Below are 72,089 nucleotides of genomic sequence, written 5' to 3' on the forward strand. Positions count from 1 at the left end.
ACATCTTCTTCAATCTCTCTTTCCTTATGTAGAATTGAACCAAGATATCGAAATATATCCCTCTTAAGTACCTCCTATCCACTCATATTTACTACGTCCTCATCCCGCCTCCTTACATCACTAAAGTTGCATTCCATATATTCTGTCTTAGTCATACCCAGTCTAAAACCTTTAGATTCCAAAGTAGTTCTCCATAACTCTAATTTAGCATTTACTCCTGCTTTTGTTTCGTCGATTAATACTATATCATCTGCAAATAACATACACCACGGCACCTCATCTTGGATACCCTCTGTAGGCTCATCCATAACTAGTGTAAAAAGATAAGGGCTTAGAGCTGATCCTTGGTGCAGTCTTATTGTAATTGGAAACTCACTAGACGTGCCATCCGTGGTTCTAATACTAGTTGTTGCTGCATCGTACATATCCTTAATCACATCAACATATTTAGTAGGCACTTTTTCCTTTCATTGACCCACCACATAACACTCCTGTGTACCCTATCATACGTTTTCTCCAAATCAATGAAAACCATATGAAGGTCCTTTTTATTTTCTCTAAATCTGTCCATTAACTGCCTAATCAAGAAGATACCTTCCATAGTCGATCGTCCTGGCATGAAACCAAATTGATTCTCTGACACCTTAGTCACTTTTCTTAGTTTATGCTCAATTACCCTCTCTCAAAGCTTCATGGTGTGACTCATTAGCTTAATTCCCCGGTAATTGGTGCAACTTTGAATATCTCCTTTATTCTTATAAATAGGTACTAATGCACTCTTCCTCCACTCATCCGGCATCTACTTAGTCTTCAAAATATTTTTAAATAATCTAGGTAACCAAACTAAACCCACATCACCCAAGCATCTCCAAGTCTCAATAGGAATATCGTCAGGTCCCCTAGCCTTACCTAATTTCATATTTTTCATAGCTACTCTTACCTCTGATGTTCGGATTCTACGAACAAACCTCAGATTTGTATCATCAAAAGCGTTATCAAGTTCTCCCAAATTTGCTACAGGTTCTCCATTAAACAACATATCAAAGTAACTTCTCCACATCTCTTTAACCTCGTTTTCTTTTACTAACAATCTTTTATTCTCATCTTTGATGCATTTTACATGATTCAAGTCTCTGCTCTCCTTTCTCTCATCTTAGCAAGCTTGTAGACACTTTTTTTCACCCTCTTTCGTACCTAACCCGTGGTACAAATCCTCATATGCCTTGCCTCTAGCTTCCCTTATTGTGGACCCCGATCCCGAGGACGGTGACGAAGGATACGAGATCCTCGTCAATCCTCTAAGATCTCCACAATGTGAATGAGAGCTCTACCAAGGAACTCTCGAAATAGTGCCACTCACAGCATGAGTAGCGATATAAATGAGATACTTCTTGATTCAGGGACTAGTCCGAAACCAAGATGTACCTATAACAAAGAAGAGTCGACATCCAAGGAAGTCGGCCCTAGACCCCATGAAATACTCTGTCGGAACGGATAACTAGAGATGCAAAAGTCCGTGCCTGGTGACGACTGAGGAAGATCCGAAGAGCACCCCCAATTCGCCCAAGTGCAAGCACCTAGTCTCTTATGCCATTTTAAATTAATTTTGAAGAGTTTTGGGCTAAAATCATGTGAAATGAGAACGAGTATCCCCGAGAAAATGTCTATCTAAGCATGTATGACCCGGGGATGGGCAAAAGAAATAAACATCCAAATCCTAACTCACCGCATCTAATCCTAACTCATCACATCTAGGAAAGCAGTAACATCCGCATGCATAGCTACAGCTAAGCAGATAATGACAGATAAGATGAGATAATCAGGAAAAACAGTAAAGAGCTACGTCTAAGCAGATAATCAAGATAAGATGAATGAATAAATGCTACAACTAAGCATGTGAGAGAAAAGATAAGCACAACATTAAACTGCCAAAGCAATAGAATTATCACACTAGCAAGCGAGCCTATACAAGAGATAATGCTAAAAAAATAGTAATCAATCGCATGCTAGAAAAGCAAGCAATCTAAAAGTAATACATAAGAAAGCAAAGACAAACACACAACGAGTTAAAAGAAGCAAGGAAAGAAAGGAATCGGAAAATCAACGGTATGTGAAGACCAAAAATACCAGGGAAAAGAAAAGGGGATATACGATAGGCTCAGTGGGCGATTCTAAAGGAATCAAGCCCAGTGATCCTGTTCCGCTGAAGATCGGACAAGTCTCGCGATCATCATAGTCTATCGTTGGGCTCAGCGATGACAATCCTTGTGAAGGGGCCACGCTACGTCGTCACCCGTCCCAAAACTCGATAAAACGTTGGAAAACCGATGAAACCCGAAAAACCACGATCAAAATCGAAAATAGAATGCAAAGAGGGCTCTGAGTGACCTGGCAATCACCATCCTTGCCCATTTTTTGTTTTTGTTTCGAAAGTTTTAAAAGGGTTTGAAAATATTTATTGAAAAGGTTTGACTGAACTTGGGTGGGCCCAAGCTGCCTACGTACCATGTGGAAAGGGATCAAGCCAACGTAGTTCGAATCCTCTTTTCGAAATACGCTTTGAGTGTTTTTTTACGTTTTTTTTGTTTTTTATCCCTTTTGATTGAAAGGGGGTTTTAGCTCAGGAGATTTCCGTCCGTCGTCGCCTAAAACCCGACAAAGATGTGTTCCCATAATCAATGGAATCTCGAAAAATCGATGAGGATCCCGAGGAATGCGAGAAGAATAATCCCGAAAGATGATAAGAAAGAAAACCCTAAACCCTACAAGGAGTGATAATACGCTTTGAGTGTTTTTTTATGTTTTTTTTTTTTTTATCCCTTTTGATTGAAAGGGGGTTTTAGCTCAGGAGATTTCCGTCCGTCGTCGCCTAAAACCCGACAAAGATGTGTTCCCATAATCAATGGAATCTCGAAAAATCGATGAGGATCCCGAGGAATGCGAGAAGAATAATCCCGAAAGATGATAAGAAAGAAAACCCTAAACCCTACAAGGAGTGATAATCCTGAGAAAGGGGGTACCCCTAAACCCTGTAAGAAGTCCCAGGATGAGGAAAGAGACGAGAAGGGTAAAAGGGTTGGCTCAAGAAACGTTCCGTCATCACCCAAACCCGTCAGAGATTTCCAAAATACTGAAAAAGATATCGAACATTGTATCAAAACCGAAGTTCAATGAAGTTCCTTAATACAGGAGGAAGCTCTAGAAATCGGAAATGAACACCGAACATTGCCACAAAATCACTACAACCCTGCTTTTACCATGGAAAAAAAAAAAACTCACTTTACACCTTTCTCATTTTTTTTTTCTTTTTACTTCTTATGAAATGATCTCATATTCAAACTACTCACGCAAACTCATCACAAACAGAGTAGGGTCAGACCAAGCTTGTATGAACATCTAAACATGATGGTATTAACATTGACCAATTGGGTTGCTAGTGTAGTTAATATCTCCTTTGACATTTACACCAAATCCATTGTAATGCATGGTACTAACACCTACAGAAGTCAACTTTATTTCCAAGACCCTAAGAAAATCATCAGCTAATTGATCTTAACAAATTTCATGCGACAAGCGAATCATGTTAAAATGGGTCTAGGTACTGTATGAACAGGCAGATCATGTTATTCTTATTTAAGTATAGATCTAAATGTATTTCACATGAAAACAGAGTCATAGTAATTCTCTTTGTCATGGTGCAAATTGGGTAGTGCTTGTATCCAATGAATAAAACTTTTATTAACGAGCATGAAAGATCAATCGAAGCAAAAGAAAGGGAAAATTCCAAACTCAAAGTGATAGTCGTACACTAAGAAGCGACAACAAACAGGGAGCTTCAGAGGCAATACAATTAATTAAAGAGATGTAGGTACCTCTTCAATATAAGTAATCCCTGAGTATTGTGAATCCAAAACCTTCAAGATATGTATTAATTGCACGTGAAGAAACTGTAATCAGGTGAATTGATGGTTTAAATGGACTTTAATAGAAAGTGAGACTTGACAACCAAATGCTGGTTAATTTGTGAGGACTCAGAACCTTTAAAAGAGTGGCCTAGATAATAGGACATGAAATGAGTTTCTCTGAGATTAACTCACATTACAAAGAGGGTATCCCACAGCCACAAATGTTAAGAATTCTCAAGAATACAGATCCCAAATATACTTCACAGGCATTTTGTCAAATATGAACATGCAAAGATTATAAGCTTCTGAATTCTTAGATCAAGTAAAAGACAATCCAATGAAAATAAAAACTAGTTGAATACCTGTCAGAAATTGTTGCAGACATTGTTGACAGAAACGCTCGCTGAAGATGACCGTTGGGACCCGTAACGGCTGAAGGTAAAATGATCGGAGCTATGGGAGATCGTCGGAATCGACAATGGTTCTCGGATTTGGCGGTGTCTGATTAGATTGCTTAGAAATTGGAAGGGGATACGATCAATAGAAGAAGAAATCATATAGTAGTTAAGGTTTAATGGGGATCTATGATTAAACAGGGTTCGGATTCAATGGGGTTTTTGGAGGATGTGACCGGAGCAATGGTGATGGGGGTTTGATGGTGGCCATGAGGAGATGGAGATCGGGGTATGAGATGCTAGCTGATGGTAGTAGATGTGGGTTTTGAGTTAAGAAAATGGTGGAAATGAAAGTGAAAAGGATGAGAGAAATGGAAGGGATGTGGCTGTTGTTGGTGCTGGTTGGATCTCCGGCGGAACGGCCGGAGAAGAAGACCGAAGATGGATGGTGGAATAAATGGTGGAGATGAGATGACGATGGGGAAAAGGGGTTAGATGCAGGTGGGACTGAGATAGATAGGGTGATGAGGATACTGGTGAGGGAGTGGCCGAGAAATGAGGTGGCTACCGGCCGGTGGCAATAGGTTTGGGTTTAGGAAAACGAAGGGGTAATGGCTGATGGTAGAGTGGAAAAGAAGGTGCAAATGGCCGAAGAAGGTGGTGACTGGAATCGGGTAGCGTTGGTTTGGTCGGATTCCGGCAAGCTTGCCGGAATCAATGGAGATGGTGGTGGTGTTGGCTAATGAGAGATAAGATCGAGATGGAGGATAGGTAGAGAAGATGGTCGGTTGAAAGTGGAGGATGATGGCAAGGGGGAGAAAATTGGCCGGCGAAAATGGTGGCCGATGGAGCTCAACCCCCTTCTCTGCTGCTCCCTCTCTTTGTCTCCTTATCACTTCTTTCTTGCTCCTCAAGAAAAAAAACCCCTCTCTCTAACCCTAGCTGATGCTTTCTTTATAAAGGGAAATGCCATATTCGGCCCCCCTATGCTTCGCAGGACAGCCCACTTGGTAGTATATTATGACTACTCTTTTTCTTACAAAGGGGTGGCTCGAGTAGAAATTGATGGCAAGGAAATGCCATATGTGACCTCTTTTCTCTTGGACAACCCATTCATTTTCTAATTCAACCCCCCTCATGTAAAGGGAAATGATAAACTTGCACCCCTTATCCTTGCCCTGGACAGCCCCTACTAGTATATCACTCACTCTCTTTGGCAAAAGGGGTGGGCTATCCCAGGTTATAAAAGGGACAAATATATCATTTTCCTTATAGGGCATTGATATCAGCACACCTCCCTGGTGTTTGGATTCACCCCCTTATCCCATTTATCTTAAGAAATGATATTAGCACAACCTCATTTTAATACCTTTACAAACCATCTTGTCTTCTAGCGTTTAAATGGTTGTCAACAGATTATTGCATTTCATAAACAAACTTTGACGAGCCGATTAAAAGGCAAATGATAATTGAGTTTGTGCAAATATCAAAATATGGTGTGCAGGTAATCATTAGGACTCAGGAGACTCAGATAAAGTGTCGGTACCAAAACTCAGGGGTATTTTGTAACTTTTCAAATCTTTGTAAAAATGAAAGAAAGGATTAGGGCAATTGATCAGAGGATATCACTGAGGTTCAGGTATCACTCGGGCTCCACAAACGCTTCAACAATGGTCTGCAAATGGGCACTTTCGGGTTCTTTTGCATTTTAAGGCTCGATTCTTCGGGAATTTTTGGGATTTGGTTTTGGGACTCTTATTCGATTTTGTGGAAAAGGGTCCGGTCAAAATGGGGTGTCTACACTTACTGCCTTCTTAGCTTCTTTTCTAGTCAATCTATACTTCTCCATGTTCCCCTCATTTTTACACTTATGCAAGCATTTATAATACTCTCTTTTAGACCTAATCACCTTTTGGACCTCCTCATTCCACCACCATGTGTCTTTAGACGGCGGCTTACTTTTTCTAGATTCTCCAAGTACCTCCCTAGCCATTGTCCTAATATAACTAGACATCCCATTCCACATAATATTAGTCTCCTCGTCAAGACTCCATGGTCCTTATTTAAACAGTCTATCATTAAACATCTTTAGTTTTTCCCCTTTGAGATCCCACCACCTAGTCCTCGGATGTCTAACATCTCTATCTTTTCTCTTCCAACGTTTGATGCATATATCCAACACCACTAGCCTATGTTGTGTGACTAAACACTCCCCGGGTATGACTTTACAATCTTTACCCGCAACTTTATCCTCTCTCCCAGTGAGGATAAAATCTATCTGGCTACAGTTGTTTCCACTGCTAAAGGTTATCAAGTGTGAATCTCTTTTCTTAAAAAAAGTATTTGTTAACATCAAATCATATGCTACTGCAAACCTTAAAATATCTTCTCCTGCCTCATTCCTATTACCAAAACCCAATTCTCCATGAACCCTCTCAAAACCTCCACTAGTTCTTCCCACATGACCATTTAAATCTCCTCCTATAAATAACTTCTCTCCATGTGATATTCCTTGGACTACTTCATCCATATCGTCCCAAAATTGCCTCTTGACAGAATCATTTAATCCTATTTGAGGGGCATACACACTAATAACGTTAATCGTCTCTTCACCTAATACTAATTTAATTAGAATAATTCTATCACCCTTCCTTTTAACATCTACAACCTCATCTCTTAGGCTCTTATCTATTATGATCCCTACGCCATTTCGATTAAAACATCCATAAAAATAAAAGTAAACACAAACACAGTCAAAATATTGCATATCGCTCCATTTCTGAATCCATAAGAATTCAAATCAACTGATTCACATTGGTGCGACTTATATGGTCGATATGCATCATTGACATGATTTATGCCTAACATTTCAACCTTCTCGATATTGATATTTTGAACTATAATTGGGAGTGCCAGGATTCTTAAGCCACGCGCTCTTATGGGAGTAGGGACATATATGCTCCACAAGTTGTTAGAATATGTGAGATCTCATTAGTGGATTATGTGGAGATCTCACGTTGGATCATCTTATTATACTAGGCAAGTTGGCTAGTAGAGGTAACCTAGATAGACTAAGAAACTAGATTTGATTAGTAATTACATTAGAATATTCTACACATATCTCCTTCCATAGTTATCTTAATTTATCTCTATGTTTTTCATGTAAGTGCTCTTTATAAGCACTATCAATTCTCTTTGTAATTTATCCAAGAAACTCAAGAATAATAGAAATTCTCTAAAATTCTTCATGGTATCACCGATCCAGCCCTGATTACAATTCCATCAATTCCATTTTCCGGCGGACGGTCGATCTAGCCGTCCGCCGGGCATTTCAAAATTGGCCTAAATATGACTTGCTCATTCAGGCTTGAGTCAAATCCAGTTTATTGAAGCTCTTCGTGGCTCATCTTTCATGCGCCACATTTTTCAACAACATGAGACAATCATCTTCAGCAATTTCGGACATCAATCGTGGCAGACATCATTCGTAGCAGTGTGCATCAAAATTTACAAATTTTTATATTTCTTTTTGGGGATATCTATTGTAATCAAACGTATATCGATTTTTAATCCATATACGTTTGGGGGGGCATATTAGAGAATGAAGTCAAATCAAGATCAAATATTCTAAGATTAGAAGATTTGATTTTACTAGGCTATATTGGTTGGTTGGGTTAGATTAGGCAAGTGAATTAGATTATGATAATGTCTTTCCATAATTGTCTTATTCTCTTGCTATGTTTATCATTTGAGTGTTCTATAAAAACACTCCTTGTACTTGATGTAAAGCATCCAAGTTTAGTGAAATCTCCTAATTTTATCATGGATAAAGTTGGATGCAAGCATGCAAAAAGTTACTTTAGTTCACATAGAGGTGCCCATACCTCATGTGTGATGGAACCTATGATGATCCCAATGCTGTTTAGGATTTGATCCAATGGCTAGGAGATGTCTTAGCCAAATTACTCACTTTACCCTTCCATACTTAATGTCCCCTTGCCCTTTCTTATTTTATCCCCAAAAATCCCTTCGTCCTCTATTTAAAGCCAAGATTTTACAGACCTCCTCTCTCTCTCTCACCCAACCCTACCCTAGCTAACTCTCCCTCCACCTCTTTAGCCTGTGGTACCCTCTCCACTAATCTGCCTTCTGCCAAACTAGTCTCTTCTCCTCTCAAGGAAGGGGAGGGGCTCGTGTATATAAAAAGTACTAAATTAGGAAGATAAAGACAAGAAGAAGATGATCAAGATTAAGCTCCAACAAGGAGAATCTCATCGTCCGCCTCGAAGCATTAAGCACAATAGCTGGAGTAAGGCTAAGGTTAGGAGGTACACTGTTGTGTTTTCTTGTGATTTTGCATTGTTAGTAAAAAAATTCAACCCATTAGGAATCATCCTCGTTTCCTCTTTCCCTCTTTCTAAGCACCAAGGGACCACAAAGGTGATCAGGGTACAACCTATTCTCCTTGCGATCGTATTCAGGACGGACCCTTCATCTATTTATCAAAGAAAAATCTATAACCAAAATAGACAATGTCACAGTCAAGGTGGGTCTCATGCGTCTTTGTGGTTCACTTTGCAACAAAAGGCACAAATGATAATTCTACAAAAATCTGTTTGAAGAAGAAAGCCTAGAGGCTCAATCCCTCAACAAAGATCTTATTTTTTCAATAGTGTCCATCACCTCACAAGGAAAACAGTATAGGGAGACAATTGTTTTAGGATTGCGTCAAACATCCACCCCTTTGACCCATTTATGATTTGGAACCTCGGATCGTGTGGAACTTTTGAATGACGTGCATTAAAATGAGATGGGAGACTGGTGACCACCAATCCAGGTTTGCTCCATTGCAAAATAGTAAAGTGAAGTCAAGCTGAGTCGAAGGAGGGGTATGACTCGCTCGAGTCTGGCTTTATGAACGAGTCAAATTAGCGTCTTTTTTTTTAATAATTAATTTCAACACGGTAAAAGCAGAGGAAACGACATATAAATATAGAGGGAAAAGGCCCAAAAAAAGAAAAAAGAGAGGATAAAGTTGTTCCCGTGGGATAGAGCCATAGAGGAGGAATCAGGTACATTTTCCTCTCACCCCGTCTCGTCTCGCATCCGATTCGATGAGACAGAGCTTTCATCGATCTCTCCTCCACGATCATCGCCGCTCGCGATGAAGCCTCGCTAGGGCTAGGGCAAAGAAAAGCGAGGGGCAGGAAAAAGGGATCCACTTTCTAGGGTTTCATAGCCGTCCTTCCCTCGTTTTCTTCGTCAAAAAAGGTTTTTGAGGGGGGTGAGATTAGTCAGGTGTATTTCTTTTTTTTTCTTCTTCTTATTCTGTAACAATAATGTTGAAAAACGGTGCTCCGTCTCGAGCCGTGCCCACGCGATCTAACCCTAACCCTAATGTTGCCGATTCAAACCCCAAACCTTTGAAAGCTTCGTCTACCATCACCGTTACTAAAAAGCGGTCGGAGAGTGCTTCGACTTCAGCGCCCAAGAGTAAGGAGACTAAGCTCACCGCCCAATCTCCTCCAGGTACTTTAATCTATGCCACTCTCCCCTTCCTTTTCCTTTTTTTTTCGTTTTTCTTTTTCCTCTGCTGCTGTAGGCTTTAATCCAACTATTCTTGGAATTATATTTTCTTTTCTCAGCAATAAAATGTAGAATAGTATGGTCGTGGATATGGTGGAAAGATAGTCGCGTTATATGCCCTTTTACTTTGGAATTTTGTCTACTTGTTTCGACCTCTGACGGGTTTCCTTTTTTATACTGACGAAGAGAAACAAAGAATGAAGGAGTCGTGCATTGTTGTTTTTTGGGACATTTCACATGCCTTGAAGTTGAACTAGTTATGCATCTGTTTGCCATTGTCAATCCATCGGTGGTAGGAACTTGCAAGAATAACAAAAGTTTCAGTGTTGATTTGTCCCACAAAGGGAAGGGATCATCCTACTGTTAAATTTTCCCTTTAATAGTGGCAAATCTAATGGGCAGATTGTGAAAACTCATGATGTCAAAAGCCAAGGTGTGATCCCCCTTTTATAATTTCGGTTCATTCTAAATCTCTCCCATTAGAGATGTTGAATGAAGATAAGATCAAAATCCCTCAATCTGTGGTTTGTTTTTAATCAAGTTATGAGTCATAGCCAATGAGGAGAATAAGAGTTTGTAAAGATAAGATTAAATTACATTAACAAGGAAGAAGAGGTTTTAAAGGACACGTAACTAACAATCTCCCACTTGGCCTTTGAAATCTTTCTAAATCAAATTTCCCTCATACGTAATACAGACAGGTAGACCCAATAATTTAGTCGCTTGTGCCCCGTATCAAAGTACTTATGACATAAGATTTTCTGACAAACACAATTATCAGGGATTACTATCATTATCAACTTATTCTGTGAACTCCTGCCACAGATGCTGTGAACTCCTGCCACAGTACATTTTGTGAACTCTTGCCACCAGCATTGTGAACTCCTGTCACAGTTTGTGGACTCTTGCCGCTTAAGATGAACTCCTGTCACCTATCTTATGAGCGCTCTTATCATATTCTGGTGAACTCTTGCCACCCCATTTGATGTGAACCCTTGTCACATGTTACATGAACTCTTGCCATGTTTAGGTGAACTCTTGTCACACTATTTAGTCAAAACACATATGAACTCTTACCATATATAAAAAACCTTAAGCATAAAATTTATTTGATAGAATCAATAAAATCAGAGCATCTTACTCATATGGTGAAGACCCATGTTTGATTCATGCTTTTCGAAGCTTTTCACAGATAAAGCTTTAGTGAGAGGATTTGCCAGCTGATCATTGGAAGCTATCTTTGACACAATGATTTCCTTTGCATTCACTTCTTATCGAACTTAATGGTGCTGAACCCGGATGTGTTTGGTTCGAGGATGGTTTCTTGAATCTTGGTCAGAGAAATTGCAGCAGAAATTGCAGCAGAATTGTCACAAAAGATGGTCAAGGGATAATTGATGGAATCAACAACACGAAGTTCTTTGAGGAGTTGTTTCAACCATATTGCATGCCTAGCGGCTTCGCTACATGCAACATATTCAGCTTCCGTGGAAGATAAGGAGACCAAGTCTTGCTTCTGAATTTTCCAGGAAATAGCTGCACCTCCCAATGTGAAGACATATCCAGTGGTTGACATGAGGGTATCTCCACATCCTCTATTATCAGAATCAGCATAACCAGTGAGAATGAGCGGATCAGATCCACCATAAACAAGCCCAAAATCTTTTTTCCCCTTCAAATATTTGAAGACTTTCTTTATAGCTACCCAATGTGGCATACCGGGGACTTGCTGAAATCTTCCAAGAACACTGCTCGATAGGGTTTGTTGGACATATCTGATCTCTCTAATTCATTCTTGGGACACTGACTTTTGTTAAATTTGTCTCCTTTGACCATGGTTGCATTTCCTAGTTTGCATTATTTCATTCCAAACTTCTGGAGAATTTTGTCAATATAGGATTCTTGAGACAGGGAAAGTAACCTTCTTTCTCTATCACGGTTGATCTTTATTCCGAGGACATAAGAAGTTTCACCCAAGTCTTTCATTTCAAAAGATTTAGAAAGAAAAGATTTTGTATGGAATAGAAGAGCCTTGTCATCGCTTGCTAGAAGGATATCATTGACATATAGCACCGGAAAAACTACATGTCTCCCACTGAACTTGGCATACAAACAATGTTCAACAGGATTTTGAGAGAAACCAAACTGGGTGCAAACATTGTGGAATTTTAAATACCACTGTCTTGAAGCTTGTTTTAAGCCATATATGCTCTTTTTAAGTTTGCAGACTAGATGCTCCTTTCCAATTTCTGCAAATCCTTCTGGTTGTTGCATACAAATCTCTTCTTCCAAATCTCCATTTAAGAACGTTGCCTTGACATCCATTTGATGGAGTTCATAGTCAAAGTGCACAACAATAGCCAAAATGGTTGGAGCAAAAGTTTCATCAAAGTCAATTCCTTTTTGAGTGAAACCTTTGGCTACAGTCTGGCTTTAAACTTATCGATCTTCCCCTCCGCGTTTCTCTTGGTTTTATAAATCCATTTACAGGAAATAGGTTTGTGGTTTTCTGGTAAATCAACAAGTTCACACACTTCATTTTTCTTAATGGAATCTATTTCTTCTTTCATTGCCTCGATCCAAAGGTTGCAATGAGAATCATGAATAACAGCTGAAAAATTTATAGGCTTATTTTCATTGACGTCAGGTTCCATGAAAAATGTTTCCTCCAAATAAACAAGGTAGTCACCGCTAATAGCCGATTTCTTGTTTCTATGAGGTCTATTAGAATTAAGAGATGGTTGAGCAACGAAAGCGGATTGAATAACGAAAGATGGATAAAATTCAGGTAATTCAACTCTGCGTTTCTTTCGAACCTCATTAAAGAAGGAATTCTCAAGGAATTTCACGTTTCTGCTTTCAAAGATCACATGAGAGAGAGTCAAACAATCGATAGCCTTTGTATTTTAATGGATATCCAATGAAATATCAGTCGATTGTTTTACTGTCAAGTTTGTTTTTGCTAGGGCCAGTTTTGAGAGCTTGAGCAGCACAACCCCAAATCTTCACATGTTAGAGACTAGGTTTCTTTCCGGTCCAAAGTTAAAAAGGTGTATGAGGAACATATTTGGAAGGATGCGATTTAGAATGTAAATAGCGGTTTTAAGCGCCTCTCCCCATAGAAAAGTAGGAAGATTAGCACGCTCCATCATGCATCGGACCATGTCCATAAGTATCCTGTTCCTTCTTTCTGCCACCCTATTTTGCTGCGGAGAATGGGGCATAGACATCTGATGAATAATTCCATTTTCCGAGCAAAATGAATCAAAATCCTTAGAGAAATATTCTCCTCCTCTGTCAGATCTAATGATTTTAATCTTCTTATCTAGTTGATTTTCAACTTCACTTTTGAAGATTTTAAAAGTTTGAAAAGCATCGAATTTCTTCTGAAGTAGGAAAATGTACCCATAGCGTGTATGATCATCAATAAATGTAATGAAGAAGTTAAAAACCATCATTGGTAGTAAGGGGTAAAGGACCACATACATCAGTATGGATGAGCTTGAGAGGTTCATTTGTTCGAGAAGCTTTGTGAGGAAAATGTGTCCTAGAGAGCTTTCCTTTGATGCAGTCAACACATTCTCCCAACAAATCAAGATCAAGGTTGTTTAGAATTCCATTTCTTTCAAGATGTGACATTCTATCCTTTCCAATATGACATAATCTATGGTGCCTCAACAAAGTATGATTTGACATATCAATAGGTCGTTTGAATATGTTACTCAAACTAGGATTTTCAACATTCAGGGATTCATCAAAACACAAGTAATTCCATTCCACGTTTTATTACTACTTTTCCATGTTCAAAGAGAAAGGAATAACCAAGAAAATCTAAAGCAGAAATAGAAATCAAGTTTCTCCAAATACTTGGAGCAAATAAAGTTCCATCTGAAATTAAAGTTTTTCCATCACCAAATTCTCAATTCAACTCAACTCAACAAAGCCTTTGTCCCAAGCTAGTTGGGGACAAAGGCTTTGACTTTGGCCTATGCCTTCGACTTTGGCCTTTTCATCATTCCCCATGTAGATGTACCAAGGTTGCCAAGGCGGGAATCGAAAGCGGGATTCGATTCGGGATTCGAAAGCGGGAATCGAAGGCTCCTGGGATGGTTGGAAGCGAGAATTGTGGGTTTGCCAGAGAGTCGACGGAGATTCGTCGGGGAATCGCCGGAGATTCGCCGGGGAACCGCTAGGAGTCGCTGGGGAGTTGGGATTCGCTGGGAATCGCCTGGGAATCGGGGTTCCTATAAAGTGAGAATTGGGGTTTTCATAAATTGGGAATCGGGGTTCCCAAAATTGGGAATCGGGATTCCCCAGAATCGGGGAATCGAATTGAATCACGATTCCGATTCGCGATTCGGGGAATCGCGAATCCCCACCCTCAGGTACGAATCCTGCTTCCCTGAGATGTACACCTCAGTCCCGTTAGTCCTTTTTAACGTTCTGAATCCCTGTACGTAATTACTAATATGAGCTGTACATCCACTATCAATCCACCATGAGTTTGAATGTTCGTTCATAAAATTTGCCTCAGTGCAAGTAAAGGTTTTAACCTTGCCTTTGTTGGATGGTGTAGTAGGCTTCTTCGGCTTGCGACAGTTTTTCATGACATGTCCAACAATTCCACAATTGAAGCACACTTTATCACTGACAATTCTTTTGTTAGGAAAATTTGTATTTTTCTGATGTTGAGGTTCGAAGTTGGCTTGATGAGGTTTAAAATTAGGTTGGGACTTAGAATACTTCTTTTTCTTATAGTCATTCCCAGCATTCATCGTCTTGTTTTCACTGAGGCTTGCAGTTGTAGTTTCAACGTTCGCCTTTTTCCGATCATCCTCAAGTATGCATTGATTCAACAGTTCGTCGAAATTCCAGGTTTTGTCACTAGTGTTGTAATTGACCATGAAAGTATCAAAGGAAGGAGTAAAACTACTCAGAATAACATATGTGACGAATTCTTGTTGGAACGTGCATTCAATGGAAGCTAAGTCATTTATGGAACCTCCCATCTTCAAGATGTGCTCTCTGACATCATCTCCTTCAGCCATCTTAGTGTTGATTAAGTTCTTGATTAGAGAGTGCATCTTAGCTTTTGATGACCCTGCAAATTTGGCCTCCAAACTGGTCATCAACTCCTTAACAGATTTGCACCCGCTAAGAGTTTTGCCTATCTCCTCAGTCACAGTTCTATTGATCAAAAGGCTACATAGTTTGTCAGCCGTTCTCCAAGTCTCAAATTTCTCTCTATTAGTTGCAGGTGGACAAGGACAATCTAATGCTATGTCAAGTTCCTGAAAGGATATCAATGATTTGATCTGCGTTTTCCATTTTTGAAAATTGGATCCGACCAAGGTTTCTACCTTAAAAATTTAATTCATGAATGCGGTTTTCAAGTCCATGGTGTGAATCTGAAAAACAAGGAAATCATTTCAAGGTCAAACTTGTGTTGATCTACAAACTCCTGTTGCAGAAAAAAAAAAGAAATGTCTACCTTTGGGTATGACATTCCTTAATAAATCAACAAAAAAAAAAAAAATCCAACTTTTATCTTGTGACTTCAAAATTTTTTCTTCTAGCTAACCACTTTGGTGGAATCAACTAACTAAGGGCCTGTTTGGATGCCGAGAAGATTTTGATTTGGAATTCTAACATTTGCAGCCCTTTTTGCGTTGAAATTTGGATCACGATCAATCCTTGAATTTCCAATTTAGCGACCAACAGTGTGAAAAAAATCAGATTTCGAAATATGCTGTGGAAATAAGAAATTGGAAATCCTCAGATGTGGCAGTTTCCTTCACCCTCTTGGCTCCTCAACCTCTCCCCTGCAACAGGAATTACCCCCTTCCCTCTCTGTCTCCCTCAACATGAGCTGGCAGATCTATTCATTTTGTACTGAAAACTCAATTCCAAATCCAAATACAAAATCTGAGGTATCCAAACGGGCCCTAAATTCATTCTTGATTGACCCACTTTGGTGGTATCAATTCTTGATTGACCCACTTGGAAGAAGAGATTTCAAAGGACACGTAACTAACACCTACTTCCTGTTAAATGAAGAAAATATTTATGGAAGAAGCCTTCTATTATTTTGATAACTACTTAAATACAGTCTGCAACAACAGATAATTCAAGAGTACAAAAACAGTTACAAAACTAGAACACAACTATTCAAGCAGTTATTTTGGAGGAAATGGTTATAATGCAATAACCTACTTTGCACTTGCCAATCATGTGCAATGTCAATGATAGCATCCTCAACATTCCACCCCCAATAAAAGTTTCGTTGTCCTTTAGGCTGCAAATTAGGAAACTGATTCTGGAACCTATCAAACCGTTCCCAAGAAGCATCCTCAACCGGCAGACCAGCCCAATGAACTAATATTTCAGTGAATGCTTTGTTGTTCTTTTTAACCATTCGATGATCTATGATTGCTTGAGGTACTCGTTGCAATTGACCTTAGCCAGAAACTGGTGATAAGTTGTACTGTACAACTCTCTTTTCATAGATTTTCTTTTCCTAGCAGGAAACATGAATACTGGGTGGATCTTCGAATCCGAAGGCAGCAGTAATTTGTAGGCTGCACATCCATTTCGCCGTGTGACCAAGAAAGGTCCATAATAGCGCAGAGAAAGCTTGAAGTTAATTCTGTTGGCCGCTATCGTCTTGCTAAATATGGCTGAAATTTTAAGTAAACGCAGTCCCCCACTTGAAATTACCTTTCACTACGATGTTTGTGTGCTTGCATCTTCATTTGACCTTAGGCTGCATTCAAATTTCCCTTCAAGAGGCGTAGTATCTGATCATGGCTCCTAAGATCCTTATCAGCCATGGCCACCTTTGATGTGCTAGGTTCATATGGTATAACTGGCGTAGGTGTCCTTCCATAAACCACTTCAAAGGGAGTCATGCCTATAGTTGAATGAAATGTGGTATTATACCATCATCCAGCCCACGGTAGCCATTTGGTCCAATTCTTTGGTTCATTGCTAGCAAAGCACCGTAAATAGGTATCAAGGCAACGATTAAGAACCTCTGTTTGGCCACCCGTTTGTGGGTGATACGTTGTACTTGTCTTTAAATTGGTACCTTGCAACTTAAAGAATCCTTGCCAAAAGTTACTAAGGAAGATTGGATCTCAATCTGCTATGATGAACTCGTGCATATCATGGAGTTTGGCGAAATGATTTACATAGAGTTGGGCAACAATGCTTGTTGTGTACGGGTAAGCAGAGGAGATAAAGTATCCATATTTTGATAGTCTATCAACCAACACCATGATTGTGGTGTGACTGGAGATGTCGGAACTCCATCAATAAAATCCCTTGTGAATTCCGTCCAAACTTGCTTCGGAATAGGTATAGGATGCAATAATACTAGTGGTGAAACAGTTTCAGCTTTATTTCTTTGGCAAATTTCACATTTAACAACATATTTTCTTATTGAGCGTGCTTAGATACCCTGAATGGCCAATAGTCGGAGTGTCATGAAACTCATACAATATCTTATCTTTTAAAGCTGATGCTGATCCCTACACCACTCGCCCTTTATATTTCAGCTTCCCATCGTTATATGAGTACCCCTTTTAAGCTTGTGGGTCACATTGTAGTTGGAGAATGCTCAACTCAACAACTCAACAAAGCGAAACTAGTTGGGTCGGCTAAATGAATCCTTTAGAAAAAATTCATGAAGAAGATAAAAGGAATCTATCCGGCTCTAATCCTGGTTCTAGTTGGGTTCTTCTACTGGATCATTTACTTCCATTCTATCCTATCCAAGGTCATGGATCATTTACTTCCATTCTATCCTATCCAAGGTCATGTTCTCTGTTATGTTCCTAGCTATCAAGTCTTTCCTCACTGTTTCTATCCAAGTTGTTTTCGGTCTACCCCTACCTCTTTTTACTCCATCAATTTGGCACGAGTCGCCTCTTCTCACCGGAGCATCCAAAGGCCTACGTTGGATATGTCCAAATCATCTTAAGTGGTGCTGTCTCATTTTCTCCTCAATTGGTGCCACCTCAACCTTTTTACGAATGTCTTCATTTTTAATTCTATCTAACCTTGTGTGGCTGCACATCCATCTAAGCATTCGCATCTCCGCTACACTCATCTTATGCACATGCTGCTTCTTGGTGGCCCAACATTCTGAGCCGTACAACATGGCTGGCCTCACAGCTGTCTTATAAAACTGTCCCTTCAACTTGGTAGGGATGTTACGGTCGCACAGACTGTCCAGTCATATTTACTACGTCCTCGTCCCGCCTCCTTACATTACTAAAGTTGCATTCTATATATTCTCTCTTAGTCCTACTTAGTCTAAAACCTTTAGATTCCAAAGTAGTATTGTAGTTGGAGAATTAATTGATGTAAATCTGGTTTTGTCATCCACTCTTGTTTGACCTCTTCAAAAAACGACACAACAAGTTTGGATATAGCTGATAAATTAGCTTCTTCAAAGTGCTTAGACAATGCATCAACGGCAATATTTTCTTTCTCCCTCCCGTGGATTATCTTGTAATCATATCCCATGTGTTTTGCAAGCCATTTCTGTTGATCAATTAAGAAATCCAGACTTCAATGTTCATTTTTATCAAGAATTGTTGCCCAACTAAATATGGTCTCCATGTTGATATAGCATGCAATATAGCTAGCATCTTCTTGGCATGAGTGGACAATGTTAAGTTTCTTCACGAAAGTGCCGTGCTTGTATAAGCTATTGGTTTGTTTTCTTCCAACAAAACTCCTCCTATCCCATTTCCATTAGCATCGGTCTCCACAATGACTACAATGAACAGTTTTGTGAAATCAGTTTACACGGATTCTTCTAAATGGGCGAAGAATATGTGTTGGACACGTCTTGGATTCCAATACTTTAGGATTCTCCGAGACACTTCTAGATCTCTTTTATCTGTTTGTTCTGCATACCACTCCCAGTGCCACAACTTTGCAATTACCTCATGTTTTGAGTTTTACCCATCCCACTAGTAAGTTTCATAAATAGAAATAAAATATTATATCTATTTAACTGATTATTTTTTTCAATTTATTTCTTGTTATAACCATATTATTACGTAAGAAAACAAGATTTGAAAATTGATTAAAATATTTTGGAGAATCCACAAATCTTTCTGTTTGAGGTTTGCTGGATCCTACACTCAATACCCGTGTTGGATTCCGACACTTGTATATGTACTGATGCAACATATATTGCCAAGACAGGGGCGGTAGTTATGGCTCTTTTAAGAGCAACAAAAGGCTGATCCAGCTCTAGGCCCCCATTCAAACCCATTCTTCTTTAAAAGTGTAGTTAAGGGCGTTAATTTTCCCATATTTCCACACAAACTTGTGATAATAGCCCGTCAAACCTAAAAATCCTCTTAATCCTCGAACTAGTGTTGGTTGTGGCCACTCCATCTTTGATTTTTTCTGGATCAGCCCCAACTCCCTGTTCTGAAATTATATGACTGGCGTACTCCACCTCTCGTTGGCTGAACAAACACTTGTTCTCTTCACATATAGTTGGTTATTTTGGAGAAGTTGTAGAACTTTTCGAATTTGCTCTATAAGTTCTTTCCAATCCTCAAGATGTCATTCATTAAACTTTGGATGGTGGTCAGGGCATTAATGAGGCCAATAGGCATTGCAAGAAATTCATAATGCCCATCATGAGCTTGAAATGCTGTTTTGGGTATATCTGGCTCATGAACACGTATTTGATGATATCTCGAACTAAGATCTAGCTTAGTGAATAATCAAGCCCCTCTCAACTCATGTAATAGCTCATCAATTACAGGAATTGGGTACTTATCTTTGATTGTAATCTGATTAAGTGTTCGATAATCCTCACATAGATGCCAACTACCATCTTTTTAACCAACAAGAGTGGAGAAGAGTATGGGCTGGTGCTAGGCCTTATCACACCGATGTCCAACATTTCACGAACCATCTTCTCAATTTCATTTTTTTGAATGTGTGGATAATGGTTAGGTCGTACACTAGTGGGCTGATGATGATAATTATCTTATGATTGTCTTAGCTCCAGAAAGCTTAGAAAATAAAGTTTGGATAACATGGTAAAACATTTCCTCGAACATCTGGCTGATTCATTTCATCACCCTCTTCATTTCCACGGAAAGATCCCACATGTCTAGGTCGTCCGTACTTGTTCCGTCTTGTCTCCTCACCTTCGGAAATGGGTGCCACTCCTACCATTGATCTTTGTAAGCGTTCCACCATTCCTCCCATCTGTTGCATGGTAGTCTGGGCCTGCTTCTTGAGCATCTCACCCATCTGTTTCATCGATGCTTCCAATTGATTCATTTGTTCCTCAATAATTTTGCTATTATTGTGAGCGCTGACTCTGGGCGTTCCATTAATCGACATGGCTCTGATACCAAAATGGTAGGAACTTGTAAGAATAGCAAAATATTTAGTGTTTATTTGATCCACAAAAGAAAAGGATAATCGTACTTTGTTAAAAACAGAAAAGATTTCAGGAAGAAACTTTCTGCATACCTTCTATTATTAAGATAACTACTTAAATACAATCTACAACAACAGATAATTCAAAAATACACACAAGCAGTTATTTCGGAGGAAGTGCTTATAATGCAATAAATATAAAGTTGGAACATGAGTTTTTGAAGCTTTTTGTATTTTCTAATTATTGGTTATGGTTGGATTTTGTTGAATTGGAGCGTGCTTCTTTTGTTCCATTTTGGATAATGTTGGTTCAGGGTGTTCGCTCCCCTTGTTGTGTTATTTCCTTTCGTATCAGAGCTTGGCTTGGTCCATCACTTTGCATGGTTCTTCATGACCTCTACAATATTAAGAATTTCTAAGACTTGTTTTTGTCTTGATTGCATCATTTTGAGGTTGGATTTCAAATAAGATGTGGATGTTTGGTATAGAGGTCTTTACTGTCAGAAATCAGAATTCAACATGAAAACTGTGAGAACTTCCTGTCTCAAGCTTCCATATGAGTGGCCTCCTTGTTATATTCTTCTATGTCCATCCTAAAATTTCTCCTTGGTTCATGGGGCGTTCATAGATGTAGTTGCTCAAATCTTCTAGTTGTGGTGCATCTTCTTGGACGCTAACTTTTAAAATCTCATACTACTGCATTTTATTTAGCATGCACTCTTGGTTATGTGTAGCTTATTTGTTACTAATCTCATCATTAATGAAATGGGCAGAATTTTGTTTACATCAATCAACCATTTGATTATATTAACTTGTTAATTAAACGAATTTCTAAATCCGATTTCCGCAACTTGTCCATTAAGAAACCCAAATATTGTATTTTTCTATTAGTCCCCCTAGACTTTTCTAAAAGTTCTTGAAAAATAACCACAAATCTTAGATCAATAAAAACGACCATCTCCGCCAATTCTCACAACCTGCGGTCATGGTGCACCCCTACTAATATCAATGCTATTACATGATGTTTTTAATTTGCTCTCCTTTTTTAACTCTTTGTCGCTGCCTTTTGATTGAGATGTCTTAAAGAGCTATATGAGAACTTGTGGATCGATTTGACTGAATTTCTGTTCATGAACTAGTGGATTGATCTTCATGGTTAGATTAATAGATATGAATATGATATCTTGAATGAGTTTGATCAAACATTCCATTGGTGGTGGTGGTGGGTGTTAATGGTCCTTTTTTTTTGCCGATGGGGGGTTCATGGTCTATAAATTTCGCATTTATAGTTCGAGGGTGATTTTTTTTTTGAATAGTGATAATATATTAATCTGAAAGAAACTAGAATGATGCTAAAGTACTTAAAATGGGTAGGGAATTCATAGGACAACTAAACCTAGGTTCTGATGCCCGAATTGATGCAGAATGGGTTAAGCTTTGACTACTTCCTGCAGCTTTGGGCAGCAAACAACAACTAGAAGTATTAGTTAAAGCTAAAATAGAGTCCTATTGTGAGATTTCTAAGGACTTAGGAATGACAATAGAAGTGTTTCCTATGTATCCTCTATGGGATTTTCATGATTGCAGCACATTATGACATGATTATGCAGGCTTAAATAATAAATTAAAGCAAACTAACACTAGCAATTGGTCACTAAAAACATTTGCATATTTTGGCACACTTGAGCAAAACCAAGAGCACCAAAGAAGGTTCAACGTTAGATGGAAGCATGAGTCTTCTTTGCTGAACCAAAGATGCAATTCAAATAAAGGGGGAAAACATGGTAAATAGTCCCAAATCCCTAATCCAAGATTCCAGAACAACCTCAAAGAAAGAAACTAAGTTTCCCGTCAAGGTTAGGGGTGCAACTCGGTCGGGCTCAACCTGAACCCGGCGGGTTCAACCCCGAAAAAACTCGAGTCGGGTTGAGTTCAAGTCGGGTTCTCGGGTTCGGGTTGGGTTTTCTCAACCCGGGTTGAGTTCGGGTCAGGTTTGGGTTGAGGGCTTGGGCAACCCGACCCGAGTTCAACCCGAAATTTTTAATAATTTTTTTAGTTTTTAAGCTTAAAATCTTGGGTTGGGTCAGGTTGAACTCGGGTTGGGTCAGGTTCGGATTGGCAAAAAGGGCTGCTCGGGTCAGGTCGGGTTGAACCTCGTCGGGTTGGAACACGGGTCGGGTTGGGTTTGGGTTGAGTAAATGGTTGCTCGGGTTGGGTTAGGGTTGGCCTCAACCCGAACCCGACCCGCCCGAGTTGCACCCCTAGTCAAGGTGGTGGTAGAAATTGGGTATGTAACTGATTTAAGTTTTCAAGATGGATGTAGGGTATCACAAATTAATCCAAAATATCAAATTGTGGAATGATTTGAAGGATTCAACAGCCGAAATCTAATCTAGCCATACCAAAAGATGCAAATTTCAGATCTACATATAGGGCTATTGTGGTAATTTCCGGTGTCAACAATGAACAAGGATTGACCGGCCAACTAGCCACACAAGACAACCTCACCTACGAAATTTGAAGGTGATCAATCAAGAGTACAAACCCCAAAGAGGAAATTTAGACAGATCCAAAAGATTTAGAGCTCGACCTAGATCTAGAAGAGGCTTTGGTGGATGAAACTTGGGATCAAAGAAATGAAAATTAGGGTTTCTTAAGGAAAGTCAAAATGGATATGTAGATTTAATAGAGATTGTTTGAGAGAAGAGAGAATGGAGAGACAAAGAGATGGAGAAACAATTTGTAGAAGAGAGAGAAGTTGAGAAAATACATTGATTTGTATTAAATCACAAAGACTGCTCATCAATGGGGAGCTTTCACACATGCAAGATAATAAAGGCCTTCAGAGAGCTCTTCAATTTCATTCTCTACAAGTGGGCTTCACAAAATAAAAAGGAGAAATGTGTTTCCTCCTAAGATAAAGAAGCAACTACTCTCTCACTTATCTTTACAACTCATAACTACCCTTATCTCTAACTAATAACTAAAATATTTTAAAAATGACAAATACGTCTTTGGCTCATTAAAAGTCATAGAAACTACAAAATAAGAGCCAAGCTTATAAAAACTGAAATACCAACTAAGATCCTACCATATAAATGAATATTACTCCCCTGTGCGTAGGAATAGTCTAGCACTGCTTAAGTAAAAATAAAAAAAAAACTCTATTGCTACTTTAAAAAAAAAAAAAACTCTCCAGTGCTCAAAAAATCGTCGAGCTAGGAATAATACACTAGGTTCTGAGTGTGCATCCTCATAAAACTCCGATCCATTCTGTTGGAGAGGTGAACTGTCCAAGTGATAGCTCGGCAACTCCTCGTCTGGCCATATCAAAGTGATGGATGGCTGCTGGTCTCGCCGTCTACGCCGTGATATTCTAAATCCTATGTTGATGTTCCCATGAGTCCATAACTAAGCTTGTGACTTAAATCCTTAGAAACACTGGAGCATAAGTATACTTTTATTGAATCCTTAAGAAGAATGTACCAGGCAGGTCAAGTTTAGGGTATCCTTGTACCGGAGATCCTTGTCGTATCAGATGTTTGTATCCATGCTTTTTTAATATAATCTGATGGAAGTAGTTTTTAAAATATGTCATAGGTGGCCCGACCACCTCGGTCGCAGGCCTTCCTTAGATTAACATTTCAACAAAAAAATTGTCATAGGTCATTCGACTTAAGCTGGTTCGCTAACCATGTGACTCAAATCCTTAAGAACACTGGAGTATAAGCATACTTTTATCGAAACCTTTAAAACTGGAGTGTAAGTATACTTCCATGGAATCCTTCAAACGATTGTGCTGGGCAGGTCAAATTTAGGGGATCCCTGTACCAGAGATCCTTCTAATGTCAGATGCTTGTATGCATGTCTTTTTAATATAATCTGATCGAAGTAGTTTCTTAAAAACTTGTTTTCGATGTTTGGAAGTTGACACACGGCTCATTCAACTTCAACAGGTTTTCCAAATATGATACACAAATCCTTCAAAAAACTGAAGTAGAAGGATACTTTTATTGAATCCTTCTTATGGTCCTTTCCGTATCATATTTTATGTTCATTCATTTAATGCTACTTTTTATTCTCTTTCAACATGTTAATGTTTCAAAAGAAAATTTTAGTTTTCGTATCACCATTTGTAAATTGGCATTTTTTATTGGGATCCTAATTTTCTGATCTTTGTTGTATTTGTTGTCTTTGCATCTTTAAAGAAATCTCGGATACAGGAAGCGAGGAGACAGATCTTAGCAGTTCCGAGGGAGATGATTCATCTTGGATCTCTTGGTTTTGCGGGTTGAGAGGAAACGAGCTCCTTTGTGAAGTTGACGAGGATTATATACAGGATGATTTTAATCTGTGTGGACTTCAAGGACAAGTTCCGTATTATGATTATGCCTTGGATATGATCTTGGATAATGATTCTTTGAGTGGTATGCTCTTCATATTTAATCTTTCCCTTTTATTATGTGTTTTCTTTGTTTATTACCATTTTCTCTTTATTGATTTTGATATATTGAACCTGATAGCATATATCTTTCTTTTTTTGAGTAGTAGTATTATATATATATATATATATATATATATATATATATATATATATATATATATATATATATGAGGAAACTGTTGGTGAGCTTAAGCTCACCAAACTTATGGTGAGCTAGCTTGCCCAATCACATGGGGGCCCACTTTGTTAGGATGATCCAAACCATTCATTTGAAAGTCCCTTACATAGATGGGGGGTGTACCAAAAATCAGCTCCATAGGATCATCCTAACCCCTCCATTTGTGGAGGACAAAAATGGACAGACACAAATCTGCCCCATTTTTGTCCTCCACAAATGGAGGGGTTAGGATGATCCTATGGAGCTGATTTTTGGTACACCCCCTATCTATGATAAGGCCTTGCAGATGAATGCTTTGGATCACTCCCCAAAATGTGGGACCCATGTGATTTGGCAAGCTAGCTCACCAACAGTTTCCTAATATATATATATATATTCTAAAAAAGAAAAATATACAACTAAAGCTAGGATTCGTACCGAGACTAACAGCAGAACAACATGAAAGAATATACCCCTAAGCTATAGTGTCCTGAATAGTTGAAAATGGACCTAAATACCCTTATGTTAAAATAACTGAAACAGATACCACAAATATATTTGTTATGATAAGGTAAATTTTACTTGTCTCATTCTTTCAACTTAATGTTGTGCTTGCAAGCGCTTGCACTTTAGTTTTGAAAGATGCAGAAATTTTCAAGCTCTCTTTTTTTTTTTAAGACCCATGCAGCTGGTGCTCGTGGTCTTTAGGGTTAATTGTAGAAACCACGTCCCAAATTTCCTTCATACATTCATTTAGTCTCTTTCTTTGCCTATATGCATTATGCAACACTGCTGTTCCCACCATTCGTCGTGAACTTTGACTTGATTTTTGCTTTCTATTTCTTGATGAAGTTTCAAGTCGATGACTATTTTTTTAAAAAGAATCCTTTTTTCCTTAATGGGGTGCTCTTTTAGGTGAGGTAGATGGCGATGAACACAGTGAAATTGAATCTGCAGCAGAGCTGTTGTATGGCCTTATTCATGCTCGTTATATCTTGACCAACAAAGGACTAAATGCAATGGTAAGGTTTTTCATATTTTGATAATCTCTCAATGGTTATCAAGTTACGAGGTAAAACATTTCTTAGTTGGGCTGTTATTGCAGCATGAGAAGTATAAAAGAGTGGATTTTGGAAGATGCCCTCGAGTTCATTGTGGAGGGCAACAATGTTTGCCTGTTGGTTCATCAGACATCCCTCGCAATGGTTCCGTGAAGATCTATTGTCCCAAATGTGAGGATCTTTACTTTCCACGATGCAAATACCAGAGCAGTATCCTTCTATTTATGATTTGTTTTTAATGGAATTTCCTACCCAGTATCATTTAATTATAAATTGGAAGGTTACTAACATTAGAAGAAAACCAGTCCACGCAAGATACTTGACATGACAACATCTGTGAAGATGTGATACAACATTAGTGTCACCCACTTGATGTTGGCTATTTTTTGTTATTCAAAAATATGAAGTTTTACGTATAACCTAATATAAATTTATCTTTTGTTTTAATAAAATTTGCTATTGATAAAACAAAAGATAAATTTTTTTTTTCTTTTCAAAAAAAAGTTATCTTTTGTTTTATCAATAGCAAGTTTTATTAAAAGGAATTGGATTCAGAGGAGGAAGCATAGGAAATACAAACACAATTATACAAATACCATGATTTGATAGCTAATCATGTTTAAGTCAATCGACTCATGCATCTTATATTATAGTCTCAAAAATTTAATTTACAAGTCCACAAATGATAGCATCTAAATACCTGGCATCTGTCATCCTCTTGTTTTTTGTTTCTGTTTTCCATCTGTTGAGTTTCATAGGGCCTTGGATAGGATAGAATGGAAGAAAATGATCCACGTAGAAGAACTCAACTAGAGCCAGGATTAGAGCCGGGTAGATTCCTTTCACATTCTTCAAGAAATTTTTCTAAAGGATTCATTTAGCTGACCCCAACTAGTTTGGGACAAAGGCTTTGTTGAGTTGAGTTGAGTTGAGTGGGGCCTATAACAATAAGTAGATATTTATAATCTATATACAATATGTATATAACTATTACTGCCAAATATTGTATATAACTATTACCGCTAAATAAATAAGAATATAATAATCATAACATATGGTTTTGCTTTTGCTGATCAGTGGAGCCGGTGAGGCGATAAACACTTGTCTCGTTTAATATTACTTTGAGAGACTAATCAAAGTATATAGAGCCTTATGAATTTGGAAATCATGTTTCGTCTGACATATGCTGTGTGTATAGTTTGTAGTTTACAGTTGTTTTGGGCATTAATTACCCAGGGACACAAAAGCTTGTTCACTGTGTCTTGTTTGCGGCTTTGTCCAAGGTTTCAGGTTTTGATTTTATTATGCATTTCGGATGTGATGGAAATAGAAACATATCTGTTTTGAATGGAAATTTTGTTGGAAATACAGATGTAAAATTTTGATTTTGGTGGAAATTCAAATCATGGTTTTTTAAGCATCTGCTTTGTGAATCTCCCATCTTTTCAGATCTCTTTGCATTATTAGAAGTTAGAAATCATGTTTTATCATTTTGATCCACTGACTTCGGTGCTTATCATCAAACTCACATGTACATGGACAAACTTTGAACCGTTGTGCGTATTATCACTAAACATGCTTCTCCAGTACATATTCTCAACAAAATTGTGTGTGTGTATTCTAAGAGGAATTTAATCATAGACTTATCCCCTTACATGATCTATGTTTAGGTTCTAATGCTAGATTATCTTTTACAATTATGATCCATCTATATACTATGCATCATTGCATATTGTATTGATGCTTCTAATGTATTTCTGAGAGGGTTTTCTATATGGTTGGCATTTTCTTATTATTGTTTTTAGAATCCGGAGTGTGTAAGGAAAAAGAAACATCAGAGGAAAATCATATGAAACCCTACAAAGAGCTCCACCTTCCTCACATTTGGATGTTTGATTTCTTCTGCATTGGAAATTGGATTTACTCATCCATCTAGTGACATTAAAGAAAACACTCTAATTGCTAAAGGGCCTGCATGATAAAAGAAATTCCTTGAATTAGAGCTCCACCTTCCTTACATTTGGATTATTGATTTCTTCTGCATTGGAAATTGGATTCACTTATCCATTTAATAACCTTGGGAAAATCAACACCTCTAATGACTGAAGGACCTGCATTTTGTACTGCAACAGCGAAAAAAATCCCTTGATTTTTACCATTCAAGAAAAAAAAAAAATTCACTGAAGGACCTGCATAGTCAAAGAAAACCTCAATGCCTTGAAGGAAAGAAAGAACTTAATCCATGTAGTAACCTTGAGAAAATCACCCCTCTATTCATGTAACGACCCGATTTCCGTCGTGTCGCTACGAGCAAAAGAAAGTAAAAATCATGGAAATATTTTTTTTTTTTATATAAGCATCAACGACGATCCCGATAGAATCTTATTACAACTTAAAAATGATACATGACGTAAGACGTCAAAATGCAAGGACTCCAGGAACGAACTCTCTGATCACACAGTCCCTTATCCCATGGTTCCTTCATTTGCAAATGCTCCGCCATCTAATGCCTCAACCCCTGTGGTGGAGGAATCAACGTCAAAGCAGGGTCATCCAAAGACCGAGCAAAGTAAAAGAGACAATAATAACAGTGCATACAATAAAATCCACATTTCAATAATGTCTAGAATAAAGATTACAATGCCCATGGCAATATAAATCAAAGGAGTGACAATAATTTCAATGTATGCTATGTATGCATGTATGCAACAATTTTATAAAATGAGACAGCACATTCCCCAGGTACATCCGGCTTTTCCCCCATTTATTTTTCTGTCAGTTCTTTTCTGACTTTTTCATTTTCTTTTATTTTTTTCTGCCGGTGTCCTTGCCGCACGGCTAACCACTACCCCTGTCTGAAGGTAGTGACGTTATGGACTTGGATTACGGTCTCGCATTTGCCGAGCCGGGGATACTATCCCTCGGGGATACTTTCCCTTTTTGGTTGGTTTGCCAACGAAAGGCAGTACACGCTTCTCGCGTTGGCCTTTGGACCTTAGGTCCCAGGATGATTCCACCACACCCTTAAGTTCCCCTTCACTTTCCCCCATGTATGCAACATGTATGCAATTACTTACCTTTGCCTTTCTTCCTGCATTCATTTCAATTCATTTGATTCCAGCATTCATTTCAATTCATTTGATTCCAGGCAAGCGAGTATAAATTCACTAAGCAGGTATTTATCAGGCAATTTATAAGCAGAGCTACATTGCATAGACAATTATATTGAACACCATTACAAGACAAGGTCTAGCTGTCACCTGCCTTTTCTTATAGTCGCAGTAGGACGAGATGGCTCCTGTAGGCAAATAAGTGAAATAGGTCAACTTATTTTAGTCTAGGTCCTTTTAATATCACACAGACAACACTTGTCCTTTCTGTGTCCATTTATGTCCTAAAATAAGGTTCCCTGTGTTCACTATTCATGTGGGCCCCACATGCTACTATTCATGTGGGCCCCATCATGTCACTATTTATGTGGGCCCTGCATGTCACTATTTATGTGGGCCCCATCATGTCACTATTTATGTGGGCCCCATCATGTCACTATTTATGTGGGCCCCATCATGTCACTATTCATTTCACCATAAGTTGATAAAGTTTACTTTACGGTTACTATGCTAGTATTTCACCGTTAAGTATATAGGTGGTAGAACCAACCATTACTTTATCCATATAGGTGGTAAAACCAACCATTACTTCAAATAAAATATAGGTAGGTGGTAGAACCAACCATGAAAGAGATCATTAAATAATTTAGGTGGTAGAACCAACCATTGAAAGAGATCATTGCTTTCAAATAATTTTAGGTGGTAGAACCAACCATGAAAGAGAGACTATTATAAAAGACTTACTTGGTAGTGGATTTTCTTTTTCCTTCTTCTCTCTCTCTTCCTCTTTCTCTTTCTTCTCTTCTCTTCTCTTCCTCTCTCTCTCTTCTCTTCTCTTCTCTTCTCCTTTTCTTCTCCTCCTCCTCCTCTATTTATAGACATTTTTTTGCATAGTACTTTTTGCATAGTAAAGACTATTTACTATTTTAAATTATTATTTCTGTCGGTCAATAGTATTTTTGCATAGTACTTTTGCATAGTAAAGACTATTTACTATTTTAAATTATTATTTCTGTCGGTCAATAGTATTTTTGCATAGTACTTTTGCATAGTAAAAACTATTTACTATTTTAAATTATTATTTTCGTCGGTTAACAGTATTTTGCATAGTTAATAATATTTTTTTATTATTAATTTTGTCGGTCAATAGTATTTTTGCATTTTTTTATTATTATTTTCGTCGGTGCGATGATATTTTCGTTTCCACTAGGGATGGGTCCCGCTGGTGGTAGGACCCGCTGGTCGTGGGGCCCGCTCGTGTGGGACCCGCTGATGTGGGACCCACTGGTGTTGGATCCGCTTATGTGGGGCCCGCTTGTATGGGGCCCGCTGATGTGGGACCCGCTTATGAATAGTACTCGGTGGGTCCTACTGTGAATAATACTTTTAAATAGTGTATCTCAATAGTGAACTTGCATAGTATTTCTGCATAGTAATCTCGCATAGTGACTATTGTGAATAGTAATTGTGAATAGTGACTATTGGAAATTTTTAACATATATATATATCTATTCCGTTTTTGTTGACATCTGGGGCGGTGGCTTAGTGGTAGGAAGCCGTTCAATCTTAGCTTAGACTTGGGTTCGAATCGTGTACGCCCCATTATGCCAGATGTCCTCATGCCCGATTAACTTGGGGAAAATGAGTAATGGCCGATGATTACCCACCTATGAGGCCATTTTTTATATTTATATATATATATATATATTTTTTTTTACCGGTTCTTACAATTCACTAAAAGGACCTGCAAAATAAAAGAAAACCTTGATTCCTTGAAGAAAAGAATGAACTGCCTTGGTAGATCTCATCTCTTTGTATCCCATCTTTTTGTGATTGATGTGTTGGTCCCTACTAGACCAAAGAAAGCCAATCTAACAAACCTCTAGATTGTGTATGTTTCGTCATGTGTCTTGTTTTCTTTCTCGTTTGTTATATTTTTTGATCCTCTTTGTCATGCTTTATAAGTGGCAACTCTTGTCCCACACCAGTTAGACTTTGGATTCTGCAGAGATCACGGTTTATAATATTGGCCGATAGTATCAGATTTTCAGGGGTTGGATGGTTTTGAAAAGATGCAGGCATATTGGCTCGAGAACACTTGATTTTTATGTGGTTTGGGTTTGTGTAGAATTGTAACCTGACCCCATTTTTGCACTTTTTCCAATATTTTTAGTTTTTTTGTTTCTTAGATTAAAGGTCATATGACCTGATCCCATCCAGATCTACCTTAGTCTAGAAGTTAGGTCCTTCACTAAATAACGGGTTTACTCCATTTGAGGTAATATAACTAACCTTTCCCCTCAATTTTGTTATGGAACCATACTTATTTTATCTCTTTTTTTAAGACTTTTCGATCTTTTAATGTATGATATATATGAGAAATATGATGAATGGGCGTATAAACACTTGTTCATCATCCCGTCCTTGATATTTGATCCAACAACAGCTCACTTTTTAAGAAGCTGCTGTTGGATCAACTATCAAGCGTGGTACTTCCATTGTACCCCATTTACATATTCATACGCTAATTCATCATATAATCATGGTTTTAAATTTCGGCCGAAATCCGAAATTTCAGGTGAAACCGGAACTGAAATTTCACAAAATCCGAAATTTCGGTTGAATTTTGGTAATTTCAGCCGACATTTCGGATATAATAAAATATTGTTTTTTTTTTCTATTACCTGATTTCGGCCGAAATTGGAACCTAGTGTAAATAGGGTAGGTGCCTATGTTGTTTGGGTTATATTTGACATTGATTCTATAGGACCTAACCTAGATAGGGTGTTCCTAAGAAACATCTCCATAGGATCATGCTAACCCTTGATTTGTGGAGGTTTAAAATGGAAGGCTATAAATTGGGTCCATTTGCTGCCTGCATAGATCGAATGGTTAGGATGATCCCATCGATATGATTTCTTAGGAACACCCTATCTATGTTAGGTTTTATGGAATGAATGGGTTGGATGACTCAAACAACATGGCTTCATGTGCTATTTGTAGTGGCTAGCTTAGATAGCTGAGGTCTCCCTCAGATACATCACCCATCACCCATCACCCATCACCGAAGGCATTTCGCTAAACGGTTGTTGCATGAGAGTGTAGCCACATAGGCTCAGGTTTTGTCTTATTCATTTAATTCATCTGAGGTGGCTGCACTCATGCAACAGCCGGTCCGCGAAATGCCTTCTGCAATGGTCCCTAGCAAATCCCTATATATGTATATTTAATTTTTTTTCCTCCATTTTTTACTATTATTTTGTGTTTCAATGTCATTTATATTTTCCATATTTTTTAAATGCTTTCAATTACCTATTATTGACTTACATTTACATTTTTTTGGATTTGATCCATTTAGTAATGGTATGTGCCTATTATTTATTACACACTCTCTCTCTCTCTCTCTCTCTTAATTGTTTTGCATTATATTTTTGTTAGAAGCCACCAAAGAGAGAGAAAGAAAGAGGAAGAAGAGAAAGAGTGAGTTAGGGATCCTTCCCCTCACTTATGTATTTATTGGAAAGAGAACATAGAAAAGGCTTCTATGCCCTTATGGCTACAATACACACCCACACACACTTCTAACACTCCCCCTCATGCTGGAATGTATATATTATACATTCCCAGCTTTGTTACAAATGTCATTTAATTTTGCATTACTTAGGGATTTAGTGAAAACATTCGCTAGTTGGTCCACAGACCGAGTGAAGGAAACATGAATCTTGCCTCTAGGAATTCACAGGCGAATGAAGTGACAATCAACCTCTATGTGCTTGGTTCTCTCATAGAAGATAGGATTGGTAGCTATATGAATCACAGCCTTATTGTTGCAATAAAGCTGAGCTGGAGAAGATGGGTGATGCAGATTGTAGGCCCAATAAGAGGCATAGTTGCCCAATAGGACTTTAGAAATTTATTTCCATGCTATTTTAGTTTCCAGGATTTTATTTTCTATGTTATTTAGAATTAGGAAGTTTAAATTTTTATTTTAGTAGGTTTCTATCTTTTAGGTTGTTATTTGCCTATTTATAGGCCTTTTTACAGCTTTATTGTTAACTTTGATTGATATTGAATAAGGATTGATTCTCCCTCTACTCTTCTCTTCTTCTCCTCCTCTTCTCATATTCTTCTCTTCTCCCCTAATTTCGTCTCTTCTTCTCTTCTAATTCTTCTTCTATTCTTTTCTTCTTCTTCTATCCCCTTTCGTCTATTTCTCTCCCCTTTCCTCAATCTTCTCTTCACGGTGCTGCATCAAATTGGTATCAGAGCGAAAGATCCAAGAAGTCTGACAAAGGATTTCCAACAATTCGGGTACCACTGATCAACGTGTCTGCGGAAAGTCCCCAAGAGTTGTGGCAAGGCAGAGATCAATCGAATATTAGCCACTACAAGATTAAAGTTGCAGAAATTTCAGCAACTAAGGTCAGAATTCTCTGCCCACGATCAGCTGATAAAAGGTACAATATTCTGCTCCAGTTCTGCAGTTGTGACACATGTTTAAAGCTGTTTTGAAGCCCTAACACCAGTCCCTCCACCTTCCATAGCCTCCATCTCCTCCACGGAAAACCACAACCCAGCCCAACCCTTGTTAATTTTTTACCGAACACCATTACACCCAGTCCCTAAAATTGCAAACCCTTTAACATATCCATCACCTTCAAGAGCCACTTTAATATCAGCCTCTTAAACCATCCCCTAAACTCTTGAGTTTCAGCCTCTTCCCTTAAACCATCTCCTAAACTCTTGAATTTCAGCCTCTTCCCAATACCCAAGCCCATTCCAAAGGCCCCATCTGCTGCAGATTTTTTTTCCCATCACCATCACCAAAAAAATTTCGGCAATTTTTCTGGGATCACAAGCTCTCCTCTTCCAGCCAGACTTTGGAGTCATGCAGAGGAAGGACATTTTTTTTTTTTCCATCCAAGAAGGCAAGTTGCCTTGCTGTACAAGTTACCTTTTTGAAAGGAGTTCTGTGACACAGTAAGTTTCCTTTGAAGAATACGAAAGGCAACTTGTCCCTATTTTCACAATATCACAGTTAAAAAAAGTAAGTTACCTTGTCCAGTTGTCATTCAAATAAAAGAGAAGGCAAGTTAGCGTGGGAATCTAACAGTTGGATTAAAAGAGAAAAGTTAAAGTTGCTTTATGTAGTTAAGTAACTTGGCTAGCAAGTTTCTTTTCTACAGCAGTGTTACATCATCCTAGAAAGTAAGGTACCTTTTCTGCATACCTAGAATAGTCGGTGAGAGATTTGAATAAAAAAAAACGAGTAACTTTATCAGCCCCTTTATTTACCTAGGACAGCCCCCCATATTAGGTATATTAAATCCCTTATATTTAGGTATTTCTACCCCCTTCTTTCCACTTGCACACCCCCTTCCATTAACAAATACCTATTTACCAACCCCCTTTCCTCCTTGCACACCCCTTCATTAGTATTACTAGATTTAACCTCCCCTGTTTTACCTCAGGCACCCCCCTTCTATAAAAAAAAAGAAAAGAAAAGAAAATTAGAATTTTCTTTTCTCTCTCCCTTCTCTCTACTTCCTCTCTACCCCATCACATTTTCTCTCTCCTCACCCGAGCTATTTCTGCTCAAAATTGGCCCTCGACCTCAACTCGAAAGTTATTCGTGACAACTTTTAGAGCGCATCCAGCCTATTTTCAGCAGCGGACAGTGAGTTTCAGCACAGTTTCAGGAGCAACCTCCGCCCTCGATTACGTGCCATCATCCGATCAGTATCTTCCCGATATCCGATTTCAGATCCGAGACAGGCATTGTGTTCCTTTCAACATGCCATACAGATCAGACGGTTGATTTCAGTTTTCGTCATCGATCTCTATGACTCCACCATTTATTCCATTTTTTGATGGGTACGACGAAAGCTATTGGAATGGCCGCACTCCCTTTAGCTATTATGAGGATGCATGTTTACGTTGGATTGATGCTTTAGACGCATATCATGAGTACAATGGCCATGATCACCGCCAGACTATCTACTGGGCTAAAGAAACTGTGCGACGACAAGCCCGATGCTCATGGGACCACATGGAAACGTTCCGTCGTAGAAAAAGCGAGCCTCTGATATGTCGTTGGAAGGATGTTCGTGATTTTTTATGGATTTTTATATGCTCCACTATCTACGGAGATTAAAGCGTGAAGAAGACGATCGCCAAGAAGAAGCAGCTCGCAGTGAACGACAAGCCGCAGCACGTCGTGCACAAGACATTGAAATTGCAGCTGAAAACCGATATTTCGAGCGTCGCATGCGCGAATCATATTTGCAGAGCCGCTTCACTACTTCATCCATCCCACCTAACGTTGCTGCTATTCTTACAGAGCATGATGCTAGTATTGATAAGATCTTCGACGTTGAGCCTTTGATTGCATCAGATTCAGATTCAGATTCAGGCTCTGAGATGGACGATCCAGAGTTAGAGACTCAGTTGATTGCCGATATCGACATCGTTGCACATGATGCTTATGAGATTTCTGCCGCATCGATTGCCGAGCATCTAGAGAGAGATTTTACCACTTCTACAGTCGAGACAGATATTTTGGCAGAGCCGCATGAGGTTGATCCATTGACAGAGTCAACCGAGCACCACCATGAGTCAGAGGCGAGTGCCTTGCTTGTTGAGCCATTACTTGAGACGGATGCTCGAGAGCATATTGTTGAGGATTGCCCTATCCCTGAGTCGATTGAGATGATTACCGAGATTTGTGCTGAGACAGTGGAGCTTGTTACGCAGATTGATCAGGAGGATTGCCCGTCTGATATCACTATGCCAGATACGATTCTAGCAGATGATTTTGTTGCTGATTCCTTTGCGCCAGATGTGATACCAGTGGATGATAACCCTATTGAAGCTAGTCATGGATTGGTACTGCCTATAGCTGTTATGCATATCCCACCGATACAGGAGGAGTACGTTGCCATATTCCCAGCTTCATTACTTGTCAGGATAGGTTCGTGCATTTATGATTCTCCATGGGTGATTTCTTCTCTCTCACTCTGTCAGCATTTCAGACGCTTCTCACGGTTGTTACGAGCATCACACATCAGGAGCGCCGCTGACAGATCACGACTCATACTACTTGCATGGGTGGTCTACATATTTGATCCTGGCGGCTTAGAACTCGAGGGTGAGTTCTTTTCAAGCGAGGGAGAATGATGCAGATTGTAGGCCCAATAAGAGGCATAGTTGCCCAATAGGACTTTAGAAATTTATTTCCATGCTATTTTAGTTTCCAGGATTTTATTTTCTATGTTATTTAGAATTATGAAGTTTAAATTTTTATTTTAGTAGGTTTCTATCTTTTAGGTTGTTATTTACCTATTTATAGGCCTTTTTACAGCTTTATTGTTAACTTTGATTGATATTGAATAAGGATTGATTCTCCCTCTACTCTTCTCTTCTTCTCCTCCTCTTCTCATATTCTTCTCTTCTCCCCTAATTTCGTCTCTTCTTCTCTTCTAATTCTTCTTCTATTCTTTTCTTCTTCTTCTATCCCCTTTCGTCTATTTCTCTCCCCTTTCCTCAATCTTCTCTTCACGGTGCTGCATCAATGGGGGGAAACCAATCTCAGATAGGAGTGAACGTAACCAAAGTTTTCCACTAGTATGGGACATAGCTCAGTACTCTGCCTCGCCACTAGACTTAGAAACAATGTCCTGTTTCTTACTCTTCCATGACACTAAATTGCCGCCAACAAAAGTACAATATCCGGTGGTGGATCTCCTATCTGCAGGAGATCCTGTCCAGTCTGCATCACAAAATCCTTCCAACCTGATATGACCATGCTTCTTGAATAGGAGGCCTTTCCCTGGTGCTCCTTTCAAGTAGCGAATAATCTGAATCACTGCTGCTAGGTGGGAAGTACGGGGTGAGCTCATATATTGGCTAACAACACCAACAACATTTGATATATCTGGACGAGTGACTGTAAGATATATGAGCTTTCGCACTAGCCTCCTGTATCTGCCAGGATCATCTAACAAATCCCTTTCTTCTGGAAGAAGTTTCACATTTGGGTCCATAGGAACTGAGGCAGGTTTCACTCCAAGGTAACCTGTCTCCTCAAGAAGATCCAACACATATTTCCGCTGCGAGAGAGAGATACCTCTAGTAGAATGGGCAACCTCATTGTCAAGAAAGTATCTAAGACGTCCTAGATCTTTGGTTGAGAATTCTTTCTGTAAGAATGTCTTCAGTTTGTGTATCCCCACTGAATCACTGACTGTAATGATAATGTCATTAACATACACTATCAATAGAACACAACCAGTCCCGACTGATAACTGAAGACAGAGTGATCAACATCACATTGCTTCATGCCGAAGCGCATAATAGCATCACTAAACCGGCCAAACCAAGCTCTAGGGGACTGCTTCAGGCCATATATATAGATCGTCGCAAGCGACACACTGAGGAGGACATCTCCCCCTGAGCAACATACCCAAGAGGTTGTTCCATATACACCTCCTCAATAAGCTCTCCATATAAGAAGGCATTATTCACATCTAATTGATGTAGGGGCCAGCCGTTGTTAACTGCAAGTGAGAGGAGAACCATGATAGATGGTATTTTAGCAACCGGGGAAAATGTCTCCCGGTAATCAACTCCAAAGGTTTGAGTATAACGTTTGGCAACTAGGCGCGCCTTAAGACGCTCAACTGTCCCGTCAGGTAAGTGTTTGACGGCATAAACCCAACAGCAACCGACGGGCCGAGCTCCAGGTGGAAGGGGAACCAAATCCCATGTATGATTGGCCTGAAGGGCCTTCCTCTCAGGATCCACAGCCGCACGCCAACCAGGATGATCAAGAGTTGCTGGCAAGGACTGTGGCACAGAAACAGAAGACTAAGAAGATACAAAACTCTGAAACATAGTGGAATGCAATGGATTGGAGGATAGTCTAAAGAGTAGTGCAATGCAACGGATAATGTTATGGCATTTAGTTTTTGGACCATAGTCACAATCCTAGGTTGGAATGGCCTCTATCATGAATATCTAAAAGATTGTGTCAGATATGATCTCTGGGGAAGAGTGAATACTCCACTCAACTCAACAAAGCCTTTGTCCCAAGCTAGTTGGGGTCGGCTAAATGAATCATTTAGAAAAAAAATTCATGAAGAAGGTAAAAGGGATCTACCCGGCTCTAATCCTGGTTCTAGTTGGGTTCTTCTACGTGGATCATTTTCTTCCATTCTATCCTATCCAAGGTTATGTTCTCTATTATGTTCCTAGCTATCAAGTCTTTCCTCACTGTTTCTACCCATGTTATTTTCGGTCTACCCCTACCTCTTTTTACTCCCTCAATTTGGCACGAGTCACCTCTTCTCACCGGAGCGCATCCAAAGGCCTACGTTGGATATGTCCAAACCATCTTAAGCGGTGCTTTCTTATCTTCTCCTCGATTGGAGCCACCCCCACCTTTTTACGAATGTCTTCATTTTTAATTCTATCTAACCTTGTGTGGGGAAGAGTGAATAAGGAAAGAAATTATTACTCCCTCGGTTTTTTGTTTAGGAGGCTTTTCTCTGCCCCTTTAATGGTAGAGTGGTGGCGGTTCTTTTTACTGGCTTTTTGATACCTTTTTGGGCTAATCTAGTCTCGATATAACCACTTTTTCGAGAACTGGTAGTGGGCCTAAGGTTTGTGTATAGGAGTAGTATTTCTTTATATTACTTAATTGATATTGACGTCTAATTACCTAGTCTTTGGTTTTCCTTAGTAAAGGTAAGTGTAATCACCTAGTGTCTGGAAAATGGCTGCTTCTTCTTCTTCCGCGGGCTCTAGAGCTTTCAAAAGATTAAGGAGAGAGATCCCGGACCTTTCCGAGTGGTTTGAGCACCGTCTATGGGTTCGCAGCTTGCAATACAATAGGATCAAAGCCTCGGTGGAAGCTCCCACCATCCCTGAATAGGTTAAAAAGACAATTAAACGACAATGGCGACAATTCCAGGCTGATTATTGGATGATTCCTGAAGAATTTTTTCCTATGACTGGTACTTACAGCTTAAAGGATATTTGTATACCAATTTACAAATTTCCTTTCTTTCCAGGTTGGTTGGATTTTGCAAATGAATTAAGGTGGTTAGAATGGGAGGCAAAGAAAAACCTTTGCATTCGGAAAATAGCTGATCTGATTTCAATTCGGAAGAGCCCTGTGGAAGAGGTCCCCTTTCCGCAGTTCGCCTCAGACTATTGGCCTGAAGACATGGAATTGGAACTAGACATTGGAGTCCTATTAGTGGAGTTGAGCGATTGTGCATGATAGCTGTCGGCCATAGGTCCCTTGGTCTTTGTTCAGACGGTTTTAAAAAAAAATTTTGGTAGTTAAAATTCGATTATGCCTGGGTCGAGAAATTGTGAATATGGAAAAGGAGTAGGATGGAATTCTTCGGAAACTTTGGCTGTTGGTAAAAGAAGAAAATGACGGGACGACTTGGATGGTGCTTGAATACTATATTGAACTCTGGATACTGTTTAGTTTACCTCGTCTGGACTAGTGCCGGCATGTCGGCCTAATTCACCTTAATATTTTGTACTGCAAAATGGGACTACTAGTCCCAATTGCTATCTTAATTTTTTTGAAATGGTAAGTCAACTATATTAAAACAGGGAAGACCGAGAAAGACTCCCAAAAGGATTACAAGGAAATAAAGAAAATAAAAATAAAAATACAATAACCTCAAGGAGGAAAAAAAATCAAAGCTCTCCACCTCTAATGTCTCAACCCCGGATCTAGCAAAAGAATCCGCCTCACAATTTGTAGATCTGCGAACATGGTTGAAAACAATGGATGAGCCATCTACAAGATCACAGATTTCGTCAAAAAATGACCAAAATCTCCAAGGATCATAAAATATTTCAATTTAAAAAAAAAAAAAAAACTCTGAAACATAGGGGTCAGAGAGTCATAGGAAACAACTGAGGAAATAGGATGAGCAGTACTATGAGAATGAGTACGCGAGGAAATGGGAGAATTTGCAGGTGCCTGAGAAGAGGTAGTCGTGATCTCCGGCTGAGATGTCGATGGCATGGAGGAGGCTGATGGGCTGTAGACTTTGACTTCGTAGGAGCTGGAGGAGGAGCCTCTGGAGCCTGTAATGAAGAGGAGGGCTCATAAACAATGCTAGGCGGAGGAACCGGCAAAGGAGGAGCCAAGGAAGGAGAGGGTATGCAAGACTCAGGGACCGGTAAAGGAGGAGACAAGGAAGGAGAACGTATGCGGTCTGGAAGAGCTAGACGAGGAAGCGGGATGTTTGAATCAAGAACTGCGGGACGATCCTCGTGAGGAGTGATAAAGAAGACTTGGACAAAAAAAAGGTGACATCGGCAGAGACAAATAACCTACGTAAGCGAGGATTGTAACACCGATAACCTTTCTGGGTCTAAGAATACCCAAGAAAGATGCATTGCTCAGCGCGAGGGTCCAATTTATCTAGTCCAAGGCCGAGGTGTTGGACAAAGCACACACAATCAAAGACCCGAGGGTTGAGAGGAAAAGGGTCATGCTGGGGATGTAACAAGGTGAATGGGGATGAATCACCGAGGACAGAGGAAGGAAGCTTATTGGCAAGGAAGCAGGCTGTAAGGAGGGCATCACCTCATAGGTCTTAGGGATCCGCATTTGAATGAGAAGAGAGCGGGTCCCATCCAGTAAAGATCTTAACCTTCGTTCTGCCACACCATTTTGTTGGGAGGTGTAAGCACACAAAGATTGGTGGATGATGCCACGAGTAGAGAGGAATTCTTGGAAGCCATTAGATTGTGAAAAGTACTCTCGAGCGTTATCAGTGCGTAGACATTTGATTGAACGACCAAATTGATTTGTAACCTCGGCATGAAAGGTGCGAAAGGCACAAAAAATCGCCGAGCGGTCTTTAAGCAGATAAAGCCAAGTCATGGGAGAAAAGTCATCAATGAAGACAATGAAATATCGGTATCCAAAAAGAGAGGTAGTCCGCGCAGGACCCCACACATCAGAATGTACTAACTCGAAAGAGTGCGAGACTCTACTAACAAGTCTAGGTGGAAATGACACACGACAGTGTTTGCCAAGCTTACAGGCCTCACACTGAAACGGCTGAATGGGGGTAGGAACAATGGAGGTCCGCTGTAGACGCTCGAGGCAAGGATGACCAAGGCGATAGTGCCACTGATAGGCATCGATGGAGCTGTTCAAAACAGTACTGGAAGGGCCACAGTCGAGGCGATAAAGCCCATCCACCTCACGTCCCGAACCAATCGTTTTCCCGAGATCCTGAAACAAACAATAAGATGGATAAAATGAGACAGAGCAATGAAGATGTTTGGTAAGCTGACTAACTGAAAGTAGGCTAAAAGGGGACTTGGGAACACATAAGACAGATGATAAGGTAAGGCCAGGGCGTGGAGAAATACTGCCAATACCAGAGATATGAGTAGTCCTCCCATCAGCAAGAGTAATAGACTGTGAGGATAGGGGTCGAAAGGAACTAAGAGATGAAGTACCTGTCATATGGTTCGATGCCCCGGAATCAATGATCAAGGAGTTGGAGCTAGAAAGAAAAGAGGCAGGGAAACTACCTAATTGGGCAAAGACGGCACTCTGCGGGCGACGGGATAATCGACGGCGCTGGAACTCATCATAGTCAGCTCGAGAGACAAAGAAGCCCTCAGAAGGGGCGGTTGTACTGTGCTGTGAAGAGGAAGCCAATATAGCTGAAGGAGCAGAAGCCAAATGGTGTACAGAATGAACGATGCGAGGCTCAGGAGGCGGATGGAGCTCGGGATGAAGAGTATAACAAGTGTCAAGATAAGGTCCCTCCTAGTGACAATGAGAGCAATATGGACGGGGATGATCACCAGTATCACAGCTGCGAGTAAGATCCCGGCCACCAATACGTACACTACTGCGACCACCACAGCCAAAGGTACCGCCACCACGGGTAGCACGATCACTAGTGCTATAGGCAGCAATAGAAGAGATATCAAAGGAATCATAATGAGTAGAGGCGACAACGAGGCACCGCTCAACGTTCAAATAGTCCTCCATGAGAGAGGGCACATAATGAGGTGGGAATGAACCATCCACCAATGAAGAAGAGCTAGGTAAAGAGGAAGCTGAAGATAATGTAGAGGGACCAACCGAAAAGGGCAGGCTAAGAGAGGGATCCACAATAAATGGAGGATCCATGAAGAAGGAGCTCAAGCACTACAACTGCAGAGCCCGAAATGAAGAGAGGCCTCTAGATGAGCCAAGATAGAATACCGCGGCTCCGATGACAACCACTACAACCGAAAGAGACGAGAGGCATGATAAGGCCTCGAAGAGAGAAAGACATAAATATACAAAGGAATTGGAGCCGTGGAAAGAGTTATGGGGATTAAAATGTTTAGGCCATGAAGGAAAGGGACAAAAAGAAAGGAAAAAAGAAGAAAATGAGAAGAGGACTAGGGTTTTAGAATATGTAGGGCTTCAAATGGTAGAGGTTGGCGTGGAGGAGGAGGTGGTGGTGAAGGAGGAGGTGGAGGGTGGTGGTGGTGGTGGAACTGTAGCGGGTATTGTAGTGGGTTACTGTAGCGGGGAGTGGGGGAGAGGAGATGGGAGTGGAGATGGGAGGAGGAAGGGGGCTTGCAAGGTGGTCTCTAGGGCTCTAAAACCCTAGGGCTCTGATACCATGCTAGAAGCCACCAAAGAGGGAGAAAGAAAGAGGAAGAAGAGAAAGAGGGAGTTAGGGATCCTTCCCCTCACTTATGTATTTATAGGAAAGAGAACATACAAAAGACTACTATGCCCTTATGGCTACAATACACACCCACACACACTTCTAACAATTTTCATTTTTTATATTTATCTGTTTTTATATTTGATATCTGACTTCCTTTGATATAGATCTGTGTGCAATAGGTCAAGTGTAAGCATGTGTACCTACTGTTTAGTAGTGCCTTGTGTTGTGCCACTTATGTAGGTCCGTTGTGTATTACCAACTTATTGTTCATTTCTTTAGTTTCACTTATGTTCATGTATACACTTATAGTTCAAGAAGTAACAAAATGGTTGGTGGACGAGCAGACATGACATGCTCCTCTAGGCTATCGGCTGATACATGATAGCGGGTAGGACTTCTCATGTGGATAGTTCATGTTATTTTCAAGCTACATAACTGTCATGTCATGCTGTTTTTGGCTGTGGCTAATATGCCTGCTGATTCAGATATTTTGATCCTTGGTGTTGGGTCTCTTTTGCAATTAGGGACTTAGGGTAAAGCAAAGATGCGTGCTGTTCCCTCACTCTTATGATGAAGGATCCAACATTCAGGCAGAATGCAGGGCCCTCCTAGATGACTTAAGACTGTAATGCAAAGATATTTGTGACGTGCTCTCACTTCTATATGGTGAAGAATCCAACATGCAGGTGGAATGCAGGGCCCTCCTAAATGGCTCAAGACTTAAGAGTTAAGACTGTAAGTCTTTGAATATAAAACTCCTTGATGTAGAATCAGATAGCAAAGTGCTTAGTAGACATGGTCTTAAGCAACAGACGGGAAATTTCTCCCTTATGCAAGAGCTCACTCCCTCTTATTTCCCATGTGTACCGTGAGGGAAATCAAGTTGCAGACAATTTGGCCAATGAAGACTGTCAGAACCATACCAATCAACAATTCTTCTATTGGAGAGATCTTGCTAGAGATGTAAAAGGAGCAATGAGATGGGATGGTCTAGGGATTCCCAGTCTCTCTCTTTAGGATTATCCAATTCAACATTTCTTTCCGCTCACCATAGATAGTTATGCATCTTTTCTTTATCAATACACTTCATCTTAGCCTAGCCAGTTTAGTGCATTTCAATGTTTTTTTTCTTCCTGAAACGACAGTTTAGCCTGTTTCTTAATACATTCATCTGGTACTTTCTCAACTGCAAACCATGTGTAGATTGAATTGACTGCAAGCCGGGTTAGGTAAGTATTGTTCGTATTTAACATTCTTGCATTCATTGCAACATTAACATGTATGTATCTAGTGCATCCCTTCTGTATATATGGACTCCACTATCAGCTCTGTTTCGTCTGTTTCTCTTCTTGACTTTTTTGCTCAGACATGGACGGTGCTTATGTCGGCACGACATTCCCACACCTATACTTGATGACCTATCCTTCTGCGAAGCCTTCGAAGCCTTATCAAACTTATGTACCTAGGGTTTTTGGATTCAAGCTTCACAAGGAATCCAGGTGACTCAGATGATGATCTTCCATTTATGTTGTTCCTTTCTCAAAGGGCCGGCAAATACCACAGCTTCCACCAACAAACCCTTGTACTAGGCAGGAATTTCATGCAGCTGCCATTTATGTATGTGATTTCTAATGCTGTATGATAGGAGCTGGGCTGGAAATAATCACGTCTCAAGGAGGGTCATGGCCTGGTCAAAATATGTGGTCATTGTTTGTCTAAAAATCATCCATAAGAGTACTTTGCCTAGATGCTTTCCTCCCCCTCCCCTTTTTTTATATTCTGTGCTTCTATATTTATGACCCGAGTGCATTTGAACGCTAAAAGATGACTTGGGCGTATCAATCAACAATATATCTTGTCTTTAACAACAAATTTTCGTCTTTCTTAAATTTTGTAAGTGCAGGTTTTAAAGCTTTGATATTGCCATATTGGTTTGGACACGATGCCATTTCCGATGAGTGGAAAATTTTGAAAGGCCGGAAAGAATTACAAAATGAACTCTGGGAGAAGGGGGAGTGAGGATTAGAATTCCATTTTGAATGACTTTCTACATTCATTTGGGCAGAGGGAGAAAATAACCCCTGTAAGATGGCTTAGTGCTCTGAAAATACTTGGAGAGGAAAGCATCATTTGATTTTGCTGCACTTCTGTGAATCCAAGTTTCCCAAACTGTACAAAATGGATCACGTTACAAACCTGTCCTTTTTGAGGAGTTTTGAAGAGGTCACTACCTGACAATCTAAACGCCCCCACACAGAAAAAAAAAAGTACTCAACTATTATTTTTTTGTTCCCCCAGCTTTTGGAGTCACAAAAATTCAAAGGAAATTGATTGCGGCACTCTCTAGTTTCAAAAATGGCAATTACTCTTTACAAATAATGGAAATTGCAAGTTGCAACTATAAATGATAACTGGATCTTAGTGTAGATTTTGTATCTGACAAGTGGATACCATAACCAGATCTAAGTGTGACGAGTGGGTTTCAGTAAATGACGGCAGTGTCACCTGGTGGCAAGCAATGCTTCGCTTATTTATGACATCTTCGATCAGGTGGGGACTGCCCTCCTCAGAGGCCGGGCCCCATAGCTCCGGTCATACCCCTGTTTGCACACAAGCTCCGTGATTGCTTCACGCACCTCTAGCCTGATTCCAAGCATGGTTTTAAATTTCGACCGAAATCCGAAATTTCGGTGGAGACCGACATCGAAATCAATCAAAACCGAAACGGTCATTTATTTCGGCCGAAATTTCGAGGTTTTTCCGGAATTTGACCAAAATAATCTGTTTTTTTAAATATTAATTTAATATTTCACCGAAATGTCGACCGAAATTTAATATTGAATAAAATATTAAATTTGGGTTTTGTACCAGATTTCGACTGAAATTTTGAAAATTTGAAATTTGAGGGTCCAAAACCGGTACCGAAACTGAAATTTTAAACCTTGATTCAAAGTGACAAGAGCCTGCACTTTACCTCCACCCCGCATTACATTCAGAATCTCAAGCATCTGAAACAAAAAGGATAATGAAAACTAAATTACCTACAGTTATGAGATTTTCCCGTATCAACATAAGAATACCATCTGAAAAAAAAAAAAAAATGAATCGTAAAGTAGAAGAAAGATCAGACAATCATAGAGGTGGCTTAGGGTTAGTTTCGGGAAAAGAGAAAACAAAAGTGGGCAATACAGTTGTTTGAAAGTTTCATCCCCAGAAAAGTAAGTCAAGCAGCAACTGATTGAAGGGTTTCTGATTTTATTTTATTTTTTTGAAAATGAAGGGTTTCTGATTTTTGCTTTTCATAAACTCCGGACTCCGACGAAGTTCATAAAATATTGACAAAGTGATTATCAATTCTGTTTATTTTTCCCCGACTCCCAAATGCTTTAATTTTCTTGAGTGCCTAGTTTTCATAGTGAGTTGGGATGGCACCCAGGAGCAAAATTGTGCCCTATTAACAACAAAACTAGTACGAAGGAAACAAACCTGTGCCTTCTCCAGGGGCGGAATACAACTACCTCATCTATTCTGTTGAGTAACTCTAGGCAGAAATACACCCTTAGCTCTTCCATTACTAGAGCTTTCATCCCCAAATATGAACTTGACTCTGTATCATCTGCAATTAAGAAACCAATGGTATGGTGCTGCGTCGGCCTTTGGCAATGGCAGTAGAGCCCACATTGGATGTCATGACAATCAATGAGTTTTTAAATGATATCCTCCGTCCCTGTTAATCCCAAAATTTTTAGAATAATTTTTTTTTTTAAAGGTAACTATTATCTAACTATTATTAACCAAAAATGGAAGAAGCAAGACAGGTGACGGAGCAGGAGCAGCAGGAACATGTAGAAAATGAGCTACTTTGTGACCCAAAGCATAAAAATTGAGAGATTCGGAATCGGGACTGTGGGAACAGTGCCTTTCCTAGAAAGTTCAGGCAATTATGTTTGTGACTGAATGAACAAATCATATATAGGAAAGAAGAAACAACTGAAGGTAGACAATCTCCTTACTGAAATCACAGCAAATGCTAGAACCATACCTTTACTAAATAACTTGTTATAGATGTATACAAAATAACTAGTCGTAGATGTATCCACCTCAGAGTCACTAAGATGACCATCTTCAAAAACCTGGAGGAGGACGTTAAAAATATCAGAATGAGCTTTCTCAATTTCATCAAGCAAGACCAATGTGAAAGGTCGTCTTCTGACAGCTTCTGTCAGGGTGCCACCCTCTCCATAACCTACATATCCTGGAGGCGCTCCTATTAGCTTGCTTACAGTATGCCGCTCCATGTATTCGCTCATGTCCAATCTTAGCATGGCCGCTTCCTATGAAAATAGCATGAACACAGTGTTAACTATGAAGCAATTACGTAGGTGTACTGCATTTCTGTTTTATGCATATATTTTGCTATAGGCCATGCCCACATGAACTAGTGTTTATCTCGGTATATATTTTTCAATTACCATATTATATATGTACATATTGGTATTCCATGTTTGCAAGGTCTGAGGGGTTGGGCATTGCGTCCCCTGTTCCATATGAAAAAAATAAACATGTACAAGCAGCTTGATCCAATGAAATAAATTAGACCACACTAATTACTAGAAATGGTAGTAAGCGAGAGCAAGGGACTGTAAATAAAGGAACAAACTAAACTATTCTAGTATTTTATGACCCAAAGCAACTACGAAAGCAAGATTCTAATAGTGCCCTATGCAGAATATCCATTCAATTATAGAAATATTACGGACAAAATTCTACTACTACTCCCACAAGGGGTAAATCTATCGTAGCAGCCAGTTTTTTGTTCACAATGTGCAAATTGCTGTGGCACAATCTGTATTTTTGCAACAGCATCGATGAAGGATTTACAAATGACTCAGGTCAGGCTTTCTTTGCTCTCTAAATACAGAAAATGAAAAGGACACAGGTTAAATTGGTTTGAGCATGATAAGTCCCCTTCAATCGGACCCGCGAGAATCACACCTATTTGCGGTAAAGAGGCTATTCAAATACTTAAGAGGAACTACCAGCCTTGGAATATGGTATGAAAATTCAGAAAATTTCAAGTTGGTTGGATTCTCGGATGCTGACTTTGCTGGGTGTCGGATAGACAAAAAAAGTACCAGTGGAACCTGCCAATTCTTAAGAAGATGCCTAGTCTCTTGGTTTAGTAAAAAGCAGAACTTTGTAGCTCTATCCACAACAGAAACTGAATATATAGCTGCAGGGCTTGTTGTGCTCAAATCTTATGGAGGAAAAACACACTTAAAGATTATGGTTTAGATATGAAATGTGTTCCCCTTAACTGTGATAACACTAGTGCCATAAATCTAACTAAAAATCCAATTCAACATTCAAGAACAAAACATATAAATATTAGATATCATTTTTTAAGAGACCATTCTTTTAAAGGTGACATTGCACTGCAATACATCCACACAAGTGATCAATTAACTGATATATTTAGTAAACCGTTGAATGAATATCGCTTTTGTGATCTTAGGAGTGCATTAAATATGTGGTCCACTCAACAAGTTAAAGAATTTAACTGATTGCTTGATTTGTTTGCAAGTCTAGATGTTCAAATTATAATTAAAAAATCATTCAATTGGTGTTCATGCCCTGTTATTGGGAACGACACTGTCACTTAAATAACTCCACTTAATCATTGGCCACGGTCGACATCTAGCATTCAATCATCTCAACATTCAATTTTGATGTATATCCAAGCCTTTAATGTCACCAAAAAAATAATAATCCTCCAATAGTGACCTAAGTGGACGACTGCTAAAATACGGACGTCCGTGAGACCGGCACGGGATTCACTTATAAAACCGTCGTTTCGCCCAATTTCCTTTTTATTTTTCGTTTTCTTCTTTTTCTCCTCTCCGAATCCCTAAATCCCTACCTTCTTCATTCTTCTATATCCCCTTAATCCCTCCTCTTTTTTCTTCATTCATCTTTCCCCTTCCAAAACCCTAACTCTTTTTCCTCTCTTTCCTCTCTTTCCATCATTGCTTTCATCAAATCCCTCAAACCCATCTTCCAAATACCCCATCTTCACCTGCGACTCTCTCTCCCTACTCGTTTTTTTTTTCCTCTCTTTCTTCTCTCTTACGCCTCTAGATCTGTCCAAACCCTCCAATCCTTCTATATCTCTCACATTTCTTCTTCTCCCTTCAAAAACCCCAAATCCTTCCCTTTACAAACCTTCTTTTTTTGTGCGGACAATGGCGGAAAGTTCTTCACGGGCCGTTCGAGGAAAACGCCCAAGGCGCGGACAACCTCAACCCTCTTCTCCCTCACCCTCACCACGGGACCCAACTCCACCTCCATCTCGCCCTCCTGTGCGGGGTCCTGCGCTCAGCACCGCGTCCTGAAAAATCCTCACTGGACGGTATGTAGATTTTCGTGGCATTACACGTTTTCCCCTTGTGTCTGATTTTGATCGTGTTGGATGGACCGGGATCCTTCACCTACAAGGTTTCGTTTACCCGGCTCTTGTTCGCGAGTTTTTCTCGACTCTTCGTATTTCTATCGAGAACAGATTGTTTGAGTTCAAATTTAGGGCTGGCAATTTCACCCAGAAAAGCGGGGATCCGCCTCGCCCCGCTTGGGGAGGGGATTCCCCGATTTGAGTGGGGAAGGGGATTTAAAAAATTCCCCGGTGCGGGGAAGGGGGAGGAGAAGGGGATGGAGTTGGCCCCGCCTCGCATTAATGCCGTTTCTTTCTTGTATTTTTTTAAGTTTTTTTTTTTTTTGGGAAAACTACTAGAAACTCCTTGGATCAAAACATATCTACAAGATTCTCCCAAAATTTTCATAATTTCCATTAGTACAGTTTTGTCCCTGACATAACTTTTTATGTTTTCTTTTACCCATAATCCATTGGGCATTGTCCCTCATTATATTAGTATATTACCCTTAGAAATCCCTAAAATCTCTCCCTCGAACCATCACTGTAAGGCAACATTAAATTCTTTGAAAATCTCCCTCCCCCAAATAAAGGCAACATCTCTCTGATGAGTGATGAGATTTTATATGGTGTGCGCTCGTATAGTCCATTATTTTTCAAAAAGTAATGTATGGGTTACGCCATAGGATGGTCCAAACCGTCCATTTGATAGGCTACAATTTAAAAGTACTTTACAGGCCACACCATAGATCATCCAAACCATCCATTTGATGAGCCACAACGTAAATAGATTGCGGCCCAAAAATCATTTCCATACGATGATTGCAACCCTCCGATCTATAGAAGGTACCATAATATGCAATTCCTCTATAGATCAGAGGGTTGGGATTATCCTATGGAAATGATTTTTGGGCCACAACCTATTTACGTTGTGGCCCATCAAATGGACAGTTTAGATCATCCTACAATGTGCCCATCAAGTGGAAGGTTTGGATCATCCTATGCCTATGGTAGTATGGTGTGCCAATCAAATGGACGGTTTGGATCTTCCTATGGTGTGGCACGTACAGTACTTTTTGGCAAGTGGGATTGGGAATTAGGGATCTGCTAGAGACTAGTGATCAATTAAATGAATCTGAGAGCAACCACCTTTGTCCCCAGGTTAATAAAATGAATAAGACAAAATCTTACCCTATCTGGGTTGTGTGGCTACTCTCACATGCAACAGCCAAGTCGGAACATGCTTGAAGTGATTGTCCTTAGCAAATCTTTAGTTTTAAACCTAATATTTAACAAAGTAAAATGAGAAAGTAAAGTGATTGTCCTCGAAGGATGCGGGGCGGGGAAAGGGAGGGGATGGGGATTAGATATTCCCCGTGGGGAGGGGAGGGGGATTCCCCACCATCCCCGCAGTGGGGAGGGGAAGGGGAAGGGGAGGGGGAAAATTCCTCGCAGAGGGGAAGGAGTAGGGGACCCTAACATTAGGCCCCGACCCGCCCCGTTGCCAGCCCTATTCAAATTTTGTCGCATGTACTTTCATCTTACCCTTGCTGAGTTTTGCACGATTCTTGAAATTCAAAATGACGGCCATGATCTTTATTTTTGGCCGGATGATGACATGGGTCAGCACAACTTACGTCGCCGTACTGTCTATCGCGCCATTATTAAAGAGGCAAACATGAGTGGTGAACTTACAAACCATCTGCGTGATTACGCTCGTATCCTTCATAATGTTGTGTCTAACAATATCACTCCTCGGGCTGGCAATAGGGACGAACCGAAGCTGTTCTTGTGTTTGCACTCATCACTAGCCTTCGCCTTAACCTTGGGTATGTTCTCCTTCGTCACATGGCCACTGCCCTCACTCGTCTTCACACGGATCTTCCATATGGTCTCATTGTCACCAAGCTTCTTCACCATTTCAATATCAACCTCCAGCGTGAACCTCGTGAGAATCCGAAATCGAAAATTGATCGTGTTACTCTTGGTCTGATGAATATTCCGCCTGACGGACCTGCCTGGGATCCAGCAAATCCCACTCTTGTGGTCTCTCCTCCTCCTCCTATCTTCCGTGCTCCTCCTCGTCGTCGCGCCTCTCGGTCTGCTGCTCTTGCTGATAACGATGATGATGACACTGAGAGCTCCTCGCCTGCCTCTCCTGATCTTAGCCAATTTGGGGATCGTTTAACTAGTTTAGAAGCCTCTGTCGGTCACTTGATTGAGCTATCTGAAGCTCATACGACTCACTATGCTGGTCTCCGACTATGTTTCCATTGGCAACATCGACCGGACGTTACAGACTCAGTCCAGGGAGATTTCCACTATTCGGTCTCGTCTGCCGCCCCGCAGTCCCCCAGCTGATGCATAGACCTTGCTGCAGGTTTAAATGGTTCAACCTTCTCTTTTTAGATGATTGGCACGTTCTTCTTTTGATATGGTGATGTTTACTCACTTTTTGGATGCTTGGCTGATTCAATTGTTTATGGTACTCAGACACTTCCTCTCTGACAAATTTGGATAACTTTTTAATGGCTTTGTCTTTGTTTCTAGTTTGACTCTTCTCTTATTGCATTCATGTTGTTATTTTTGGAACTTTGTTTGATATTGCGTTCATGTCTTCTCTTCGTGTTCCTCCCGTTTTGTTTCTGTCAAAAGGGGGAGCATGAGTAAGCTTGATTGGATATTTGTTGAAACTTACATACAGTATGGTAAATATATCTGGTAGAATTCGAACAACTTAGGGGGAGCATTTATCCTGTTATATTATCTCCGCTGAACCCCCAATCAATCTAGGTTTACCATCAACAAAAAGGGGGAGATTGTTAGCCTAAGAGCTTCACATGTACCCAGTTTTGATAGATCACAAACATATATTGATTGAAATAAAATGGACTAATGACTTGTTCGCAAAGATTTGTGTATCTAGCAGGTCAAGAGAATTATAGTTATGGTAGCTAGCCATTAATCTTAAGCAGCAATCAAGCATGACGAGCAAAACGAAGTCAAGTGAGAATGAAGCCATGAGAAGCCAAGCAAACGAATTCTTGAAGATCTGGAGATTCGAAGACTAAAACTTCGACAACTAGGCTAGGGCTAAGTTTATCTCCAAATAGTATGTACAAGATCTCTCATGATTTGTATTCTTGTTAGGGCACAAAGTGGTTTTTTAAAACAATCTTAAAACCCATGTTTTTGTCTCAGACGGACGACCATAAAAAACTGACGTTCGCGGAGTGTACTGTTTTACTCGAGAAGTTTTATAAAAAAAATTCCAGTGAGAATCTCGGACGATCGCAATGTCCGGACATCCGTTATTCCGGATAACGGATGTCCGCTAAACTTTCGGCCGTCTGTGAACGTCGCGATTTGAATTTTGAAATTTAAAATTGATTTTCTAAATCACGAGATTTGATAAATCTTTTTTGTTTGGAAAGTAAAACGGGCAAATCCTCTTTGATTTTTATAAAAAGGGTTCCATGCCTTCATTGTCATGATCTTAAGCTTTTGAAAAACCTTTGAAAATATCTTTGCATTGATGATCTTTTACCTTGATGTGCCCTAGCTTTTGGTTCTTGTCAATTGAGAGATCATAGGTTCATTTATTATAATACCCCTTTAGTGAGAAAGCCTTGAGAGTTGTATCAAGCCTAAGAAGAGGCTAGAGAGTTCTATACCCCGTTATTCAAAACATTTGTAGTGTGATGGTGTGGTGAGAGAGACGAGTTCTCTATTGGTGCTGTAAGCCTTTCCGAATCAGGCATGGTGTGAATTCGGAGATTTTTAGTGGAGAAAGCCAAGGAGACAAACTTGGCAAAGTGCTCCTTGGCAAAGTGGACATAGGTTCTCGACGCGGGAGACCGAACCACTATAAATCGCGTGTGCTGTGTGGTTTGTATCTCTCTCTTGGTGATCGGTACAACTCTTCCCTTTTTACTTTATATTTTCAAGACAAAATACAAAAACCTAGTTTTATAAATCAAAAATCCAAAAAAATTGAAAAGAAACCCAATTCACTCCCCTCTTGGGTTGCCAAATAGGATTTCACATTCCACATGACTTGCATACAGGAATAAAAAAACACCCTGCGGGCCACTGATAATACACAAAAAAAAACTTCAATCGTCCCAGGAGACTTTATACTTGCACAATGCTCCATAGGAGAATCATCAATAGAAATTGCCTGGTCAGACGTACGAAATGTGACTTCAACCATAGTACCTGGAGAAGCATAATTACTTCTCTTCACCAGAAGTTTTTTTGTTTTTGTTTTGATGATTAAGCTGGGGTTAGGCAGGACCCCTACCAGATATCATTGATAAAAAAGAAAAGAACAATTGGGGGCTCTAAGGCCAGCAGGAAGGGGTTAATCGCCCAACAACAAAAACAATAATAAGAAATTTACCAAAAATAAAGATACATCAGTTATGCGTGATAGTAGATCTTTCCCTCTCTGTCTTCTTGGAGGATCTCAAGAAGGGGTAGTGGGATTTGGTCAAGTTGTATGTTGAATCCCTTACAGACACAATCCCTCTTGGAGAGGAAGTCAGCAGCTCTATTCCCTTCTCTCCAAGAGTTAGTAATGTGCCATTTTCTGAAAAACGAAAGGCCACAGAAAGCTTTTCTAGCAATTTCTTCTGTTTCCAAGGAGGTTTGGCTCTACCTTTGACAACATCTACAACAAATTTTGAGTTAGACTCAATCCAAATCTGGTCAAGTCCCATCACTCTAGCCATGGCAACACCTTTTTCAATCACTAGCATCTCCAACTTGTAAATTGGTTCAGATTCTACATTAACAGATAACATGGCCTGAACAGTTCCTGCACTGCTTCTAATGATAGCACCAAGCCCCCCCCCCCCCCCCCCCCACCAAAATCATCATTTAAGGACGCATCTGTATTAATTTTGTGTTCTCCTTCAACTGCTTTATCCCAGGTGCAGCATTTGGTGGTGCAGAGTTGCCCAGAGAATCTGTATCCGATGTTTTTTGCAATTGTGATGTCCCTTTTAGTGTACTCACTACTCAGCTGAAGGCTGTTTACCTTTTGTCATGTGGTCAAGAGTATGTCATTTAGGATATACTTCTTATGGGTTGATTTTTGTTTAAAAATTCTAGCGTTTCTTTCACCCCAGATTTTATGGACAGCCACAGTGAAGGCGAACTTGATGGTGATTGTAGGTTGGCTGTCGCCCTTTCTGGTTTAGCCTTGCAAAGGATGCATGTAGAGTCAACTTGTGGACCCATAGCAATTAGGCGATCCTTAGTGCTGAGCTTGTTTTGGAGGGCCTTCCAAGTAGTTAATGAAAACATAGAAACATAGCCTTTCATCCAGACTGATTTTGTCCAGGGGACCTTCAGGGAGTGATCTCGGATAGTATTCCGTCCACGCTTAGTTGAGTAGCTTCCATCAATAGTAGGCATCCAGATTGGAATGTTGCCTGATTCACTTGTAAACAGTGTTTCCATGAGAAAGGTTTTTTCTTCGGAGAGGGTTGGATTAACCAGACAAGGGTGCCAAGTTCCATTGTTATAGATCTGGGATAGCCAGGTGATTGAGCTCAGGGAACTGTCAGTGCAATTTTTGGGAATGAGATTCGCAAGAGTTCCTTTTGGATGCCACGGCTGATTCCAAAAATCAATGTTCCTGCTATCCCCAATTTGGTAGCAGCAGTGTTGACGCAGAATGTCTCTTGCTTTAAAGATATTTCTTGCCCCCCAGGATGGTTTAGATGGCATGGGAATTGTCCAGATGTTTCTGTTTCTAATAACAGACTGTGTACCAAGAAAATAACACAAGTCATTTCACAGATAGACATGTAATGGCATCATTATGATACAGCTTCTTAACTAATGTATTACCTTCCTATCATCCAAAGAACAGGACTTGGCAGGCCAATTTGCTAATTCAGCCTTGAGATGTTTCTGAGCTTTCTTCAAGGCAACAAACTTGGGTATAATGCTACTACTTATATCGTCTAGAACCCCTCGACGAGCAGCTTTCATGATCCCAGAGTGTAGTTGGACAGAAACTTCTTCTGATATTTTGGCTATGAATGTGGGAAGAGAACTGGTATCGTGGCATTTAATCTCAGTTTCAGGAATATTTTCTGGCCTACCTGAGCTCCATCCATTAATTACGGATGCAAGAGAAAAAGGGTGAAACTTGTTTTCTACATGAAGAATCTAAAAAAAAATCCAATAAATAAATTAACAAGAATTAGATAACTACAAAATGCTAGCAAAATAAGTAAGTTGTGAAATAGATCTGCCAAAGGAGCATAGAGAAAATTTGCTAGTAACTCATAAGCATTTAGATGAGGTAAAGTAAAATGAACCTGGCTAGATGAAGAAATGGTTACTATCAAGGTTCTGAAAATCGGAATCGAATCGTAAATTGTAACAAGGTTTGAATTGTATCGAATCGTAAATTGTAAGATTTTTTAAGATTTATATATAAAAATGAGAAAAAATATTAAAAACTATAAAAAGGTAAAAAATAAGAATAAAATGAGTAATTATCTATTTTCCATTTGAAACTATTAAATTAAATATAAAATTTCATGATTAGTAATCCGAAGCACAAACCATATTCATCACACAACAAATTACTAAACAAAGCACAAACTATATTCATCATATAATAAATCATTATATAATTTATCACAACAATAACAAAGTAAATACTCAAATCTATAATAATCATCATGTAAAGAAATGTCAGCAATAAACAAAGTATTTTGAAATGATTTTCATTTTGAAATCACAATAAGTTCTCAAAATCCAAAACATACAGAATCATAAAAATCGTAAAAAAAATCGTAAAAATCGCACGATTCAAAGTAGAATCGTACTTGAATCGTAAAATTTTTACGAAAAAAGATTCTATGTCTGATTTGAATCGTTGAATCCACGAATCGAAGATTTTAACAACAGAGGTTACTATCTTGGTGGCAACACATCAAGACAAGATTTTCACCATGAAGTTTTGTAAAATTATCTGGCTAAACAATTCTTAAAAAAAAACAGATTCAGCGTTTGGAGCATTGGCAATTGTTTCGCATTGCATTTTGGTGCATTTCAAGATGAGGTTATAAATGTTGTATCAGCATTTTCTCACTTTACTGACTATGCTGACGCAGTGGTTGGAAGAAAGTGAATATTTTTTCAAACAGGGAGGAAGCTAGATGATTAAAGAATAAGCATGTATTTCCCATTTGGTGTGTTTCAAGATGAGCTGACAATGGTTGTATCTGCATTTCCTCACTCTACTGCCTATACCGATGCAGTGGTTTGAGGAAAGTAAAGCTGCGGGTTTTTATTTGAACAGCAACAAAGGTAGAGCATTAAAGAACAAGTTTGTATTTGCCATCTCATTAGAGGTGAACTCTTGCGTTATTAAAGATAAGACTTACTCTAAGGTTACATTATTAACATCTCTCAACAGTGCTTTCCGGTTTTTTTCCTTTTGGGAAAATGAAAAAAAAAACAAGAATGGTGTCCTTCAATACCCGACCCATTCTGCCAATTTCCTTTTATTTCCGACTACTGAGGGGAAATCTGCAGTGATTATGAAGAATTCTGTGGGCGAAGCAAAGTCACTCCCCAAAATTCTCTTCCACACCTTTCGCCCAGTCTAAAAAAAAGGAACATCGCCTAAGTCTTATAGAATCCCTGATCTTTTTTTTTTTTGGGGGGGGGGGGGGGGGGGGGGGGGGCGGGGGGAAGCAGGATCCCAGATTTAAATTATTATGTGTTCCATCATTGAACTGCATGACTGACCTGTCTGTTCAAAGAAAATACATATTATCAAGTGAACAAGGTGTATTGTGTGCATCCACTTCCCATTCAAAATGTTCAATTGTCTAGGTTAATTAGCTAAGCTGACCTAGTGGACACAGAGAAGAGTAAAATGTTTTCAATCAAGATGCATCAAGATTAGTTATAAGATTAATTGATTGAACACTACTGAGCATCTTATAACTGACAGTCATAGAATGTTTAAGAGTTGCTCTAAATTGGTGTCAAGAACACCTCCCATTAGGGGGTTTTTTAAGAGAAAGGGTGCAGGAAAATTCCTCATTGTCTTGAGACGTAAGTAATGAAACATCTCTGGATGTAAAAGACTTATTTTTGGACTGAAAGAGGACATTGTGCCCATCCGAGTTCAACATAATAGTAGTTGAAAAAGGATTCAAGGAATTTACATGTGATGGCAACTGATCTATGATCTATCAAGTATGTCTCTCATATTTTCTACATTGGCATATTGTGGTGATGGGAGATGACAAAGACTCAAATAGTTAATAAGAAGCTGAAACACAAGCTTGATGTAATGAATTCGAGTAACATAAAACACTTCTTAGAAATCGAGGCACCACAGCATGAATTGCATCCTGGATCACTCAAGGAAATGCAGAATGGTTGCTAGCAAACCAAGTGAGATTTTGATGTAACAAACACTAAACCTTCTGAACAAATGGGAGGGGAGCTTCTGGATGACCTGAATTATTGAAAATATGTGGCCAATCTCATATATTTAACCATCACTACATGTAATTTGTTAATTGTTCAATTAAAAAGCAATTCATTAAACGGCCCAGAAACACACAAGTTCTTTTTATCTCATTGCCTAAAAAACTCATAATCTGACAGAAACTCATTGAAGGTATAAACCGAGTCAAATTTGGGTGAATAAATGATTAATACAGTGTGGGGGGTCAAAGGATTTTTTGATTGATTCAATAGCGCTACAACGAAATTGATCCAAGTGAGTCGAGTTTTTAAACAATGGTTCATCGAATACTCACAAATACGAAAGCACTAGAGTTGTGGCTAGCAAACCTTGCAAATGCAAGGACACAAAATTCTGAACGATCAGACTTTATAGGAAATTCATAGCTGATTGCATATACTTAACCATCACCGGGTATTATTTGTTTTAAGTTGCTCAATTGAAAGGCCAAATCGTGTAACAGCTGAAAATGACTCGATTAGAAGTTGTCAATGTTAAAAGAAATTGATAGTGTTAAAAGTAAAATCAAATTAAAACTTTATGAAGGTGAAAGAAAACAATATGTCTCATAGAACCAAGGAAAGTACGAAAGAATCCTCATTCCGTAGAAAAAACAGAAGTAGGCACAGCACAGGAGCTGGTTATGTGGAAGTGGTAACGGTGGTACCTGTGCTAAGTGGAAGGGGTATTTACATGGGCTTAAGTAATCTTATCATGAATGTTAAAATTGATCCGTCAGCCTGTTAATGGCTTGAGATACTTAGCAGACCAATACGACCCCCAATTCAACAATTTCATGGGAGGTACAAAAGAAAACATGGCAGCATCCAATAAATTCCAATTTTTTGTGGCTTACCATCAATGAATCATGAAGATATCCACTACAATACCAAGAATAAATCTCTGCAAGGGAATGTGGCCCATGTTTTCTTCCCTCCACATCCTCAAACACCCAACATGATTCTTCACTGGACTGCAACTGATTTAAAAAGAACACATCCATAAGAACATAATCGTGTATGAAGGACTTTAGACAATTTGACTTAGTACATGGAAAACAAAAAGGAAGGAATATAATTTCAGCAATCAAAACTAAAGATGCATCCAAGTAACTATTTGTCTTTATTTTCTTTCCATGGGATGAAAGAACCGAGATACCATTGGCGGACTCGATGAGACCACGTTAGTTGCTTCTGTGGTTGCCTTTTGCAATTTAGAACCATCACTATGATAGCTAACCCATGACTGTTGTTCTAGCTGTGATCTTGAAGTAATTGAGGAGTGAGAAGGATAATGAACAAACTCCCCATCCTTACTGGAACTGGATACCAAGTCTTTTTTTTTTTTGAAAGATGACTGGATACCAAGTCTTTACTGCGAGAAGTGGAACAGTCTGGAGGAACACTGGCTTGACTCGGCAATGTGGTTGAGAAACTTGCAGCCCAATATGCAAAAACTGTGCTCACATGCTCAGGTAACTGTTTAAGGTATTTCAGGGGTACAGGACTGACGAGACTTCCATTAACAATGGGATATACGGGAAGCTCTTCCGGTAAGAATCCTGTAGATTAGCCCTCATATAACTGTTCTTGGATGTATGGCCCGCACATCTGCCCATGTTCGTTGATATACATCCATCCACTCACAGAGAGAGGTTGAGCATATTCAGGATAACTCTTATGGTGGAATGTTATCCCATCAATACTGCTCGACTGAGCAATTTCACCACTATTATTTGCAGATTGGCAGCTTCCCACCATAGCTGCATGTGAGCTTACTTTTTCAAGTGGATCACAGCAAGAAGAACCATGACCATTAGCCGATAACCAGAAAATTCAGAGCCATACAAAGGCAGAACCACAGCCGGACGAGTTGCACATTAGCCATACTAGGATGCCATATGAAACTATGTGACAATATAAGTGATTTAAGATAATTAGCAACAGTCAATACCCATAAGATGAGCAGCCTTGCATGTGTAGATGCCAAGGTATAACAATGTTGAAATCCCATTTGGCAACCCAAGAGAGGGGTGAATTGGGTGTCTTTTAGAGATTTTTGATTTTTGATTTATAAAACTAAAATTTTTTGTATTTTGTCTTGAAAATTTAAAGTAAAAAGGAAAGTGTTACCGATCACCAAGAGAGAAAAGAGAGAGATGCAATCCACACAGTACACGCGATTTATAGTGGTTCGGTCTCCCGCGTCGAGAACCTACATCCACTTTGCCAAGTTTGTCTCCTTGGCTTTCTCTACTAAAAATCTCCGAATTCACACCAAGCCCGATTCGGAAAGGCTTACAGCACCAATAGAGAACTCGTCTCTCTCACACACCATCACACTACAAAATGTTTTGAAGAATTGGGTAAGGAACTCTCTAGCCTCTTTTTAGGCTTGATACAACTCTCAAGGCTTTCTCACTGAAGGGGTATTGCAATAAATGAATCTATGATATCTCAATTGACAAGAATCACAAGCTAGGGCACATCGAGATCAATGCAAAACTAGTTTCTAGGGTTTTTCAAAAGCTTCAGATAATAATAATGGAGACATGGAACCCTTTCTATAGAAATCAAAGAGGATTTGCCCGTTTTACTTTCCAAATAGAGAAGATTAACCAAATCCCGTGATTTAGAAAATCGATTTTAAATTTCAAAATTCGAATCGCGACGTTCGCGGACGTCCGGAAATTTCACGGACCTCCGGAATCGCGGATGTCCGCCAATTGTGGTCGTCCGAGATTCTCACTGGAAATTTTTTATAAAACTTCTCAGGCAACCAGTACACTCTGCGGACGTCCGATTTTGGGGGTCGTCCGTCTGATACAAAAACATGATTTTTTAAGGAGTACTTTTGAAACAGAAAACAAAACGCTTTGTGCCCTAGCTAGACTAAACGTCATGAGAGATCTTGTACATACTATTGGGAGATAAACTTGGCCCTAGCCTAGTTGTCTAAGTTCTAGTCTCCGAATATCCAAATCTTCAATAATTAGTTTGTTTGGCTCCTCATGGCATCATTTTCACTTTGACTTCCTTTTGCTCTTCATGCTTGATTGCTGCTTAAGGTTAATGACTCGCCACCATAACTATGAGTCGCTTGACCTGCTAGATATACACATCTTTGCGAACAAGTCATTAGTCCATTTTATTTCAATCAATATAGGTTTGTGATCTATCAAAACTTGGTACATGTGAAGCACTTAGGCTAACAATCTCCCCATTTTTTATGATGGCAAACCTAGATTGATTGGGGGTTCAACAGAGATAATATAACAGGATAAATGCTCCCCCTGAATATAGGCTCTTTCTAAGTTGTTTGAATGTAACCAAATATTTACCATGCTGTATGTAATATTCAACAATATGTAGCAAGCAAGCTAAGAGTCAACATATATACCATTCAAGCTAAGAGTCAACATATATATATCAATCAAGCTTACTCATTCCCTCCCTTTGGACAGAAACAAATAGGGAGCCAATAAGATGCTGAATAACAAGAAAGATTCAAAAGAACAAGACAAAAGACAAAAAGAGAACTACGCAGAGGTGAGTCAGCAAAAAGTGATCCATAACAGCAACATAGTAAAACAAGAACGTTCCCATCCGCCAAAAAGAAAGGGTTAAAGACTAGCAGAGCAAGTGAAGAGTCAGTCAAGCTGGCAGCAAGGCTATGCATCAGCTGGGGGACTGCGGGGCGGCAGACGAGACCGAATAGTGAAAATCTCCCCTGGACTGAGCCTGTAAAGTCCGGTCGATGTTGCCAAGAGAAATATACATTCTCGAGAGCTGCTGCCGAAGCCCAGTATACTGGGTCGTTTGAGCTTCAGATAGCTCAATCAAGCGACCGGCAGATGCTTCTAAGCTGGTGAAACGAGCGCCAAACTGGCTAAGATCAGGAGGGGCAGGCGAGGAGGGCGCAGCGTCATCATCATCAAAAGCAGCAGAGCGAGAGGCGCGACGACGAGGAGGGGCACGAAAGATAGGAGGCGGAGGGACCACAAGAGATGGATTGGCGGGATCCCAGTCCGGTCCATCAGGCGGAATATTCATCCGATTAAGAGTAACACGATCAAGTTTTGGTGTCGAAGTCTCACGAGGTTCACATTGGAGATTGATACGAAGATGGTGAAGAAGTTTGGTGACAATGAGGCCATAGGGAAGATCCGTATGAGGACGAGTGAGGCCAGTGACCATGTGTCGAAGAAGAACATACCCAAGGTTGATGCGAAGGCTAGTGATAAGGGCAAAAACAAGAACAACTTCATAAGGACGAACCTTGTCCCTACTGCCAACCCGAGGAGTGATGTTGTGGTACACGACATTATGAAGGATACGAGCGTAATCATGCAAATGGTTGGTAACATCACCACTCATATTTGCCTCTCTAATGATGGCGCGATAGACAGTACGACGATGTAAGTCATGCTGACCCATGTCATCATCCAGCCAAAAGTAAAGATCACGGCCGTCATTGTTCATTTCAAGAATTGTGCAAAATTCAGCAAGAGTAAGCTGAAAGGTGACACGACGAAATGTGAACTCAAACAAACGGTTCTCGAGAGAAATATGAAGACTCGAGAAAAATTCGCGGACAAGAGCCGGGTAAACAAATCCTTGTAGGCGAAGGATCCCAGCCCATCCAACACGTTCAAAATCAGAGACAAGAGGAAAGCGCGTAATGCCAGTAAAATCTACATACCGACCAGTGAGGATTTTGCGGGAAGCGGCGCTGAGCGCAGGACCCCGCACAGGAGGGCGAGATGGAGGAGGAGTTGGGTCCCGTGGTGGGGGCGATGGAGAAGAGGGCTGAGGTTGTCCGCGCCTTGGGCGTTTCCCTCGAACTACCCGTGAGGAGCTTTCCGCCATTGTCTGCACACAAAGAGGGTTTGGAAAATAGAGGATTTGGGGTTTTTGAAGGGAGAGAGATTTGGGGATTTTGAGGGAGAAAGAGAGCGGTGAGAAATCGAGACGGATTGGAGAGCGTGGACAAGCAAGAGGTGGAAGAGACGAAAACGAGTAAGGAGAAGGAGGAAGGGAGAAGAGAAATCAGAGATGAAAGGTGGAAAAGAGGGTTTTAACGATGGGATAAAATCAGAGATGATTGGAAAGGAAAGGGAAGAAAGAGAGGTAGGGGTTTGAAAGTGGAGGAGGAAGGGAGAAGAGAATGAGGGACGGAGAGGGTTTTTTTTTTTTTTTTTTTTTGACGGATGCAGAAGAAGGGGATTTAGGGATTTTGGAGGAAGGAAGAGAGGAAGACGAAAATGGAAAAAAAAATGCAAAACGACGGTTTTATATGGAAATCCCGCGTGGCGAACAGTGTGTCTCGCGGACGTCCGATATTTTGAGGTCGTCTGGAACAACGGACAACCCGTGAATTACGGTTGTCCGCGGAGGTCACTGTTTGAGTTGTTTTTTTTTAAAGGTCAGGAGGGAGTGGGATATACAAATTGAGCGGTTAGAATGCGAACATCAGGCAATCAATTAAATTCTTTAACTTGGTGAATTGACCACATATTCAATGCACTCCGAAGGTCACAAAAGCGATCTTCATTCAAAGGTTTAGTAAATATATGAGCTAATTGATCACTTGTGTGGATGTATCGTAGTGCAATATCACCTTTAAAAGAGTGGTCTCGTAAAAAATGATGCCTAATATTGATATATTTTGTTCGTGAATGTTGAATTGGATTTTTAGTTAGATTTATGGCACTAGTGTTATCACAGTTAAGAGGAACACATTTCATATTTAGACCATAATCTTTGAGTGTGTTTTTCATCCATAAGATTTGACAACAGCAAGCCCCTGCAACAATGTATTCAGCTTCTGTTGTGGATAGAGTTGCAGAGTTCTGTTTTTTTACTAAACGAAGAGATGAGGCATCTTCCTAAGAATTGGCAGGTTCCACTGGTACTTTTTCGGTCTTTCCTACACTCAGCAAAGTCAGCATCCGAGAATCCAAGCAACTTGAAATTTTCTGACTTTTCATACCATATTCCAAGGCTGGTAGTTCCTCTTAAGTATTTGAATATCCTCTTTACCGCAAATAGGTGTGATTCTCGAGGGTCCGACTGAAATCTCGCACATAAACAGACACCAAAAATGATATCGGGTCTGCTAGCTGTCAAATATAGGAGACTTCCAATCATTCCTCGATACTTTTTCTGATCTACTTTTGGTCCAAACTCATATTTTTCAAGCTTGACAGATGTGCTTGATGAACACATTTATGTGTGAATTGTAGGTAGGAAAAGTTTATCTTTTTACTTTTAGAGTAGTGCTATTTGATGTGTTTTCCTTATTTTTGATATTTCAGGGATATTCTCGAATTTCATGGAAAATGGAGCTAAAAAGATGAAAGTTCAAAGGAAAACTCAAGTGTGAGAACAACCATAGGATCACCACAATTGTTGACCATCATTTGAAGGGTTTGGATTATTTTATAGCCCATCAATTGGTTGGTTCGGATTGGCCTTTGGAAATGCTTTGAAAGTACAATTTATTCACATTTGTTGACCATCGATTGAGTGGTTCAAATCAGCCCATAGAAATCAATATGGTAGGGCCACGACCAATTCACACAGGGGTCTAATAATTTGATGGTTTAGATCCTCCTATGAAAATGGTTTTGGGGCACCACCTATTTGCTTAGTGATGCATAAAATGGATGATTGAGATTATTTTGTAAGATGACCCATCAAATGAACGATTTGGATCGTTTTACAGAAATAAGTTGGTGAGACAACCAATTTACACTAAGGCTTTTGAAATGGATGGTTCGGATCGTTCGATGGAGTTGATTCTCGGGTGCAACTTATTATTATTGTGGCTCATCAGATGAACATGTATGATCATCCCAGGGAGGTAATTTTGCTAAGCACAATCAGTCTACATGGTGTCTTCTTAATTGGACGGTCAATTCTTTGAATGATTTAAGGGTGAAATGAAAGAGTGGGTTGTAAATATCAATAGTGAGTTGGGGTTGTGAACATAAAAATTGAATTAGTGGGGACCTTCAATTGGGCGGTTTGGATCACTCCCCTGATGCCCTTTCTCTAATTCATATTTGAAAAGGAAGTGGGACCGACCAACATAGAATTTGGGATTTTATACAGGCCATTCGACTAAGGTGGGACCCACTTACATTCTAAATATAGCAGAATATACACACGCCCATGTATATTCAGCTCGTACGTTTTGGAACTTGGAACTTGGAACTAACAATAGTATTTTCTAATTACTTAAGAATGCAATGGTGGGACCCACGTGTGGGATATAGTATGTTGAAGACAATTGCACCGACTTATGCATGCAAGAGTGGAACTGACAATAGTATTCTCTAATTACTTATGCCTATTTTGGTAATTCACGTTTCTAGTTTGCAAAAAATGGGACCCACTTGAGAGTGCAACATCAGCCCACGTTTTCTATTTGTAAAAAATAATACTTTCCTATTTGCTTTGTTACTATATCCGTGGGACCCACATGTTATTCTCTATTTGCATGCAACTTTCCATTCACGTGAATAGGCAATATCACCTAAGTCAGCACTTGCAATGCATGCAAGTGGGACCCACTTGGACATGGGAGGAAAATAGCATGCATTCATTCCCACGTTTTGGTTTGGGTATAACAATAGTAGTTTCTAATTTACTTTGTTGCTATTATATGCAACAATGGTGGGACCCACATGGAAATTGGAAAGAATGATTAAGGAAAGCTAGCAATTTTGGCATCAAGCCCATCTCATCCCACGTATTTTGGCATCTAGCCCATTCTCTTATTACAAATGCTATTTGATGTGAAACCCACCAAAGTAGAGAAACAAAGTATTTCCAAAACAATACCCTTGCCCACGTTAGAAGAGTAAGAGGAGGAAGAAAAGTCAACAAAAGTTGCTCAAAATTACCAAAAGGGAGTACAAAGTTGCTGAAATTGTGAAGAAAGAAAGGAGGATGTTTTCCATTATCAACAAATACTCAGAGTTACAAAATTGCCAACTACAAGTGGTGATTTCCAAAAATACAAAAAGATGCCAAGATTGTGTCTTTCCTTGGAGATGAAAATAGAAGGGGAAGAAAGCTACATATTGGAAAAAAAGAAGACATTCTTTCCTCTCTTTTCATTCTCTCTTTTCTCTCTACCACTCTCGAGCTATTTCTTTTAGGTTTTTTTGTTTTCTCTTGCTTATTTTCAAGTTCTTTTCAACTCTTAATCCAAGGCATCATCATCCACCATTCAAACTCAAGGTGACATTAAAGCTTGAAGGAGGAAGATTCAACCAAAGATTGGAGGAGAAAAAGAATAAGTTCTTTTTATTTTTGTTATTTATTTTCAAGTTCAAGTTGATGTACTTTTGTTTCAATTCAAATTAGTGGAGAGTTTATTTTTCTTTTAGTTTTCTTTTCAACTAATTATATATGGCACTCTTTCTCCCATCTATCTCTTTTATTTTTATTTTTCTTCCTTTCTCTATGAGTCACTAAATTCTATTTACTTAGGGTTTAGTTGAAGCCATGGGGAAGGAGAAATATTTATAATTAAATCAATCTACTCAATTGAAAAATTGTGTAGGATTTTGTGTTTGGAAAATCCCAATCATTCATGCCATTGGCTTTCCCCTTTCGTATGAATGATTGTTGATTAACAAATATAAAGTTCCATATAATTCATTGGAGAGTGGATTTGATTAATTACTTGTAAAGAATGACATCCCTTTGATCTTATTCCTTATTGACTAGTTAATCGAATTTTCAACCCAATTCAAGAGTTGTTTTAATTAATTAATTTAATCCAAACCCATGGTATGGTAGATTTTAACCCTAAGTAATCTTTTATATTGAATTAAGATTTTTACACTATTCCAAATTACTTTTGTAATTTTCCAATTAACTTAGGCCTTTAGAATTTTAGTTTTCTAATTAGATTAGATAAGTAGTTAGTAGAGATCATTAGAATTTTGGTACACTTTGCCTAAATTAAGATTTCCAAATCAAGATTGTAGTTGAATTTGATTCTTAGATTGAATAGAATATACGCTTATATATAGTGTTGGCTCCGAGGTTTAAGTCCACGGAAATCCTGAGTCCATTCCAGGCAACATTATATCATAGCTAGTATTATAATCGGTACAAGAATAGGATTGACAACTAGATTTATCTTCCCTGAGTTCGACCCGTATTTACATGATCCGTGCACTTGCGGTTATTTTATTTAACAAACAGTGCTTATGAGAGTTGGTTTAATTGGGGAGTTTTCCATTCCAAACTTCTTTATTAATGCTTTAGTGTATTTTTCCTAGTTTATAAATATTCCATTTTTAAATTGATGTACTTGTAGACCTAAGAAGTGCTTCAGCTCTCCCATCATGCTCATTTCAAACTCTCCTTGCATGCACTTAGAAAACTCTTCACATAGACTTTTATCAGTGGAGCTGAAAATGATATCGTCTACATATATTTGAACTATCAAAATGTTGGCATTTTTTTTTAATAAATAATGTTTTATCCACTTTTCCCATTTCAAAGTCCTTGTCTATTAAAAAGGTGCTCAATTTTTCATACCAAGCTCTAGGAGCTTGCTTCAGACCATATAGAGCTTTTTCAAGTTTGTACACATGGTCTGGAAACTCAAAGTCTTCAAATCTTGGGGGTTGTTTCACATATACTTCCTCCATGATATAGCCATTTAAGAATGCGATTTTTACATCCATTTGATATAAGTTGAATACCTTATGACTGGCAAATGCCATGAGCATTCTTATGGCTTCCAATCTTGCTACTGGTGCAAATGTTTCATCATAATCTATCCCCTCTTCTTGATTATACCCCTGAGCTACGAGTCTAGCTTTATTTCTTTGAATATCACCATGTTCATCCAACTTGTTTTTGAAGACCCATTTAGATCCTATAATGGGATGATCATTTGGTCTAGGAACAAGTTTCCATACTTTGTTTCTTTCAAACTGGTTTAACTCTTCTTGCATAGCTATCATCCAGAATTCATCTTCCTCAGCTTCTTCTATGGTTTTTAGTTCTATTTGTGAGATAAAAGCCGAGTGCACGAACATATTTCTGTAGTGCGATCTTGTCTTCATTCCCTCTGAGGGTTCTCCAATTATTTAGGAGCTTGGATGGCTATCCATTATTTTCCACACTCTCCCTTCTCCTTGAGTTTCTGTTTCATTTTCTTCATTTTGATCGTTTAGTCTTTCCAGGGACTCTTCTTCAATATTTTCAGTTAATTGTTCCTTTTGCTTTTCAAGTTGGTTTACAATTGTTTGATCATCATCATCAGATTGAATAGTTACTTGTTTTTCATTTTTCATTTCATCAAATTTTACATGCACAGCTTCTTCTACCATTAAAGTTCTTTGATTAAACACTCTATAGGATTTGCTTCTATTTGAATAACCCAAAAAGATTCCCTCATATGCTTTAGGATCAAACTTGTGCAGATTATCTTTTATGTTTAGAATGTAGCATTTACACCCAAATATTTTAAAGTGACTTATATTTGGTTTTCTTCCTTTCCACAGTTCATATGGAGTTTTGTTTGTATGGGGTCTTATTAAAATTCTATTCATTACATAGCAAGCCGTATTTACGGCTTCAGCCCAAAACTTTCTTGAAATATTATTATCATGAAGCATTGTTCTTGTCATTTCTTGTAAGGCTCTGTTCTTTCTTTCTACCACTCCATTTTGTTGTGGTGTTCTCAGAGTTGAGAAATTGCGATTGATTCCAGATTTAGTGCAATATTCATTAAACTGGTAATTGTCAAACTCTGTTCCATGATCACTTCTTATTTGAGTTATATGCCATCCTTTATCTTTTTGTAATTGGTTACACAATTTATAAAACATTTTAAAGGTTTCATCTTTTGATGTCAAGAAAATAACCCATGTGAACTTAGAATAGTCATCAACTATTACAAACACATACATTTTCCCACCTAAGCTACTTGTCTTTATAGGACCAAAGAGGTCCATATGAATTAGTTGCAGTGGCTTTGAGGTAGAAATTATATTTTTTGTTTTAAAAGATTTTTTTATTTGTTTTCCAACCTGGCATGCTCTACAGATGTGATCTTTCTGAAAGTTTAACTTAGGCAAACCATCTACAAGTTCTTTTCTTGATAATTTAGAAATCAGTTCCATATTTACATGACCTAATCTTCTATGCCAAGTCCAAGAGTCATTCTCAAAAGAGGTCAAACAGGTAATACTTTGTTCATTTAGTTCTTATAGTAAAATAGTATATGTTAGCCCAAGGGTTCCCCATGGGTTCATTCAATCACCTTGTTTTGATGATTAACAAACACAAATTGATTAGTCTTTTATGGACTAATTGTTTGCCTTGAGTGTTGTGCTATACACAGGGAATTCACATGTTAATCCATGATAGCACACACCGTTAATAGCCTATGCTTGAAGATGAACCAAACAAAGGACAAAGGAGCTAGAGCATATTTGGACAAACCATACCTTGGAGGATCAACCAAGGAGAAGTTCCACACAACCATCTCAAAGCATTGAACAAACAAAGGAAGATCAATGAAGGCCAAAGCTTGTGGATCAACAACTTACAAAGGAGCTTGAACCAAATGGTGGCATCATCCTTTGAAGGTGTCAAGCAAAGAAGCTCAACCTTGAAGATCCCAAAGCAAGCCAAGCACACCATTGAAGATCAAATGAAGATTGGCTCAAGAGAAAAAGGGAGTACTTAGAATGGTAGTATGTATCACCTTTCTCTCTTGTATTTTTTCTTGATCAAGGCACACCTTAAAACCCTTAAAAATATATTTTTCAAAGAGACTAACACACCCTTTAAGGACTTACATGGATAAGTGAATGGCCATGGTGGTGCACCAACATGTTGGGTCTCATATGGCATTCAACACAACATTGATCAAAACAGAGTTTTAAGAGTACAATATGGACCAGCAACTAAATCCTATCAAAACTTATTTAAAACATTTTTAAATATTTTTAAAAATATTTTTAACAGATAGCTCTCATTTTTCTCATATCCGTAGAGTATAAGAACGTCGAAATCCGACAAAAAACGAAGGAGATATGAATTTTTCAAATTGGAAGCTGATTGCTGGAAATCCAGTCTCGGAGCTCCGAGAAATGTCTCGGAGTTTCTCGGAACTCCGAGACATTTCTTGGAGCTCCAAGAAAATAACCTGGACACAAACAAATAGAGCCGCTGGGGGTCCAACGGCTAGTAGTTTTTTTTACCCAAAAATGACCGAAATACCCCCAAAACGGTCATATTGAGTTGGAACTCTATATATACACAATGTATGGACCTAAAACCAAGAGATGAACATGTTCTAACGCAAAAGAACCCTTGAAAACTACTTGCAATCATTTTTGGGTTAATTTTCTCTAGCATTTTACAGACCTACCTCTGATTGATTGACCATAAGTCACTAAATTCAACTCGGAATTCATTGAAATTTGTTCCATTTCGAAGGTGTCGAAGTGTAGTTTAAAACGGAAGAAACGGAGATGAAAATCTCTAAGTATTTTGAGAGTTATGATGGAAATAGTTAGACTCGCGCTTAGGTGTAGCATTTTACAGACCTACATCCGAATTATTGACCATAACTCACTCAATTCAACTCGGAATTCATTAAATTTATTCCATTTCGAAGGTGTCGAACTGTAGTTTAAAACGAAAGAAACGGAGATGAAAAACTCCAAGTATTTTGAGAGTTATGATGGAAATAGTTAGACTTGCGCTTTGGTCTAGCAATTTACAGACCTACCTCCGATTGATTGACCATAACTCACTCAATTCAACTCGGAATTCATTGAAATTTATTCCATTTCGAAGGTGTCGAAGTGTAGTTTAAAACGGAAGAAACGGAGATAAAAAACTCCATGTATTTAGAGAGTTATGATGGAAATAGTTAGACTCGCGCTTTGGTCTAGCATTTTACAGACCTACCTCCGATTGATTGACCATAAGTCACTCATTTCAACTCGGAATTCATTGAAATTTATTCCATTTCGAAGGTGTCGAAGTGTAGTTTAAAACGGAAGAAACGGAGATGAAAAACTCCAAGTATTTTGAGAGTTATGATGGAAATAGTTAGACTCGCGCTTTGGTCTAGCATTTTACAGACCTACCTCCGATTGATTGACCATAAGTCCCTCATTTCAACTCGGAATTCATTGAAATTTATTCCATTTCGAAGGTGTCGAAGTGTAGTTTAAAACGGAAGAAACGGAGATGCAAAACTCCAGGTATTTTGAGAGTTATGATGGAAATTGTTAGACTCGCGCTTTCGTCTAGCATTTTACAGACCTACCTCCGATTTATTGACCATAACTCACTCAATTCAACTCGGAGTTCATTGAAATTTATTCCATTTCGAAGGTGTCGAAGTGTAGTTTAAAACGGAAGAAACGGAGATGAAAAACTCCAAGTATTTTGATAGTTATGATGGAAATAGTTAGACTCGCGCTTTGGTCTAGCATTTTACAGACCTACCTCTGATTGATTGACCATAAGTCACTCAATTCAACTCGGAATTCATTGAAATTTGTTCCATTTCGAAGGTGTCGAAGTGTAGTTTAAAACGGAAGAAACGGAGATAAAAAACTCCACGTATTTTGAGAGTTATGATGGGGAAATAGTTAGACTCGCGCTTGGTCTAGCATTTTACAGACCTACCTCCGATTGATTGACCATAAGTCACTCATTTCAACTCGGAATTCATTGAAATTTATTCCAATTCGAAGGTGTCGAAGTGTACTTTAAAACGGAAGAAACGGAGATGAAAAACTCCAAGTATTTTGAGAGTTATGATGGAAATAGTTAGACTCGCGCTTTGGTCTAGCATTTTACAGACCTACCTCCGATTGATTGACCATAAGTCACTCATTTCAACTCGGAATTCATTGAAATTTATTCCATTTCGAAGGTGTCGAAGTGTAGTTTAAAACGGAAGAAACGGAGATGAAAAACTCCAAGTATTTTGAGAGTTATGATGGAAATTGTTAGACTCGCGCTTTCGTCTAGCATTTTACAGACCTACCTCCGATTTATTGACCATAACTCACACAATTCAACTCGGGATTCATTGAAATTTATTCCATTTCGAAGGTGTCAAACTGTAATTTAGAACGGAGGAAATGGAGATGAAAAACTCCAAGTATTTTGAGAGTTATGATGGAAATAGTTAGACTCGCGCTTTGGACTAGCATTTTACAGATCTACCTCCAATTGATTGACCATAACTCACTCAATTCAACTCGGAATTCATTAAAATTTATTCCATTTCGAAGGTGTCGAAGTGTAGTTTAAAACGGAAGAAACGGAGATGAAAAAC

The 72,089-nt window shown here is 39.3% G+C and overlaps 1 protein-coding gene across 1 annotated transcript; it reads left to right on the forward strand.

Moving 5' to 3' along the window:
* The first annotated feature begins 9,322 nt into the window (after nt 1-9,322).
* Nucleotides 9,323-44,693, forward strand: LOC143862115 (putative casein kinase II subunit beta-4). The gene is made up of 5 exons (XM_077373437.1): nt 9,323-9,829; nt 24,517-24,735; nt 25,825-25,931; nt 26,015-26,180; nt 44,171-44,693. The coding sequence occupies exons 1-5, from the start codon at nt 9,640-9,642 to the stop codon at nt 44,305-44,307; spliced, it is 819 nt and encodes a 272-aa protein (XP_077229552.1). The 5' UTR covers nt 9,323-9,639; the 3' UTR covers nt 44,308-44,693.
* The last annotated feature ends 27,396 nt before the right edge of the window (nt 44,694-72,089 follow it).

The sequence above is a fragment of the Tasmannia lanceolata genome, unplaced genomic scaffold (assembly GCF_043159265.1).
Source record: "Tasmannia lanceolata isolate RefF3 unplaced genomic scaffold, GAP_Taslan_0.1 ptg000001l, whole genome shotgun sequence".
NCBI classification, from domain to species: Eukaryota; Viridiplantae; Streptophyta; class Magnoliopsida; order Canellales; family Winteraceae; genus Tasmannia; species Tasmannia lanceolata.

Coding starts and splice junctions, on each gene's coding strand:
- LOC143862115 (XM_077373437.1), top strand. CDS start 9,640: ATGTTGAAAAACGGTGCTCCGTCTCGAGCCGTGCCCACGCGATCTAAC. Junction 9,830..24,516: donor CACCGCCCAATCTCCTCCAG/GTACTTTAATCT, acceptor GCATCTTTAAAG/AAATCTCGGATACAGGAAGC. Junction 25,932..26,014: donor ACAAAGGACTAAATGCAATG/GTAAGGTTTTTC, acceptor CTGTTATTGCAG/CATGAGAAGTATAAAAGAGT.